At 36.1% G+C, this 72,089-nt stretch overlaps 1 protein-coding gene and 1 long non-coding RNA gene across 2 annotated transcripts in view; one reads left to right on the top strand and one right to left on the bottom strand.

Annotated features, from left to right (window-relative positions):
* The window catches only part of LOC110389855, a 13,933-nt gene extending 12,519 nt beyond the window's left edge, over positions 1-1,414 (bottom strand). The window contains exons 1-2 of the long non-coding RNA XR_002433410.1: positions 1,287-1,414; positions 786-959 (exon numbers count right to left, since the gene is read on the bottom strand). This is a non-coding gene — a long non-coding RNA (uncharacterized LOC110389855). The remainder of the gene's footprint in view (positions 1-785; positions 960-1,286) is intronic.
* Positions 21,103-53,024, top strand: ALDH1A1 (aldehyde dehydrogenase 1 family member A1). The gene is made up of 13 exons (XM_021381189.1): positions 21,103-21,297; positions 29,641-29,745; positions 33,566-33,706; positions 36,857-36,986; positions 38,049-38,110; positions 40,046-40,174; positions 41,631-41,744; positions 43,182-43,284; positions 43,808-43,992; positions 47,236-47,400; positions 49,295-49,452; positions 51,416-51,490; positions 52,414-53,024. Exons 1-13 carry the CDS (start codon positions 21,208-21,210, stop codon positions 52,484-52,486), a joined length of 1,530 nt encoding a protein of 509 aa, XP_021236864.1. The 5' UTR covers positions 21,103-21,207; the 3' UTR covers positions 52,487-53,024.

Genomic DNA, 72,089 nt, shown 5'->3' with positions numbered 1-72,089 from the left:
AAAGAGAGGCTGATTTTTTCATATGTATGTCTTTAAAAAATTCAGTGTTCTCCTAATATTTATTGGCAAACAATGTGTTATAATTTTTGCTTTTTCCAGTGCAGAAGCAGAATGTTGGCAAGAACAAAGATGTGTTATGTTCTCAATAATCCAGTATAAAAGTGATAAAATGGCTTTCTGGCATCCTGCACCCCGCTGTCTTTCCCTCCAAGCAGCACTGTATGTTAATCATAATATGGCTTCTGTAACATACTAATTCCTAGTCCAAGTTTGAACAGTAAAATGCAGCAGCTTAAACCTACCAAATGTTGCAACGTAGCTTTATATTTTTGAAACATCAACATGAGGTGAAAGTAAAATTAAGCCTACTCTGAACATAATTACGTTCTTATTTTGCATTACCAGGACTAGCAAATGTAGTATATTTGTCTTTATATATTTTTTCTTTTTATTTCAGACATCTTATTATCTTATTGTTTGATTTTTTGGGGAAATTACAATACACAGAGAAGCAAAATGCAACTATCTTATAGTTGCATGCATATTCCTCCCAATATGTCTTTGTTTGCTTCTAAGTCCTAACAGTGGCTGTCTCACACTTCTGAAGAGAAAAGCATAAAGGCAGTCAGAATTTCATTCCTTATGATTTTCAATTTATGATTCATATTCTCCTTTTTATTTTCTTTGTCAATATAATAAAATTATATAGTAGTTAAACCTGTTTAGTTATCTTCAACAGTGTCTTGTAAGTTTCCTTGCTGATGATCTGTTGCAACCGTACTCACCTGCTAGTGCTGTATGTTAATGATTTGTATGCTCAGTCAGAGGGTAAATACCTAGATGCAAGTGCTCATATACTTCGGGCCTAGCAGCCAGGTTGTTCAGCACTTGGCCATGTCTCTAAATACATTTGAAAGGAAATTGCTTGCATCTCCTCATGCAGCATGCACCTTCTCTATCTGGAAAACAAAACAAAACAAAACAAAAAACCCTCTGTTGATAATGGTATGATGATGTGAGAATTCTAAAAACTTTCTGGCTTGGAAAATGTCCTTGGGAAATTAAACCAAAGCAAGCCTTCCCCTTAGGAAAATATGCATCCCAGCAGCTGGGCTCCTAATTAAAGCCCCCTTTTCTGCCCTCAACCTGGAACGAGGTGCTGCAGAGCTCCCCTTTCCCGCCCTCCCTCCCTAGGCCTGTTTTCACCCTTGCACCCCACATTCCCACCAGCCCTCCCTTCGTGCTCCCAAGAACGTCCACAGTGGTTAGAATTCATCAGGTCACACCTCAGCCTGTCAGGACGCGGCGCCTCCTTTGCCCTGCTTCAACCCATTGCTTCATTTCATTCGCACAGAGCCTGGTGACGAGCTGGCCTTGTTAGATGCAAACAACCACAGCCAGCCAAAAGGAGCCAGCTATTTCCTTATTGCTTACCAGTCACATCCCCTTGGCTTTTCTTAAACCAGCCACTGCCTTTATTAACCTCAAGCCAGGCCTGAGTATAGACATAGTCATGCACAAGCCTGTGCATGTAGGCAAATGGGCAGGGAGCCGTACAAGAGCTCAGCTGGAAAGCGCAGGTAGCTGGAGCCACACTGCACCCCTGCCTCGGCCTCTCTTATCCCCGCTTGCTTGCTGGCTGCCTGCCGTAACTCCTCCTCACTCTGCCCTACTCTATGTTCAGCCTCTCCCATCTCTCCACATGTTACTTCCCACATTTCCCTAGTGTGAGGGTCTGGCTCAGTCTGGCTCCTTCCTCCTCCTGCCCTGACAGCACATTTTCTTTTCCACGCTCTTTCCCTGGCCCAACTCCCTGTGACACTCAGCCTGCTCTCCTCCCTGCCCGGACAAAGGAAATGCTGCCACCACGGCTCCCCTCACTTCCTCAGCTCTTACTGCCACCCTCTCCCCCAAGCCTGAGTATGGACTGGGGACATGTATGGGAAGGTGAGGTCTTGCTTGTGGTAGGTCCTACAGCCTCAGCTACACACCCATCCTCCTGTGCTTCTCATCTCTGGGCATGAAGAGAGGAGATCCCAAGCCTCAGAAATGTGGGATTGTTGGCTAGGTCTTCTCCTGGCACTAAAGCCTAAACACTACATTACCTGCACTGTGCACACACCTGAAACCTGGTTTTCACTTCATCCTGGGTCTGTTAAATTTGGTTGTTGCTGTTTTATTCAGCATTGTATTATCTAACCCAACAAATAGCCTGAAGGTAGTTTTGAAGCGAGGTCAGAATCAGCTCAGAACTGGATATATTTAAGATCAGTAGAGATTAAAGTTCATGTTTTTGCATGGGGAATCTTCCAAAGAAGCTCTGTCAAAAAACAATTGTTCAAAAAACTGTTATAATGCATTCAATATAAACATGTCTAAACACAAAATAAATTATAACAAGAAAATTCAGATGTGAAGATCTTTGTGTGCAGGCATAAAATCTAGAGATTATTCAAGGTTCAGAAAGTAGTACATTGCTTTTACACTGGGATCTTTTCTTCTTCCTACTTTGTCTGTGTGTTTCTTAAATGAGGAGAACTACATTTAAATTTAATACAGTCTAACAAAACCTGACGTTTCCATTTTTTTTTTTCCTTGAAGCTATGGAAGAAGAAACAGAACAAACCACTTTCTTCCATGAGTAGTTCACATGGTATTTTGCTGACAGAAATAACTACATCAATAAATTGTGGAAAAAGCTGTTGATAGCATTGCAGTAGTTAGATTTTGCAATCTGAGCTGTTCTCCATTGGGTGCTGAAGTATTTCTGAACAAAAAGCAAAAGTCTGAATTCAGTACAACATTGGATTGAGTATATTTCTCTGATATTTACTGCAGGGAATCTTTGCCTTTTCTTGGAAATTAAAGGCAAATCCATCCACAGGACTCTCTTCTCACCCACTTTGTAGCTTAACAGTATCTGCACTTCCTCTCCCTCCCCTATTTTTCTTTTCCTTTCTCCATCCCCTTTAAGTTGTAATTCAATCTCTTCCAACTCATGATCTCTTTTCTCTTTTTGGCACTCCCTCCACCCTCTCTCTCTCTCATTAGTTTAACTTGAGTTAATTAGGAATAGTAGGCAGCCCTCAATCTGTTATGTGTTAAAATAGAACAATCCAAAACAGAGAGACACAGACACAACTATGTGATTTCATTGTCTAAAGGAGACAGAAAACCAGTGGGGATTCTCTTATCAAGGCTAACATCTCCCCAGTGGTTAATCTAACTGTCTTTAAAATGTTCCACAAATACAGATCTAGGATAACAATCTTTCTGTCATGTTTCCTTTTCTTTTCTTTTTTTTTTCATTTCATCATTGGCAAGAATGAGTGAATTGGATTGACATGGAGGTGATAGAGGAAGAGAAACAGTCTACACGTCAAAATGACAATGTATATTACATGGTTAACAGAATGAGTGGTACGTGCAGTAGCTGTGGGTATTTTCATCTGCTGTGTTGTACAATAAGCTCTTTTTTTCCTAGTGTATCATCAAGATCAGTCTCAATTCAATTCCGATTAAGAGTTTGCTTGAAGGATCTCTTTCTGTGAGTAATATAACTTGATAAATGTGGAATTGAAGTAAGGATCTAAGTATTCATTTGTTGGTGTTACTGAATTGTGTATATATAGAGATCATGACTGGTACTCTGACTGTAGTGCTGATCGCAGACCATAGGGCAGAGTGTGCAGTGGAAGAGAAATATTACAGATCCAGGAAATAGAGCCCTGACTGTAAAGGTAAGGCCTTTTTGATTGACTACATATGGTACTGTTTCGCTGAAATGCATGCTCAGAAAAGAATTAGAACTGTGCACCTATTACAAATACACAAGTCTATATAAAACATATATCTGTGTGTTCTTTGTATGTATACACGTATATGTAAGTACATATATACATAAAATTTGTCTTCAAAGACACTTACATGACATTCATGAAGTAGCAACAGTCAAATATTGGGCAATGCTAAGATTAAGTTGCTCATTTTGTATCTAAGTTTCTGCATACACATGAAGATAAGTTGTAGTAATTATTGTTAAAAAGCTAACCATTGATTAGCTATGTTAAAGCAAATACACTTTGAAATAAAAGAATTCCTGTGTTGTTTTTTTCTTTAAATTCTGATATCCAGGAAACAGAATAAAATTCTGTTTTTAAAAGAGCAAAGAAAGGGATGCTTTGAAAGTATTGCAAACAAAATATTGTTGTATGTGTTAAAAAAATGTAAATTGCCTGTCTACAAACACATCTCTTTATTTTGGAGAAGACAACACAGTAAAGGGGAATGAAAAGAACATGTAATGAAAGATGAAGTTTATGCTTGATTAACAGAAGATACAAGAATGTTTGAGCATTAGAGAAGACAATATCTGTTCAGAAAGACATCTTTATCAGTTTCTTTTCAGGATGTGTGAGGGAGTTTCTAGCTTAGCACGATCCACATAAGACCAAATAAGGAGATGCTGCACAAAATTTATGTTTTTTACTATTATTAATATGTTTTCTATATTATTCACAAAATAATGCAGCAATTATGAGGAAACTATATTAGATTCAGTAAAAAAAAAAAGGGTCCTTATAATGATCCTCAGTTTGATTTTTGCTTTATATAAGAATACAAAAATGCAGTGAAGGACATCAGCCTATTTCACACCACAAATAAAGAATACCTTTCTATTTCCATGGAGTTAAAAAAATTACAGTAACACCTCCAATTTTCTGTGAATAATTAAGACTGTTTTTATATAACCACAACTACCATGTGATCACAGTGTGAGAGCTGCATAAGACAAAGGTATAAATTCGAGATTTAATCAAAATTCAGAACATTATTAACTTGTAGGTGATATTAATAATTTAATTTGTGACATTTTAGGTTATATCCATACTAATTATACATGTATGCTGACACATAAAGATGTCATTAAGAAGTCATTAGACAAATATGAACTCACACATAAAACCAGTCAGAAATCAAAATAGTAGAAAAAATAGTAAAAATCAATTGATCTACTGTCTACCTAACAGACATCTAGCAATAAATAACATTAGAAAGGTAGAAAATAATTACCATTCTACTGTACGTATGATAAATATACTGGTTGTTTATAAGAGTAAACATATTTATCTCCCTGCAAGCAGAAGATTAGAACCATAGTTTCTGTCATTCCTCATTGCTTTCCCCATGTAAAACTGTGTAAGCCCCCCAAAATGCACCATGCCTGTAACAGCATACATTTCAATGCAGTGCACACAAAACCCTTGGCTTCCACCAACGTATGTGGGAATGGCAAGGGTGGAAGAAAGTGCTGCGATCATAGATGAACCACTTCAATATGTAACAAACTAGGGAAGGAATACTGTTACGACATAAATGGAATTATGCTAGGCGATTATGTAATGTAAAGAAGAATCCACTTTGCTGAATGTTTCTGATTCACTGTCATTCATGAAATTTAATCTTGATAGAGATTTCACATCAAATTTAGCTCCACCTGTGCAGGGTATGAAATTTTGTCAAAGGTAGATGCAGGAACTGACAGTAAGCATCAAATAAACAGCTGCAGAATCAAGAACAAAGTAATTCAAGATCATGCAAAGTAAATCAGGGATATGCAAAGCAGCGCATGTCATCTTGTGTCCTGTAGCAGTTAGTGGCACATAGCAATTCATACACAAGTTTATCTATCTGGAACCATTACAAATGCATAAAGTCAACAATTTTAGAAATTACCCTTTAGGATACACTGCTTCAAGCAGATTAATAATTTTTGTACTGAAAACTGCTGCAAATTATTTTTTTATTCTGACATGCTGGCATCGATGTTTATGCTTGTATTGCAGTTGATTTTACCTTTTTGTTGAGACACATAGATATATTTAGAAAGCAAAGTGCACAGGTAGGGTGAAAACAATGGTATTTTGATAGTATTTTTGCCCTTGGTATTACACTCAAATTCACCTCAGAACCAAAAGTCAGATAAAGAAATATTTAAAAAGACATTGCATATACCTAGGCAGTTTACTAAAAAGTATTAAAAAACCTAATACTTCTTCCTAGATAAAGAAATCCAGGAAAACAGATGAAAAAGGTGCTGAAAGCATGAAATCTCATAGTGTTCAAGCTGCAGTGTTATATTTAATGATCTCAATGAATTTGTTCATGTTAACCACAGAATTTTAACTATGATCAGAGGCGTATAATGTGCTGAAGAATATGCAGAATATTAACCCAGTTGTTTATTTCCTCAGAGCCCAGAGATACGGCAGAAAACTTTGATGGTAAGATATTAACTGGGACACTGGCAAAGGATGTAGACATTCAGGACAGTTTGTTGTATGCAGAAATATGCAACAGTTGTGGGGTATACTCCTTCAGTAGTGGTTACTCCAGCCTGCTTAATATTGCCTTTCTCAGGATTTAAATCTGAGCAGATTGTTTTCAGAATCTGTGTGAGAACAACTACACAAACAAAACCAGAAAACACCAAGAGCTGCAAAGTCCCAACAGAAAAGGGAACCACCTACACTCAGACGAGGAAGCTGCACTCACCTACAGTGACTACCACTGTAAATAGCTTACTCTCACTGACCCAAGGCATGGTCATGTCTTCTGAATGGTGTTTTGCTTCTGTAAAGTAAACACTTTTTTCAAGAACTAATGTGGCTATTAAAAAAAAAAAAAAAAAACCAACCCAACCTTTCTGTAGTTTTAAATCTGATGATACGTTATGCCATTTTTTTTACTATTAAATGAAATTTGTTTTGTGTTTTTTTTTTGTCTGTTTTTCCTCTTATCTTTTGACAGAAAAAAAACCCATACATTTCTAGATGGAAATTTTCATTAAGTTTTGGATTGTGTCTGTGTCTCAGCTGACAGTATTTTCTTTTTCTTTCTTCATAGAGCAGCAGAAAAATCTTCTAAGAAAATATTTTCATTTTTATCAATAGAAATTTGATTTCTTTTAAATTTCACTCATGCAGAGAGATATCTGAAATTATTAGGACAAAATGAAGAAAGATTATTCCTGTAATGGAATGCTCCCTCTGAAATATCCTTTCTTTTTTTGTAACTTGAACATCCTTTTCTGCAAACACTCCCTTTTTAATCCACTGCATGTTGTCACATAGAGTCTCTGCTTCAGCAAGTGCCCCCTGTCAGGTAAAGCACTTTCTGCTGTGAGTATTCATACCAAATTTTCTGTACTGGCTGTAGGCACAAACCTATTTGACAATATGTCTGTACATAATACTCAGGTTAGTATCGTCTTTTATTGTTAACGTATTACTTAAGCCTGAATTTGAGTAAATAAATTGTTTGGTCTTTTTCCTAAATTATGCCAGCATTAATCATTATTCTACAACTAGTAAAGAAAGTTTAGAGAGTATCAAAGCAAGCAAGCAAGCTTTTCTTATTTTAAGGTCAGATCTGGGGAAAAATAGAAAAGAACTCTGAGAGCTTTTATTTGGAGCTTTTTGTGACGTTACAACATTCTCAAATGTTTGGAATTTTACAGCTGTTTCCAAAACAAATTGCTTTGACTCATTCTAAGATACATTCTTCGTGGTCTTTTTATAAACCAAACAGTGAAATGTCATGCAAAAAATACACAGCCTTAAGAATGTGCTTTCAGTGTGTATTATTTGACTAAATCTATACTTCAAGGAAAATTTATAGAATAGATATCACACAAACAGAATGGATTTAAAATGATTTATCAAAACACCATTACTTTGAAGTTCAGTGTTGCAGTATCCACAGAGGTAGCATGGAGAGGCAGCTATTCCTCTATACTCATAAACAAGCGTTAAAAAGTTAGTAGATTTGTTGTTCACTTAAAGTAAATGCATTACTTGTACAGCTGTGCTTACATTAAAAACAGAGAGATTGCACTATAGCACAATGTAATAAAATGTTCTTGTGATGTTATGTGCCATCACAAAGAGGAGAAATGGGAAAACAGATCTTAAGCCTAATATAGTCAAAATAACTCATGGACTTTGTCTTTCAGAGCTTCTTACATTGCTTATCCTTCCATATAGATAAATTTGCTTGGGTACTAAGTGGTGCCCAAATAGTCCTGCTTGACTTACTTAATATGAACTTGCATTACATTTTCAGATAGATGACCCTGTTGTCCTGCAATTGTTCTTCCTATTCACTGCAAATTACCGCACTTGAATCTTACATAATTTCCTCTCTGAGAACAGATTTTCTGCAGTTTTTCTAAGAATGATCCTCAGTAGCAAAAGATCTTTCTTTTGTTTGGGGTTTGTTCATTTTTTTCCCAGAAATATGGCAGTATTCTGTTCTATTATTAGTTAAGTGTTCTTGGGAAAGAACACTTAACAAAGAAATGAATGAGCAAAGAGGTTTCTGAGAACTTGAAATGTTAGGGACCTATTAGACAGGAGTTGCACAGATACCACAGAAAGATTACTGGTACCCCATTTTCTACTTTTTCATTTGGTTATCACTACTATTTTGTTGGTGAACTGAAGTCCAAAACAGCTGGTAGTACTGAGAGAATGAAAAAGGGAAGTAAGCCTTGTGAAAAATGAATCACAAAGTGTAAGGATGCATATACAGCCAACTCCAGCCTGATTATTTAGTTACACCGGTGCATAGAATGACTTGAGAGAGAAGAATAAAATGGAGCATACTCCATTAAAGACATATTCTGTCTGCCGGCTTTACTGCATTTGAATGAGTCAAAGGAGTCTTGAAAAACAAGCAAGAAGCAGAAGTAGATTTATTAGAGATTCATTAAAGAAATAGTGATACATTTCACTGTTAGAAAGAAGGCTGTACCATCATGGCTATTAACACTTAAGAAAATGGAAGAACATTGATTGCCACAGTATGTGGCTCAGCTCCCTGAAACTGACAATTTCTACACTGACATGCTAAAAGAGAAGGTGAATCAATCATGTGTGTGTGTTCTGACTGCTGTTGCTGAAAGCAGAATTTGGCCATCCTTAAACTATAAAGGGAAAATATTCGGAAAGCAAATGAAACCAAAATATCCCATTAGTCTCTTCTAACCAATTTTGCTTATGTTTCCTTAGTTTATTTTAATACTTTTATATACACAATTCTTTTTTATTCTCATGAATATCTCAGTTCACTGTAGCTCAGCCTATACCTTATCAAACCATCTTTTTCAGTGTTTTAAGTTTTGGCTTGCATGTAGTTTGACAGTCTGTCATTTTTCCTCTTTTACTCCCATGTCTATCTGTCTCCTTTTTAACTTCTGTTTTGTAAATTTTTTTATACTTTTATATACTGAACTAATACAAAAGTCAAGGTGCAATTTCAAAGTAGCTTAGAATTTTGTTTAGTTTTGAGCAGAAATTACAAATCTTTCTTGGCAATGATGAGAAAGGAGTGTTTTCATGCAAACCTTATGTTGTGAATTTATGTTAGTTGTGAAATATTAGATCGTCTCCCACAGACCACTAAATTTCTGTATCCATGGAGTTTGGCATATTAACAAGAAAGGATGGCAATTTAATTTTTAAGCCCAGTTTACATATTTAGCTATAAACCATTTGTTTTTCAAGGAAAAAGTGTAAGGACTAAACAGTAACTGCTTCTGGTCACTGTCTAATGCCTTTAACACATTTTTGCCTGCCCAGAATCTGCTGATTGCTAAGGTAAATTGCAGTTTATTACTATCACTGTCACAGCCCTAGAATAAAACTTTGGGTTGTCATCCAGGTAATGCATAGTTCTTAGAACTTTTTGCTGAATATAAGCATAATTATTTTGCATAACGCTTTATATTCACACTCTTATAAAGCAGTAAGTCAAAGTACATGTGTTTGAGAGGCCTTATCAGCATGTTGAAAAATGCACGGAGGTGTTATAAACATGTTGATTTTACTTGAGAACAAAAAGCTCGATGTTCTCAGCTTTCATATTCTTTCTTACCCAAAGTGAAAGAACCAAAAAGTTTTTCAGACTATTATGTTAACCTATAAAAGGTGCAGTCAAAACACAATAGACTTCATTTTATTTCAAAATTTTTAAAAGATATTACATTTCTCAGAGATTTGTTTGAGTTTGCTTCTTTTGTTGGGACACTTTGGCAACATCAGCCAGATGTTACACACAAATGGTGATAAAAAGGAATTTATTTACATTCTTAATTAAACAGAATCCTAGCGTCCTGGCAGCATCAGCCAGATGTTACACACAAATGGTGATAAAAAGGAATTTATTTACATCCTTAATTATACAGAATCCTAGCGTCCTGGATCCACAGGTAATCCAAGCCAGCTTTGGGACAGTAGCCTAAGTTAAATGAAATCAAACAGGATGAAATGCACACTGTGAGACTGTTCACTGTTAAATGTGATTATGGAAAGCAAAGCAGAAAGGAAAATAAAAAGCTAAAAAGAGATTTTTTTTCTCCTAGTTTGCTTATAAATCACTTAATGCTTCAAATATATTTGACAGCTGTATTTTTTTTCTTGTAATTACAGCAAAATAATGATGTATCAGTACATTTTGTTGGACTACACTGTCCCTGGGTCAAGTCTTATCACTCTGTAGATAGAGGGTTGGTTTTTTCTTTTCTTTTCTTAAAAGGAACATGAAACATTTATTGAAAAAAAAAAAAACAAAACACAAAGATATTTCTAATTTTAGATGAAAATTGAACAATGTCACAAAATGGAAGCAGTTATGTGGTCTTCAGTGTAAGGTTAACTCCTTCTGAAATATAATGTAATTGAACTTGCATTTGCAAATCAACTGGCTAAATTGTTTCTGTAAAAACGTTTTCCTGTTGTAACAAGGCAGGAAATTAGCTTCCAAAGAATTTGTTGTCCAATTCTTGTCCAGGGTTATTATCATCATTTTCATTTGTGAGTTGAAGGAATCTTGCATAAAATACTGACACAATTCAAATTTGCCACAAAATGAAATTCCATTTTAAATGCAACTATTTAGAATAGGATGGTTCAGTTGGATCATCGAGTTCAACTCCCTGACCACCTGAGAACTAATCAAAAATTGAAGGATATTATTGAGAACATTATCCAAGTGCTTCTTAAACACTGACAGGCACGGGGCATCAACCACTTCTCTAGAAAGCCTATTCCAGTGTTTGACTATCCTCATGGTAAATAAATTTTCCTGATATCCAATCTGAACCTTCACTGATACAACTCTGTGCTACTCCCATGTGTCTTGTCATCAGTGATCAGGGAGAAGACATCAGCACCTCTCTTCACACTTTCCCTCTTTAGACAATTGCAAGGATCAATGAGGTTGCCTCTCAGCCTCCTTTTCTCCAGACTAGGCAACCGAAGCGTCCTCAGCATCTCTTTATAGCACATGCATTCCAGTCCTTTCAACAGCTTTGTTGACTTCCTATGGACATTTTCAAGTATCTTACCACCCTTTTTATTAAATATTTAATATTAATTGAACTGTATACAAGATTTAACATCACCACTTAGAAGGGCAATGAGAAAGCACTCCATGGCATTCAGAGTGAGCAAGGCTAATCACATCATCTTTCCAAAAATCATAGTCTTAATGATTTTAACTGTTAATTCTCACTTACTAGTGATGGTAATAAGCATAGCATATGTACACTTGTGCAGTTTTTATCTAAAAACAAACACATGAAAATTGAATTATAACCATGACAAAGTATGGAAAAATGGGAATTGCAAATGCCAATCTATTGCAGTCAAATCACTATACCTAAACTTGAAGTTAAGATGTAAACTACAGGACAAGAGGTAATGTCAATCTTACTAATTATCTTAAAAGGAGAGTAGGCTGTAACAGGAAAACAGAGACAATTAAAAAGTGCTGAAGAAGTTTTATTCTGTGATATGATTTGGATTCTGAGCACATGTATGCACAGATCTGCAATCTGGTTAAAGACCAGCTTTCAGTAGGAACACCAACGTCTGACAGCATCCACAGAAACCTCCCCGAACTCTATAAACAAAGAGAGGTCTTGCTTCATGTTAGTTGTTTGTTTGTTTAAGTTAAACTAAACAGTTGTGAAACGGTGGAGCTGGAAATCCTCCACTGGTGTTATGATACAACAAAAATACTTCGATGTCACGGTTAATTCATAAACACTGTATGATTAATCACTATATCAAATTAACTTTTATTTCTTATAACTCGTATTCCTAATGCAAGTATGGCACTCTCCTGGCATTCCTCATTCTAATTCAAACATTATAAACCTGTGTTCTGATCCCAAGATTTCTTACTGACATTGGTAGTTTCTAGGCAAATCTGAAGGACTTCTCTGGGAACAATCATGGTAATAGTAATTTCAGGGTGGGGGAAATGTTACACAAATGGATTGTTATTGATTCTGTATTAGTTGAAGAATCAGTTTAGTTGAAACATCCATAGACTTCCTTTTGATTTCATCTCCTAATAGGAATTTTCAAGTCAAAACCTACCTGTTTACTATGACGTGTGGAAAATATGCACTAGCTTGTGAGTGAGAAGAATTTTCTCACTTCCACTATACAAAACCCAGAGCCCAATACATCCTACATGAACAGATTTGAAACAATAAATCTTTTAGTGACATTGCAAATTATAGTCACACTGGTAATTAATAAAAAAAAATTAGGAAAAATAACAGTAATACAAGGAAATAAAGGGGCATACCTTTGAAAAATTATCTTTAACAAATTTTAAAAGTTGTATTAGATACACCCATTCAATTTTCTTCTTTTTTTAGCCATACAATAGCTTTTCTAAGAAGTTCTTCAAAAGTAATGGAGAGTTATTTCCACATGCGAGACTTTCACAACTGAAGAACACATTCCCTATACAGAGGCTGATAAAGCACACATAGCAATTATGCAAAACCAACTGAAGCTGTCTAAATCTTGGCCTCAAAACAAAGGTTCACGAAGAAAATACTGAAAAATATTTGGCAGCAATTGCTGCTAACAATGCAGGTTAATAAGTAGTGTTGGGCTTGACTCTGATCTGACTAGTTTTGCACTTGCATGAACACTATTGATTTGCATCAAATTCATGTTGTTCACTGATAAGTGCTTTTATCTGTGACCTATTGCATAAAATCTGCCTAATTATTCTTAAGCAATTACATGAGGAAAGTTTAAGATATTTAATTATTAATTTCATGCTCTCATCTGACCTGTATATTGAAAAGAAAAAGAAAAAGCAATACTGAAAGGAAAAAAAAGTGTTTAGTTTAATTTTCAACAGGAGTAACTTCGTCATTCTCACACCTGCAAAATGACCTCTTTTTAGTGTTAGATTTCTTCAGTTCAGTTAGGAACAAATGTAACAGCATCACAGAAAAATATTCTGAATATGTAAAATCATTATTTGCTTTCAAGACAGTCACAAACTTCTGGAGTTCGTTGCTCTATTCATATTTGTACTCCTGATAATATGTTATTGTGGTAATACTCTTCTTATATCAGTTCTCATATGTTACAGCTGAGATACAATATTCTTTTCATAGTTCTCTTAAAAGAGTTTTGCAAAAGAGATATAAGTCTCCGTTAAGACTCAAAGAATATTTTTAAAAAGCAACAGCCCATTTTTAATGTTTTAATTAAATAATGTCCTCTTGACATAAAAATTTATTTAGCCTGAGTGAAAAACATTTATTTTTGGCAGTTGCTAATTTATAAATAGACAGATTCTCTGACCTTAATTTTGCACATATTTGATGACATTATTGAATAATAAGGAAGAATTAGAATAGCTGAAAAAAGATCCATTCATGTAAATATAACTGTTGATGTTCTGTATTTTAGGAAAAACATATGCAAACCTAGACCTTTAGTATTCACAACAGAGAAAATTGCTTCCTCTGGCTGGAATAGATTCTGTAGCTAGACTTTTAAAAATGTGCTAATAATTTACGAAACACTGCTCACTCTCATTGTGCCACAACATACCTATTTCCTTTAATATTTGTCTTTATTTCTTTTACATTGTTTTTATGATTATATTGAACTTATTGTTTTAAAACCAAATTGCCATTCATAAAAGATAGACCATCTGCCCCTAAACACAATGCACAGTAAGAAATATGTTATACAGTAACTAGAGAACACGAAGAGATGTCAAGGAAAGAGAGATGAGGACTCTGAAAATGTGTTTAGACTGATGTACATGCTTCTAATAAAACATTTTGCTCTGGATAAACCCAACTAAATTTTAAATAAATACTCCTGGGCTCCCAGTCAATCTTTCAAAGAGCAAAGACTCTTCAACAGAGAGGATGTGTTTATCTTCTCCTGAGGGCCTGCTATTCACAGAAGGATATAGTTAAGCTTTATTTGATGTCCAAAAAAAGTAATACAATTTTTCATAAATGATAGACTAGAATCCAGATAAAGAAGAAAAAAGAAAAAAAAAATGAAACCAATCTTACCTGGCTATAGGTGAGTAAAGTTTCTGTATCAGAGGTACCTCCTTTACAATTGCTAACAATAGCTATTCACTTCAGAGATGTTACTCAGTTGACCTGTATTAGATAGCTCCTTTGGTGTGAGAGGACTTGTGCTGTAAAATATCCTCTCTCTCACCACTGATTATAAAGAGTTGTTCTACCATTAGCTCACAAGCAAATAGCTGTACAAGAGTGATATAAATTTGTTGAAGAATGTCCCATGTCATTGGGCTTATCAAGATAAATCACATCATCTTTGCCCAGCAAAGCCTGAGGGAGTGGAAATAAAACTGGTTTTCTAAATTTAGATTGTAACAGTTTTTCAACAGCAATTTTGATGATTTGCAAAGCCACTACTCCACAAGGCAACCTTGATCCCCATTCGCTGAGGATTTATGGGATATTGCACTGTTGCTGATGTTTTGAGTAGTGGTTGTGGATTTTTCACTCCAAGTCTCAACTTTGCTTTCTAGATGCTCTGCTCTGTCATGCTCTCTTCTCAGACTTTGTTGCCTGTTGTGAAAGTACTTAAGGAGAAGAGGTGAAATTCTCATTAAATTTGTTGCAAAGTTCTTTCTTCATACAGTTCAGCAGAGAGTTTCTCATCTGGGTATGAAATCATAAGAAATGGTAATGCTCCAACAGTTAAGTGGGGCTTTATCTGAATGAAAAAAAAAAAGATAACAAACAGCAACAAAACATACTCTACTGTTGTTACTTTTGTGTGGGTGCAGAGCACACACTTAACCTTGTCCATCCCTGCAGAAAGTGTCTTGGGCCAAGAGTGTCACTATGGATTTAGCAGAAAATAGACCCCAGGATAGCATCCTCTTGAACAACCCACGCACATATATAAAGAAATTATTCAAAATCCTTTGATAACGTGATGACAATATGGGTAGCACTAGTTTTTCTACTTCTTGTTCTGCCTCTGTACTTACTGTGCTGAACCAAGGCAAGTTAAACCTGGCTATTAGTGGAGCAAAGGTGTTTGCATGAATCAGCCAAACAGTAGCTAGTATCAAGATATGTGTTCAGACTTGTCTGTGGAGTCATTATGGAGAAATATCTGCTGGGACTTTTCTTCATATACTGTTATTGTCCAAGTAGCAAAAGTGAACTATTTTTCTCTGGGTTCAAATTTCAAACTCAACTAAATACTTATGCATCTGTCAGCTGCCTCACTCCGTGAGTTAATACTTAACAGAGACATTATAGTGACTAAAGAATTGTTAATTGTACTCAGAGATACCTCTATTTAAATAAAAATAATGTTTTTATTTTCAGAAATCTGTGGTTGTCTAAAATCAAAAGAATTTTCTCAGTATCCTTGAATATCTTGTCATTTTGACTTGAGTACTTCATTTTCCATGATTAGAATTTTCAGTTCTTTATATTACGTATCTCTGGACTCCCAGTTCAGAGTGGGAAGATGGTACAAAATTCAGATTAGTTCATTCTGATGTGGCTGTCTTTCCATATTGCGCAAAATGATGACCTCTGTTTCTGCTGTGAAGCCATTAATGGGATGTCATAAGAAAGAATAACAACGTGAATAAAGGATTTCTGATTGAAGGTCCAGTCATTTTAAGAATCTCAATGATTTCATCCTTCATTAAACAATTTTGGTGTTCTTGAAACTCACTTTCCACTCCTAAATTAATGGCAGTTTCTGTCAGTACCAGTAGTATCTCCATGTGAATTCCTTAGCTCCCTGTTTTATTTGAGTTTGAAAGTGGTTAATCTACTCAGGATTTGCTGTCGCAGTCATCTTGTTTCAACGGAGATTTTTCTAGTGATTTTTTTATGACAGGGTTTTATAAAATGTAAACATGTTTAACCATTAACAACTTGGATTGCAGTCAGTACAAATGATACAATACCACAACCAAATTGTGAAGTATGATTTGTGAAGCATATGATTTTGTTCATTTCCTACTTCAGAGTATTTTTTACAACAATCCTATATCACTACAAAAGATTATTCATCTTGTTTTGAATTTTAGTAACTAAATTTTATCAGTTTACTTAGACCATTATCAAACTTTTTAGAAGTCATAATTATGATGCAAAGGAGTAATTTTGATAGATCATCATATACCAAAGATATTCAATTTGAAACATTCCCAGAACTATAAATGACAAAATTTGAAAGTAGAAAACTTCTACTGACTGTTTAACTTCAATAAAATCCTTTCACTGTCCTACATTAGAGGTATGCAAGCTAAATATATGCAGTGTTATCTGATCTACTGAACTTTGAGTTTTTCTAGTACAAGACAATTGTTACGTTTCTTTACTGATCAAGTATAAGTATTTTGAAGGACAAAGTATCCTTCTATAGAGACTTACAGGCCAGAATTTCTTACTGCTCTGATTGTAATCTCTGTTTTTCTCAAAAACTAAGTCACCTGTCCCCTATTGCTTGAGAATGAAGATACTAAGACTGTGGGAATTGGGAAGACAGTTTGGCAATGATTCAAAAAAAGAAAAAAAAAAGAAAAAACACATTTTTTTTTGCCATAATAGCTCTAGTGAAGATCATGTAAGAGGGTGGGAGATAGGGGAAGGACAAAAAAATTACATAATAGCTTCTGGCCTTTTAAAAGTCAAATTAATTTCTAGCCAACAGATACCTTTATTTTCAGAATAATATTCTACACTATAATTATAATGAAAATATAGAAAGAAAAAAAAAAACTGGGAGGGGAATTTCTCTAACATATAGTTTACAGACTGCAGTAGCCTGGCATAAGCTAATATACAAATACTAAATAGAATCTCAAGCCTTGAGTCATCACTTCTGTGAAGCCATTTCCTTAGAAATAGGTATCTAGTGTCATTTGAACTGTATGAAGGTATAGATGACAGTGATACAAATTGGTAAGGTGCCATAGAATCTGTAGCACTCTTCTGGACTGTCATCTCAGGGAAGCTAGGATATTCCAGAGCATTTCAGATTATACTAGTGTTGTATTTACTGAATCCAGTCACAAGTTACTTAGCTGCTTCTTGTCATGCACTGATTTCACTGGTGGAAGCTCCAGATATTATGTAGCATTTCATGTAAAGAATATGCTGTTATAATGAATCTTAAGATTACAGACCAAGTAGTTTTCCCACCTAAGTCACAATGAACCTAATCAAAAGAACAACAGTTTTGGTGATATCTTTCTCCTCAGACTGCATCTGAGGAGAAAGGTAATTTTTAGTGTGGAACAATTTGTTTGGTTAGTTACTCATTTTTTAAAACTTCATGACTTTTGAAACACATGTACAAATGATTTACAGCTTCTTTCATCTAAGCATCATACGTAATGACATGATCGTTAAGATTGAGCTAGAGTCCACTCAGCCCTAAGTCCTGTGCTTTTTTACCAAAGATATCATGCAGCAAAGTGTCTCATAGGTTAATTACAACTTATGTGATGAACCACTGATTTACCTTTGATCCTCTTTGATCTTTTATTGAGTAGGGGAACTTAGTAGTTTTTAATCAAGAGAAAAGTTGTACATTAAAATGTAGAACTCACTATCACGTAGTAGCATAGTACACCATTTATTTCTTGAAGATATAGAGTGGAAAAAATGTAAAGATGACAATAAGTGACAATCAAGACAATGACTAAAAGAAAGAGAAAAAAAGCTAGATAAAATCTGACTTTTACCTTGTTCAAAGTAAAATAGTAAGAAAACTAAGTAAATTTCCAAGTGTAATATCCGAGTGTTGTTTAATCCATTGTTTTAAAATAATAAAACAGTCCACTAAAGATACAGTGCTTGAAATACACATCTTTATTATCTTTATTTTGGTGAAATTTGTCAGAATAATGATGCAGTATAAGGAAAAAAAAGTGAGAGCATGTAGAGCAAGAAGCTGTAATAAACAAGAACATGGAAAGTGAAGAAAAGGAAATAATTTATTTAATATCTTTGTAGGAATCTTAGGTTGGAAGGGAATAGAAAACTTGTGGGAAGAAGGAAACCATTGGGGTGATCATCTAGCCTCAGCAATAGTTAGAATTTCCTGAAAAAAGGGAGAAGAGTCAGCCATTTACAGATGTGGGAACAAAGAGTAGTTAAAAGAATTAATGATGTTCGTGTTAATGCTTGGAGAAAATGTCATCCAGTAGATAAGACCAGATGATAGGACAAGCAAAGAGCTCAAGATAGCAAGTAATCTTTTTAAGAGATGAGATGTTTTCAACAGCACACAAAGTCTTAAGAGAAAAGAAAGGACTCTCAGAAACTGTGGTAATGCAGGTGATTCGTGCAATCCAAGTGTAAAAGAGGGGAACAGAAACAAAGAAAAAGATGGTAAAGCTTGTGTTAAGTGAATGAGTGGTGAAAATATATAGCAATTTTTACCAGCATGTCAATACTTTACAGACAGGGTAGTATCTCTGGAGTCTGTTTAGGCAGATTTCAGGCTATAGAGAGATATGGGAAGAGGGAAAAGCCATTGTTTCAAAGAATTTATGATAATTGATTTGTAAATCGATCAAAATAAATAAATCAGGAATGCAATGGTATCTAAATATAAAAATGTATACAGGACATTCTCACTTGGGAGAAAAGGTATTTTTGGCTCAAAAGCAGGCTTGTGTTACAACTGCAGTTAAATTCTGTTTAAGGTATTTAAATCTAAACAATTTTGAGGTGAATTAAGTTGTAAATAGAGAAAAAGTGACAGGAAGATTACTAGAGCAAATTATAAACTGTTAATTTTCATCAAAATTTTAAAAGGAAAAAAACAGGAAAGAAGGAAGGAAAGAAAAGGAAGGAAGGGAATGAAGGAACTGGAAGGAAGGAAAGAAGGGAAAGGAAGGAGGGAAGGAAGGAAAGAAGGAAGAGAAAAGAAAAAAAGAAAGAAAAAAGAAAGAAAATAAAAAGGAAGAAAGAAGAAAGAAGAAAAAAAAGCAACAAAAAATAAGAAGTAAAAAAAGGAAGAAAGATAAAAGAAAAGACAAAAGAAGAAAAACAAAAAAAAGGAGGAAAAAAGAAGCACGAAGAAAAAGAAAAGGAAAAAAAAAGGAAAAAAGGAAGAATAATAAAAAAAGAAAGGCTTGTTGAATGTTGCACTGAAAGCTATATTCTAAGCAGATAGAAACAAATTCTGAAAATGTTACCTAAACCTTACTTAGACATTTTCTTTTTTTCATGAGACTCAGTGACATTCTCTAAGGAAAGCAGATGCTGAAATTCAAACTGTTAGGGTCAAAAAGTGCTTTCAAATATATTGTTCTACACTGGGATGTTTTGAGTCAGCCAGAGGAGGCCAAAAAAAACTGAATGATGCATTCAAAACAAAGTAACCTAGCTGTTAATCTTAGCTATCAAAGCATAGCAATGAGAACTGGACTACTTTGATCATATGAGACTGGATGGCTGAGACTTCTTCAGGTCCATGCTGGTCTTTACTGGGAGAAGACTCTTCTGAGAATTGTCACTTCCACAAATTACTTGGACTCTTCTAAAAGCCAGAAGCACTTGATCCAATCATATACCCTAGCACATGAATAATCAGTGAGAATTACAGCATGTTCTTTAATTCAGAAATTAGGTTACACATAACTAATGCATCATAAAATTAATCTTATGATATGTCCTGTATCATCCATCAGTGGAAAGCAACGAAGTCACCAATACCAGATGGTTTAGATGATGCCTGATAAATGAATTAACTGAGCTCAGAGAGTTTTTCAAGCATCTGTGTAGGCTCAGTGAAAGCAATAAGATAATTTCTCTTTATTTCTATGGCTCAAATACATTACACATATATCAGAAGCTTACTGTATAAAAATAAGTGTTAATGCAATCCTGATTTGCCCTGTGATGTTACTCAGAAAAATATATTCATGAAGAAGAGTTTCTTGTGTCTTTGTACCAGAGATAGGACTATCATTGAATAATCAGAATGGAACATGTACACTGGTAGTTTCCATCCTTGGTAAGAATTTTCTGACTGTTAAATAATTTCTTTAGAAAGCAAAAACTCAAATTTGATTTTCTCGGAAGCATTACAGTAAAAATTTTGTCCTTACAATTTGTACCACTGCCTGGAAAAATAATAATATTTTGATTGGTTTTATCCAGAGAGGTGTGGGGTTTTTTGTTTATTTTTCTGAATAAAACTTTTTTTCCTACTTTCACATTTTTTGAAAAGCATACTAAGGACAGTGTACCCAGATAGTCATCCCTTATCACTGTGATAAGCAGGTATTAATTACAGGAATTGTAATTTACTCTGAACATACTAAAGCACAACCCGGAGAGGCTTGTTTCCTAGTGAACACTATCCAGGTCTGGCATTTATTCTTCCTAGCTGTTCAATGAGAAGTGCTCAGTTTGCTTCCAGAGCTAATGAATGTATGTTTATCTTCATAGCTGCCTTTGAGTAAGTGAAGAACATCAATTAAAATCTGGGGACCTGTGTTCTGAGGGAAAGTAATTCTACAAGTAAGAAGGCCTTAAAAATATTCTTCAGTATGAAACTTGTAGTGCCTGGCTAAGTAGATTGTTTCAGCAGAAATTTTATATCAAGCTGAGTGAAAAGATTGTTACTTCTGGTCTTAAAAATAAGTAGTGTCATTTTCCCTTTGCAGGGAATTCTTTCATCCAATCATATTCTTGTATGCAAATATACCGTAGCTGGTACAGATAAAAAAAAAGCACAAATAAAGCTAAGGGCTCAGGCAGGCAAAAATCGCTGCACTTCCCTGATACCTCATTTCACCTGTGTTTCAGGAACGTACTCAACCTCCTCAGCTGACAACATGAAGAAGCAAGGCGCACACAGCAATCCTGCTCCAGTTTTGCCAGCATTGCCAGAACCACTCAAAGATCTGAAAATTAAGTACACTAAGGTTAGTAGTGTTTGTGTTTGTTAACTTTTCTTATGCATTCAACTCAGACTGCTCATTTCAACTTATCTGTACCACGGAAGCAACTTTAAGTCAGTGCTTAAAATGTTTACCCTGACGCATTTCTGATATTATACATATTTGTAATAAATGGTCATTTATCTTTTTACCATAAGTATTTCAGGAAGTGTTCAAGAGTCAAAGACTCATTTCATATTTCATGTGAGGTGGGTATTGTTTTCCTCCTAAAACACAGATTTTGCAGTGACAAATTTCTAAAAAAAATATAAAAAACAAAGAAGGAAAAGTTTCTGTTGCTACAGTATTTTTCAGAACAAGGAGAACAAATTAAAATGTTAGAGTGTAGCATTCTACTATAAGCAGATTTATGTAATTATGCCAATTACATTTTTGTGGAAATGGACATATAAAAATGAAACTAAAGCTCACTCTGCTCACCGATTTTTATTAGATATAATGAATCAGTTTTTCAGATTAAGCAAGTAACTATCAGTAAAAGAGATAAAGTCTACCATTGCTAAATTAATCAATACTTTTAGAAACATTTTTGTAGTAGCAAATTATTTCTGTGTGCAGCTAGAAACACACCAGTAAAGAAGGTCTGAATACAGAGTGGTGTTCACAGCTTGAAGGACCCTTTAGCTGTTTTTTCTTATAGTCCACAGATATCTGCAAGAATTTTGCACACACCATTCACAGAAGTATATTGAAACTCTGCCCCCTGAAATGTTCAGGTAGATCAATTGATCAGAAAAGACTTCTTCTCTTAGGAGACTTCTCTGATATGGCTTTTTTTTTTTTTTCTCATTACCACTGCAATATAAAAAATTTTTACTTTCCTAGAAATGCTGCCTATTTTCTAAGAGAAGGATGTTCCACAGTTATCTAGATTAGTCGTTTTGAATTCTATTCTATCTTGTTTTTTCAAGGAAAACCTACCCAGATTTCAATGCATATCTTTCTTGAATAAATCATGCAGGACCTTACTTTGTAAATATTTAACAGGCTAGGAAAGCTATGTAGCTAGCTCTGCCATGTGATAGCTCTTCCTGTCTCAAAAAAAAAAAAAAAAAAAAAAAAAAAAAAAGCTTAATTTAGGGATAGCACATCAGTACATAGGGAGCAGAGTTGTTTCAGAAACTACAGACTACTGTGATATCTGTTTTTTCTCTGTTCCCCCCCCCCCCCCCCCAGTGGAAAATAAAAACAATGAATATGAGCAAAATGCCAGCTCAGAAATCCTGTATAAATGAATATGCAAGACATTTCTGTAAAAAAAAATATTTTTATATCAATTCACAAAAACTTATTCCAGTAACACAAAAAGGAATTACAAGATAGTCAGTATGTTTAAAGTTTCTGTAGTATCTATGTAAGGACAGGGGCACATAGTAAATTCATGCGTATTTTTGCCCAGAATACAGATTCTATTTCCTTAAAAACAGCATATAATGTATCTCTGCAGGAATTCAATACACTTGTTTGTAAAACTGCGTTCATACAAGCAATGAAATCAAACACTTGCATTCTTTTTGTGATGCATTCCTCCTCACTTCAAATATCACAGAAGATTGTCTGAAAACCATAACACTGAACTGAGGGGCAGGGAACTGCCATAATATAAACTGATTCCATATCCATCTGTCCTCCCACAATTTAATACAACCTTTGTACTCATGTCTTCTTACCCATCCTGTTCCTCTCCTCTCCTATGCTAACTGGCACATGGAGTGTGAGACTGCTGTGACTGTGTACATTAAAGGAATCAGAATGAGAGAAGTATTAATTACTACTGTGGTATTTAACTTTCTGCCTGACACACCATGGACATCACATTCCTTTCTTCCAAAAACACTTACTTCTCTTAATCTACAATGACAGAGTAACAACTGCCATCACACAAGCTTCTGGAGAAAAGTCTACAGGAGTTACTCCAAGGGCTTTGCTCTAGACTTAATACACACTATTTTGTTTTCTACAAGGAGGGTCAGCTTAGGATTCTTAGATTACTAAGCTAGAAAGGATTTCCATGAGGGTGGACAAACACTGGAATAGGCTGCCTGCAGAGGTGGCTGATGCCTTGTGCTCAAGAAGCATCTGGATTATGCCCTCAACAATTTGCTTATTCTATTCTATTCTATTCTATTCTATTCTATTCTATTCTATTCTATTCTATTCTATTCTATTCTATTCTATTCTATTCTATTCTATTCTATTNTTCTATTCTATTCTATTCTATTCTATTCTATTCTATTCTATTCTATTCTATTCTATTCTATTCTATTCTATTCTATTCTATTCTATTCTATTCTATGGATAGATATGTTGGTATTTCAGATTGTCCTGTTCACTTGTAACATTAAACTGAGCTGAATGAGAGTTGGTAGGTGGCTACAAATGTACTGGTAAATATTTTACTTAGTCAACACTGAGGATTTAGACACTGATTATTTGAAAAATGATTTATGCCATGATTTTTTTCAAATATTTTCAAATATACTAAGCCTTATGACGTTCCTTTAATCAGAGAAACTCAGATTAGTTGATTGTTAGGTTGTTGAATTACTAGAGAGAGAGAAAACTGTGACAGATTATTTTGCTAAACTGAGCGTGGAAAGGTACGGAAGAGAAAACCACCCTGAGTGGGAAAAAAAACATATCTATGTATCTTGTGTTGTATAATTTCTACTTTCACACACAAAGTTGAAGGATAAAAATGCAAAAATTGAATTAGAGTACCTGGGGAGAGGCCACTGGCAATAAAGCATCTATAGAAACCTACTCTGTTTAAGCTCGAATGACTTTGTAAGTACAAAGGCACTAACTGATGCATCCAAAAGTTTAAACAAACAATGAATAGAATGGGTATGTTCTCTAATCATTAGTTCATTACAGCAGTAAAGTAAAATTTCTTTATACATACATTTTTTTTTTAACACAAAATTATAACAAGAAAAAATCTTACATTAAATGCTCTTGGACCACAAATCTCTGCCAGGGTTGGATGTGACCATAAGACTTAATCCCAGTGTTAAATTCATCTGAATGGCACTCATATTCCACAAGAGCACATGTGAGCAGGAGACAACAGTTTTTCAGCACTTCACCTCACCAGAGTGATGCTGAGTTCCATCCTCCAGCAAGCAGCAGGAGCCCAACCACATCTCTTCACTGTTGCTGGCCTCCCCAAAATGCTACTTCATGGTTTACTATCCGCACTAGAGAGTTAGTGAGAGCTCAGCTGGGCTGATTTGAAGAACACTGTCGAGAAAAGTTTTACCATAGGAAGAGCTGTAGGCTATCTGGGAGCACATGTAGGGTGGGAAGAAATTACTCTTTTTCATGTATCTGCATGACTTTGGAAGAGTTTCTAGTAGCTAAACAGAAGACAGCTTAGACAATTCACTCCACATTATTAAGGCTGACCCTCAGGTCACTTCGGGTTTGTCTGCATTTTAGATAATATGGAAATAAATATGAAATAAATCCTTTCAAAGAATCAAGATTTTATTGCACTCTGACACTGGGAAATAAAGCCAATTACAGGCTTTTGACTGCAATAACTTTAGTTTAAATGAAAAGGTGTATTAGAGTACAACCTTGTCTATAATAAATGTGCATTTCCAGGTCTAGTACAATGTGTGGAAGTCATTAGTTCTTCGGGTTGTTGAAATAAAAGCTCTTTTCCTTCTTAAAAATATCAGTGAAATAACAAAATGACAGTAAAAATACCTCTAAGGCATCAATCTTTGCAAAATAATTTTCCAGCCCTTAATCTCGTGGGCGGTATTCAGTCATTACAGACAACTCTCTTTACATTGCATGTGCAATAGAAAATTATGTCTTCCACGTTTTCACCTGACAAACAAGAAAAAAAGAATCTAAGCTGCCAGAGCAGTTCTGCCTGACAGACAAAGCAGTGTAACCTGTTGCAAGATGATCCCAATTTTGGGGGATTCTTTTTTTAGTAAGATGAGAGAGTTGACAGAGACTGCTTTTGGATGGTACATGATTGTTCCCTGTGTTTAGAGATCCACAGCCTGCTTGTGGTTGTTGGTTTCTGTCAGATTTTTTTGTTTGTTTGGTTGTTTTTTTTTTTTTTCTGAGAATTTGGAAACATTTGCATGCACATTTCAGTGTAGTTACTTGCAATGTATGTAGCACAGCTTACACAGAGAGTTTTGACTTTTTCCTTCTCTGTTCTGTCATACCTGCATAAGAGTGTTGTCTAATTTGAAAAAGACATCTGGATAGTTTGCTTTATACAATCATGATACAATGTTGTGTATATATTTAAAGTAATTAAGTTATGTTTGAAATGGGAATGGTATTAGGGACATTAATAAGAAAAATATTCTAAAGCAATATCATGGATGACACTAGTTGGTGCAATAAATACAATTTTTAAACAAATACTTTCAGAACTTCCAAAAATGGTATGTTTTACTATTATTCCTTTCGCAGACAGATACAAATTTGGCATGCTGTAACATCATAGCAGTGTTATGTTAATATTTACCTTTTACTTTGTCTCTTTTCTTGGCAATGTAACTAAAGATGGCTTGTTCATATTAACTACTTAACTGCTGTCTTTGCCCTTTCGTAATAGCCGGCATTTTGTGTGGATACTCCTACGGTCAGCTTCATTACATATTTGAAATTTCCTGGAACTTACACTTTAATTTCCCTTCCAGCTTTTTTCATATCAGGAGTTTGCTGGTCTGCCCCGATGGCTAGAGGCAATGATGACACTGCAGATAAGATACCCACATATAATCAAACAGAAACATACAGGAATATAGTAATAAGAATATAGTAATAGTAAATTGTTGCCACATATGTTTAAAGGTAATCTTTTTATCAGCCATGAGAATATTACGATACTATTCACAAATTATTAGGAACCACCCAGAGAATAAATGCAAGTAATTTCAATAGTATGCAAAAAATACATTCAGCAGTGGATGCTTCACGCTGATAGAGAGGAAATGGGAATCACATATTTTCCGCTAGTTCCTTAAATAGTTGATTTAAACTCAGGTCCTTGGGCTTCTGCCTGCATAGTTATAACCAGTGAATAGATGTGAGGCAAGGTGCTTCTTTAAGCTACAATTCTCAAAATTGGCAGAGATTGAGCATAAAATACCCAGTATAATCAGAATCTGCAACAATTTTAATGATGAGCATGAGCAAGATCTCTATTGTTCATTGGCCATAAGTAACACTGAAGCACAGTGAGAAGGGAAGGCACCTTCCTCTTGTTGAGGACTGGAGATTAAACAGATAGTGATTGCTACTTTTAACACCAGGCAGCAACATGTCTTTCTCTTTTCATATTCTGTGTGGTGCATCAGGCCTTCCCAGTGACGTTTCCTTTCTCTTCAAAGACTAACTTACAGAATCAGACAGGAAAAGATAACTCCCTTTGACAATTTCACTTGTATAGATTCAAAGATATCTGGCTCTCGGGCAGCACAAATCTAGCGTACAGATCAGGCTCAGGTTCTATTTTTCATCTACAGATGGAGATGAATACTTCAAATTCCTTCCCTGGATCCTTGCTCTGCTGTCTGATAAATTTTCACAACTGTGTAATGTTATATAACTTCTCAGTAATTACACATTACTGCACATATTTAGTAGATCATTTTATTCTCTATCATCCAGCAATGACTGAATCAGGCCAGAACAAAAAGCAGTGGGCACAAACTGGAACATGGAGGTTCTGTCTAAACATCAGGCAACACTTCTTTGTTGCGTGGGAGACAGAGCACTGGTAAAGGTTGCCCAGAGATGTGGAGTCTCCTCCCTGGAGATCTTCTTAAGTCACTTTGACATTGTCCTGGGCAACTTGCTTGATGCCCTTTGAGCAGGAACAGATGACCTCCAGAGGTCCCTTCCATACTTAACCCTCCTCTGATCATTTTGGTATCATCTTTAACATATCGGAAAAGAAAATTCAGAAATACTTTAACTTTTCTTTCAATTGTAATGGTGTATTTACTAATTACTATTTTACATACAAAGGTCTCTACTTTTGAATTGCTAGTGCTGTATCACAAAAGTTCATAAAAGTTCAGTTGGGTAAAAATCAACAACCGCCTTGTCTTGTTTACTTGTTGTTCTGCATGTGTCAGCAATGTTACTATCAAATGTGGTGGTGCTTGTTCCAGGCAAAGAAAGTAAATTCAGTGCACACTGTGTTTTTCAGCCTGCATAAGACCTTAATCTTTGAGTAGAAATTCAGTTAATACTATTTATTGAATGAATTTGGTTTATTAATTTCATGCAGCCTTGATAAAAGCTTACTCTTTGAGTAGGGACACAGTTACTATCTTTTATTAAATGAACTTTGGCTATCAATTTCACTGGTGTTGGGTAATCTGTTGTGAATAACTTTGATGTAGGCTAGCTGTTATACATTTTTCACTCTTATATGATTCCTTTCTGCTAACTGTACGTTTTGTGCTTTTATGAAGAGGATGAAATAGAGAGATATTAAATACAAAGTCAGGATAACATAGGAAGAATGAAGAAAAGTTATTTTATGGGTTATTAGACTTATTCCAATCCTTGTTAATAGCTGGGTAAAAATATCTAAATGAGCAAAGCATGCTGACCTGTTTTTCCTGGTGGAAAATCAAGAGGGGTAGTGTCTGCCGAGGGACATCAGTGTAGAGGCATAACAGAGATAATTAGAGTTGGAATGAAGGTTGGAAGAGCACCAAGGTGGATAAGTAGGATTAATTTGCTGTAATACCCTTTACAGTTCAAATAAAAACAGACAGACTGGTGACAATAGTCAGATTAACTGGAACAATTGCATTTTATGTCTATTACCTAAAGAGAAGGCAGAGAATTGGCACTGATGTCAGGATAACAAAAGACTGGGAGGCTAAAACCTTTAAACTGGAGATTTCAGGATATTCATAGAAATTGCTGAATAAATAATGAATGGTGTCAAGTAATTAGGATCAGATCATTTTAAACAGAAGATAGTCATACTGATTATAAAGCAATGACAATTAAATCTGTTACCAAAGGACCATCTCACCAAAGCCTGAAGTTGTACAAAGTAGCTTCACCCTTTTAAAGCAGGAATTGCAACACCTTGAAAACCAAAACCAGTGAGGCTTGACTGGTATTCAAGTGAGGATTTGAGAGAACCCTCCTTTATATTCAGGCCTTCAGCTGTAATCCTGTCAAGCAGTGAGGTCACATGCACTGTCAGCAGCAACATTTGCCTATTATGATTATATTCATGTACTGAAGGCAACATGGTCACAGGACTAGAGCTCGTCTTCCAGTATGTACTGCTAAGTGGGTTTTTTTTGTTTTTTTTTTTTAAGAGAGTGTCACTGTGAAATGTGTTAACTGCTAAAAGAAGAAACAGTCTAGGTTTTCTCTATGGCTGCTAGCAGTAAACTTGTGATGGATACAACAGTTAACTCCTCTTGATTTTTGATGTCTACCTTTGCTTAATTGAATAAAAGCTGTGTTTCTGTAAAATGTTGAGATAATTACACTTCTACATTCAAATCTTGATTAGAAACACGTTCAGTGAGGAACTGATCCACAAAGCCGTAGAGTTTTTGTGAATAATAAAAGAAAGCTTATTTCTGATTATTTTTCTCCTGTAACATGGAAATAGAGAAATACGCATACTTACTTTTGACTCTGCTTAAGTGGTTATCTCTGTTTTTCATTCAGTTGACTGTGGAACTATTTTAGTCTTCGATTTCAGAAAAAAGTGTTATTAGATTTTTTTTTTTTTTTTTTTTTTGTGGGATTGCCTTTTGTGGCAGGAGAAGGTGAAGAGAAATCAAAGAAAAGCCAAATGAGATGATGTTCTCCAATAAACTGCATGTACTACTTACAAAACAACAAACAAAACAAATAAAACAAAAAAAACACAAAGGCTGGGTTTATTTGTAACAGAAAGGCCCCCTGTATTTAACAATCCTGTGAGGTCAAGAAAAAGAAGCAGATTTGGGAAGGTCATTTAGGAATGTACCTCTGCTGTACATCTCAGAGTTTGGTTTGAAAGAGGAAGGACTCCTATGTAACGGTATCTTTTATAATATGGAACAATGCAAAAATATCACATGGGGAAAAAAGTGGCTTCTCTCCAAAGGATGATAATAATTAAAAAGTGGTTAACTTCATATATGATCACTCTTCTCAATGGAGTTCTGTGGTAATATCTATTCCATTTTTTATTCAAGTACTTATTAATTAAAGAGCTCTGGATTTATTCGTTAGCATACGAAAGAGTCAATAGGTATAAATGTTACTAATTGTACTACACTGTTTCTTCATTTTCAGATATTTATAAACAATGAATGGCATGATTCAGTCAGTGGTAAAAAATTTGAAGTCCTTAACCCTGCAAATGAAGAGAAAATCTGTGAAGTTGAAGAAGGTGACAAGGTAGGATTTACTTTCATGCTTTTATCCTTACCTTTAAATTCAATTCTGTCTTAAAAGTAAGATGAACATCCATCTCTGTTGATGTAAAACAGTACCTCAAAGGTTTATCCTATATATCTTCTTCTGCTTCACCTTTATGAATTTATTGATATGAAGAAAGATCTATAGAAATGTTCTTTGATAATTTTCTTGTTAACAATTCTAGTTATTTTTAGTGTCTTTGATCAGTGGTGTCTAATTGCTCTACTATTATTTTGTTCTTTTTTTCCCAGCTCTTCCTTTTACAGTGATGTAATCTTTCATTAGATATTTGTAGAAGACTTTTCATTACAGATACCATAAAGTGGAAAAATATTGGTATTTTTTCCATGGAGACTGAAAAACTGGTCATTGCTATCAGCATGAATTTGACTTCTTGGTAGTGTCATCTTGAAAAACATCATTTTTTTGTGAAGAACATGAAGGAAAATAGTGCTAAAACAGACTCTGAAGATTAATGTCATCTAAAAAATAGACACTAATTCCACCAAAACTGATTTCTGTGCTGCATGTTGAATTGATGTATTGAAGCAAAAGAGTGAAAACATTGTTGACACTTATAAACAAACTTTTTTAACGTATACGAGATTTATTCCTAGAAATATTACAGATAAATCCCATTTAATCAAAGATATAATGAAAACCTATGACCTCATACATACAGCTTTATATCTCGGTATACTAGGTATTTCCAGCTAAAAGGGATGTGCTTAGTTTTACCATAGAGCTTAAGTGTATGTTATCAAGTAGAGGAGTTACTTGTTTCAATAGAAGACAATTTTACTTAAACAGTTTTAAAATTGATGACCAGGGAAATTTTTGGATAAACTCTGAGAAATTCAGTATGAGAAGTGACTGTTCTAATTCCAACTGACAATTATATAAAAAATGCAAGATGAGATTGACAATAAAATTGGCTTACAATTAGTGGTTTTTTTCATGCAAATATTTATTTCCTTTTCTACACTTTACATTCCAAAGTCAAATCTTCACGTCCAAAAGCCAGAATTTTTTTTCTTATATTACACAAAATGACATCTGAAGAAATATTCATGCCTAGAATAATTTGTATATCTGGAATATTTTTAAACTTAGCATTATAATGTTCACTCTACACCATTTCATCCATGAGAGGTATTAGGAGACTTATAAGCAGCTTGTTTATACTGGAAGTTCATTAACAATATATTGTCAATACAATAAGCAAAATCTCTTTAGCAATATTTACTTTATTGTACAGAGATAAAATGTTCTCAAGAAATGTATAGGAAATGACTTCACACAGTGTCCTGTGTTCAGGTGCTGCCTGTCCAGTACAGACATTACTGAACATTAGTGAGCTATACTAAAGATACATTTTAAACTTTTTGTTTGACAAAGATAGCTGGAAAAATCTTCATGAACCTGGCTTTTGATAATTGCATGTTTCTGATCAGGTGTTCTTCAGATGCCTTGTTCTTCACTCCCAGTTACATGCGTATGGTGCTCTGTGTCACTGAAATTTTTTAGAGTTCATTTTGTCCTCAACCAAAGAATTTCATAAGCATGCCATTAGCTTCCAGACTGTATCCCAGAAGCACTACGCATGTTTTTGATGTAAAATGCTACACTTACTCTTCTCTAATTCGGTGTTTGAAAGTCAAATTGCATTGCAGATGAAGTTGGCTTGATGTTTGATCATCCTTAATTTAAAATACTCATGATCTGCAACTATTCACTTAACATTCATAATTTTAATAGCTTTCATTCTTTACAAGCAATCTCACACCTCATTAAATAGAGAGATAATATTGTTTGAGACACACATTTACTTTTTCACCAATAATTTTGCAAACTAATGTGTAATGACAAGTGCTGTTAACTAAATCACCAAGTAAAATGTACAAATCTAGTGAATTACACAGTCATTACGAACTTAATATTCTAGAGACTAGCTTTTTGATAATGAACCAAGAGATTGTAAGAATTTAATTTGTGTGTACACAAAAGGCTTGACAGAATGGTAAAATAAAGTGGTATTTAAGAAAAAAAAGAGATAACAAAATATGTATGGAGATGGGAGTTATCAGTCTTTATTCACTTGGCATAGATTTATCAACCCAAATTTCAGATAGTTGACGAATATTGTTTTTTTCTTTCTTACTTTCACTTACATTCACAGACCTTAATTATATTTGTATTATTTTCTTGGTTTTAAGTATTCCTGCACTTCTAGTTGAAAGAATGCATAGTACTACATTTATTTTAATTTGCACAATTCACAAAAGTGCAGCTTATAGTTTCCTTATGTTCTTTTCTGGTATAGGACAAAGCATACATCCCAAGTCATACAGAAAAGCTGAAGAATTTTTATGATAAGAAGAGATAAGACAAAAAGAAAAAGAATTAAATATTCACACAATACATATTTGTGTGTCACAAATAAGTGATGAGTTATCTGACAAAGTTCTGACAGATTCTGAAAGAAATTAATCTTTTCTAATCTTGTAGGTTTCAACTACCTAACATAGATGATGGGTCATTACTACCCTATAGTAATGACCGTGTTGGTTGTAGAGATCTATCCCCAAATTTCTTTCCAGGAAGTTCTGTGGGTCTTCTGTCTACTAGGCCTATGTTAGGCTTCCCAAAACAGATGATGTTTTGGTTTTATTTTTTCCCCTTTTGAGGATAATTAGTTATTGGTTTTGATGTCAGTTAAAGATTCTAAATCTGGTCCACATTTAGAACAATTGATATGGTTACTGATTTAGTCAATTTTGTTGACTTAGTCAACCTTAAAGTGATTTACCCAGATGAGGTTCTACCAATGAAAAGGGGGAAAAAAATCCTTTAAACATTACATGAAAGCAATTGCTTGGGAAAATGTGCCATATATGATTCCTCTTTTATTTTATTTTTATTATTTTTTTAAATTCTTCAAAAAAAAATATTAAGCCTTCTTTTTGGTTGTTGTTTTTCTTAGAAAAAGTTTTACAAGATTCATGAATTATGCAACTATTCCATGTACTGAAAGCTATTTCTCAAGATATTTATTTTTTATTATTTTTTATATATATGTATATTCTGGAACACATTTGCACACAAAAGAGTCTCATAAAATTCACGGTGTATTTTCTCACAGCAGTGAAAGACAAATGATAAATAATAAATTATCTTATAAAAAACATTCATGAGATGACAAATTAGCTTGCTTTATGCTGAGACACTGCCTAGAATACAGAGTGCTTAAGCTTAGCATTCTAAACGTGGTAAATTAGTCATTTGCTATTATTATATTAAATAAAAATGTCCCTTAAAACTTTCAAAAACAAATGCATTTATTTATGTTCCTCTATAGTTCATCTTACAAAACATTTTAAGGAACAGACTTTTCTAACCTGGTAATCACCACATGCCCAGATATTTTTAAATAGTGTTGAGTATCTAAAACATTAACTTACATATTTTGGCATCTTTCTCTACAGAAAAAATTAAATTTCATTTGTAATGAAATTTGTGTATGAATCTCCAATCACAGATACTAAAAAAAAGAATGTTAAGAAATAGAGTTCCTTAATATGTTTTTTTTTTTTTAATTTATTTTAGGAGCTTTGAAAATGCATCTGTTTCTCATACAGCTTCACATTGCTGAAACAATAGTAAAAGTGTTTAAAAGGAAATAATGTATCTAAAATTACTGTACTAACTCTGATAAGATTGGGATGCAAACCACCTTGCATGTTTAGAAACTAACAAGCCTAGATGACAGATTTTAAAAGTTTTTCTGATTTTCTTACAGGCAGATATAGACAAGGCTGTTAAAGCAGCTAGAAAAGCTTTTGAGCTTGGGTCACCCTGGCGTACCATGGATGCTTCAGAACGAGGAAGGCTTTTGAATAAACTAGCTGATTTAGTTGAAAGAGATCGACTGATTTTAGCTGTGAGTATAATATGTGAAGAAAAAGGGGAAAAAAAGCCATCGTTCGTATATTTAAAGGAAGATACAAACAAAAGTAACACACTAAACCCTTGGGAAGTTGAGCTGTCCCAGTAATCATTTTCACTCTGTGCTCTAAATGGACCATGTAAACTGGCTTGTGTTCTGGTCTACTAACACCGAAATCCACAAAGTACTTGAGTATTTAGTTAGCTTTAAGATGATACTTAGGCTGCCTACAATCTATGTTGTTTCAGTAGTTGATTCTTAAAGAATTAACGTAGACCCTGTGCTCAACACTTGTTACAACCAAAGCCTGAATCAAGGCCTAACCTCAAAGCCAGACTCAAAATTTACAAGTAGGGCAGGTTAGTGCTTGAAGAAATTTTAAATTTAGTAGGTATATATTTTGTTATCACTAACACGAGCTTGCAACTAGCAGTCAGTGAAAACTCTTAACCAGAACTAAATACAACAGTAAGTTATCTGATAGTAGAAAAAACATGGGTGGTGGGCAATGATTTTTTGTCTTTAGTAACTTCTGCTTGTTGGCCATGTTACTGCTCAGCTGTAGACACTTAAGCTTAATCACTGTCTACTAGCCGTGTACTAATGCAAGAAAGAACTTTTAATATAGAGATGTACTAATTATTTGGTAACTGTAGTATCCTACGCTTGTTTTAAACCTCATATTTGATGCTACCATCAAGATGCTCTCTCCAACTTTAAGTACTGTCTGGGATGAAAGGCTAAGCAGTTTAAGTTTGTATTGTCCTGAAGATGAACACCGCTTTAGTGCCTACAGTGTCAAAGAGTGTAAAAGAGCATCAGGAACATCCAGCACTCAGGATTATCACTCAGACTGATATAATCACAATTCTAAGTATCTAACCATTAGCTACAAACCACAACAAGTTAAAATTCAAACCTCCAAAATATGAAAAACCTGCAAAGAAATATCTATTGGCCATTCTATCATCATTATTGTTCCTGTGTAGGAAGACACTTGCATGTGTCCCAAATGGATTTTTAAAAGACAAATGAAAAATTGGAAAGAGCTGTGGCTGTTCCTTGAACTCTTAAGATTACGACTCTCAGATTTACACCTTTCTTCAGCAATGCTCTTTCTTTAAACTAATCCTATCATCTTGATATGGAGTGATAATCTTGAGAAAACTTGGGTAGCTAGCATTTGTGTCCTTGATAGTGCTAAATTTATTGGAGTTGAGAGAGAGTAAATTTTAAGAGAGCTACATTTTTTTAGTAGGAAAGGAATGGCCCCTGGTCAGTTAAATACCAGATAAAATGGCATTTACTTCTTTGTTCTATAGCCTAAGGCATTACACATGCAAAGAGGATAGAGAAATAATCTTTTTTCCACAGGAAAGCCAGAGCATTTAGTTTTTGTTCTCGCTAGCCATTTTTGTAGTATGAAAGCACACCTTTTCTGTCTCCCAAGATTCTATTTTGCTGACTTTGTTTTTATTTTCCACATATTTCTCACATTATTGACTACTTTTCCCTTTTAGTTAAAGTGCTTGAAACTATGGTTTGAATATTTTATCCTTAGCATCCTAACAAGATTGTTCACAAGGCTGAAGGTCCCCTCTGTTTTTGTACCAGGAAACTTGAGAAAAAATTTTATCAGCATCAATATATTGATATTATTTAAGGACTTCATATGGTCTTTAACAAAATGTCACAAAATTTAGGGCTATTAAAATGGCATGAATCCAAACCATACTGCCTGGATTTCATATCAGCTGTATTTAGTGTTAGTGTCCCTGTGGGATCATCAAATCACAAAATTAATCAACTGAAAAATAGTAGAAGTTGAATGACTATTATTTTAAAGGTTTATAACATATATCATCCTAGCATGAAGAGCCATGGAATGGATAGTTGGCCAGCCTTCAAATAAGACCATTTTTTTCACACAGTTGTTAGCTAGAACCAAAAAAATTAGTGTATTCTCTATGAATATTTATTTTTCATATTGAATTATTCTCCCTTGAGTTCCTAATAGCTCAGACCACTCCTCTGCACATGAGAAGGCTCAGTTTTTATCTGGGGCTTGTATTCCATGCTTTGAGTATAATTTTTCATATACAAGTGCTGCTCTGAAAGTAATGCCTCCTATTTTATTATGTCTCACAATATCAGAGGTGAATCTTGGTGGTATGGCAGTAGAGATGAACCTTCCACCAATATTCTGGCAATTTTGTTGCCATGCAACAGAGGGGCAGCCTGGCAGATTGACATCTGACATGGAAGTGCATGTGAAGCGAAGGTGTGGAAATGAATTCCTCCATGCAGCAAAAATTGTATCTGATTACTTTTGTTGACATTTGCTAAACACTTATGGAGACCAAACAGCAGATGAGAGTAGTGAAGCTGTACATGCTGCATTTCAACAGGAGTGACAGTGACAGTGTGTCACCTCTACTGGTGGCATGCAGGCTTTTTTCATTTCTAATGAAAATGCACATCTAATGGTGGTGACTACGTTGACAAATAGTATATCGTAGCTGACAATTTGCTCTGTCAAACAGTGTTGCTGTGCTCGCTCTTCATATCTGTTGAAGTTTCCATGGCAATAAACAGGAGGTAACCTAGATAAGTTGCCAGTCATGCATCCATTAGGGCACAGGAACATGTGCCTTGGTAATTTAAAATCAGAGGATCCTAAGTTAATGTGACAGGTATTGCCAGGAAAGTACTGTCTATCTTGGTTGTCAATATACATAGGCTGAGAGATGCTGGTCACTCACTTTGTTTGCATTACTTAACCCACAGACTCCAAGCTGTAGATTTTTCCACCTACACTTGTAAGAATACTTAGTATAAGCTATAATGTTTTATATTATATCTGATTTCAGATGGGGAAAAAATGTTATTCTTTTTCAGAACATGTCATCATTTCAAATGTAAAACGATCATGCTAACTGAATAGATCACTGAGAATAAACCATCATTAAATTTCCTTGTTTGTAGATTAAAACTTGAGATTTTCTTCTAGATGTAAATTAATTTTCTACATGCTAGTACATGATGAAAACCTCTGAAGTGAACAAGCATGCTAAATGACAAAGTACAGATATAAGAAAGCTTATCAATATTTGATATTAACTTTGAAATTGCTGTTGTCTACAGACAATGGAAGCTATTGATGGTGGTAAACTCTTTTCTACTGCCTACCTAATGGATTTAGGTGCTTGTATTAAAACAATACGCTACTGTGCGGGCTGGGCTGATAAAATCCATGGTCGAACTGTTCCAATGGGTGAGTAGCTCTGAGGTAACAAAAGCACAGAACTCAAACAATGTAACCTGTAAAAAACTATACTATATTTTCCTAGAAGCTGTGCAGTACCAATACAAAAAATATTAATTGAATATATTTTAGACTGTTTTTAAAATGCCTTATTTAACATCTATCATAATGCTAATTTGAAGCATTCAGTGTAGTTATTGCTATTATATTCTTTTTCCACGTACAACTACGAAGTACATTTTAACGTCTAGGAAAATTTTAGCCTATATGTACATTTAGGAAGCCTCATTGGCTACTTTTGCATAGCAATGGGTTTTTTAAGCAATAGTACAGTAATGAAAGTCAAGTATTTGCTTATTAAAGCTAAGATTAGCAGAAACAATAATATTTGTTTCAGTTATCAGATAGTTTATTAGGAAGAGTACTTATCGATAAGAATGAGGAAACTTTCCTTTGTTTTCCTGAATTTTCCTTCTGTTTCTTCTCCCACTAAGCAGCTCTACAATAACATTGTTTCCAGCTGACTTCTCTCAGAAGGACAAAGAATGGCAATAAAGAAGGAATTAAGGAAAACTGAAGTGATAAATACTACCAAATTTTGTCATGACATAGATCCCTATACCAGGCTTAATGGAACGCATGCTTATTTGAATCAAAGAGAATTTATTTTACTTAATGGATTTCATCTAAGATAAGATCTAATATTAAAAAAAATGTCTGATATGTACCTAGGATTGCAAGTAGCTTTTAGAAAAATATTTAAAAAAAAAAAAAAAAAAAGGTGATAAGGGAAAAAAAGAAAGAATATTCACTGGTATGCTGTGCATACCACTTTGACAACCAGAGCTATCACTGCAAAAAGTCAGTCATAATGACAGAGTCAAATGTTGGAGCTATGAAGTAACAGAGATTGAATCCAGATGGTTCATGGTTGTTGCACAGTTAAGGTTTTGAAAATATCATTTATAAGTGAAATTGTACGTAACTGTTTGGAATCCAACTTTATCTTCTTTTGATTTAACTATTTCTCACAAATGCTTTGAAGGTCTAATTTATTGCTTCTTCCTCTAGATGGAAACTTCTTCACATTTACAAGACATGAGCCTGTTGGTGTGTGTGGACAAATTATTCCTGTAAGATGGAGTCATTTATGTAAAATACAGATGTTCCTGTTGTAAATGAACCTGTTTTTGAACTTTTGTAGATTACAGATACATTACCAGTGAGAATCTTTCTGCTCCCAAAAGTAGAGACTATCTTGAGTATTCATCAAACTCTTTAACATGGAGTTTTGAAAAATCAGTCTAGTTAAGCCTTGGTTCTCACCTCCCTGTATTATGGAGTGCAAATCAATCTCAAAAGATTGAATTTGTTTGAAAAACAGAATTGTGTTCTGTTGGAACAGAAAGAATTTGAAATAAACTAGGTGGAGAGGGCAATATTTATAGCCTACAAGCAATAAGCTCCTTGGGACCTGGAATATCTATTCTGTTTAGTATAGCATCTGGACTACAGCAATCTTTAGTTATGATTTAGTTACCTTGGTGACAGTACAAGCAAGAATGTGAAGAGTATGTTTGATGAGCACTGAGCCACAAGTTCCCAAGCTCTTGTTCAGTGTTAAAATTTCCTGTTTTGGATTTACTTATTCTAAGTGAAGTTTCAGACTCTTCCTGAGCCTGAGCATCCAAAACACTGAGAAAATCAAACCTCTTTGTTGAGGTTTACATACTTTTGTTAGGTAGCTGTGACAGTGGTTACATGCATTAAACACTCCTAATCCACCCATTTCTTTTCACACATGGTAGGTTTGGGAAGTCTGATCTGACCTGCTTGACAACTTACTAGATTCTGAAATAGTCATGTTGTCTGCCAGGCTTGTTCAGACATGTGGGTCCTACTCTTGTTCCTGATATCTTTCAGTTGACCTGGCAGATTTGCTGTATCTTTAGACTACTACATTAGTTTAGAGAACATCTCTGAAAACATCATTTGGATAGACCTTCTTGCAGAGCTTGAGGAACTATTGTTCTAGTTTCTTTTGTAAGTTAGGCACAAGATATTTCATGTAAAGCAGAGTCAAGATAGCTAAAGAACTAGACACACTTCTGTGTAAAATTGCAGCCTAGAACTATGGGCAGTCCGTACATACGCTAGCTTCCTGTACAAAATGTGCAAGGACTTCTAAGTATATCTCTGTTTTCTCTGAACTGAAATTTAAAGCCAAGTTCAAGGTCTTTACATAAACCAACCTTTGAGGATTATGTGAACACTGCAAAATACTTCTGTCTGCTCAGCATTTCCCTTCCACTCACTCAGTTCTGCTTCAATAAGGAAGATTCAGAAAGCCCTGTAATCCCTTACTTTGAGTTATTTGTGCTTCTGTTATTTCTGGGGGTGGGGTGAGATTAAAGGAGATAACCAGAGAGATAAAGAACAGATGTAGGTATACTTCTCCAAGCTTTTCCGAGATAATAGGTAACTGTTAACTGCCTTTTCCTCCACTTTCTCCTGCATCTTCTTTGCTGAGTCTCACAGGCTCAATGCTTCCTAAGCCACTAGATTTATTTTCAAAGGAGCAGAGCTCTTTCCCCCATCTTTGTTGTCCCTCACACTACTGAATATGGGATCCACAGGAGTCAGCTGCTCTTTATTCCAGCTGAACTAAGCACAGTAGAGATATGACAGTGAAACCACCAGGAAAGAGTGCAGGGGCAGTATTATGTTTTATTACTTTGTCTCTCTTTGAAAACTGAATTGATGACAGATCATTTAAGAAACAAGATAACAAAACTGCCAACTTTACCACTAATCCAGCAGCTTTCTGTCAGGCTTTGTTAGAGGTGTACTCTTGTTGTTTCACATCCCCTGGATCCACATAAACCAAAATCACTGGTCTTAGTACAACATGATTTGCCAGTTGCTTTCTCAAAATATCTTCACGCTGAAAAAAATTTAATAAAAAGTTCAACCATTCAGTTGACAATTCATGCTATAATCACAGAAAAAAGCAAAGACGTTTTGGTTATGTATTAGTAATCAGATACACATTCTTATCTGTCTTTTAGTGGAACTTCCCATTGGTTATGTTTATCTGGAAGATCGCCCCTGCTCTTTGTTGTGGAAACACGGTGGTTGTCAAACCAGCAGAACAAACACCTCTGAGTGCCCTCTACATGGGATCCTTAATTAAAGAGGTAAGTTGGTAACAGCATAGCTTTTTACCCTTCTCAGAAATGTAATAGAACACTGCAGCTGAAATGCCACAGAGGTAATATAAGCTAGGCTGTCCTTTGCAAGTACTTCTTACTACATGTCTAGCCTTGTACTATGGAACTTACCCTGCTATAAACCAGTTAAGTAAATCCAGGGCAAAAGCATGCATATATACAGCCTCATACACACCCACAAACAGTGTTAAAAAAAATAAAAATACAATACTAATTTAGTAAACTCAATTCCATTCTTTGGCAAACATATTTGCACAGTGCCTTTCAAAGTCAAAAGTAAACATTAAGTCAGGTGTGGGGTATTTAGAAGTGAGTGACAAGGACTTTGTTAGCATAGTTATCACAGAAAATAACCTGTTTGTACAGCTAATTATTATTATTTTTTAACTGAACAAACCTTTCACCTACCTGGGTTTATAATTAACGGAGAGCTGTAAATCTGCGTTGCTTGACTGATGCCAAACTCATGAACTCTCTTCACACTGAAAATGGCAGAATACACTTTGTGCTCCTGATCACAAGGAGTGCTGTAGTTTATCCAGTGGCTCCAAAGTGACACTGGCTATTGTACTCAGCCCAGCAAACACCCAAAGAACAGTTAAATAGTTTAGCTATCTTGTTTCCCAATAGATCAACAAACGTAATCTAATGTGTTTGAAGAGTTGGCATGGGCTACCATTATCGCTAGCTCAGTAACCTTGCAGCATGTTAATGGCAATGACTTAGCACATTTTATTATTCTGCTTCAAAACTATGATTCAGCAAAGCACATGGGCTGTGCCTTGCTAGTTCATACAAACTAAATGAGTATTAAGAATAAACTAAATCCTTCTGCTATTGTATATCATGGAAAATGATATTAGATTATACTGGGATAGGAGAATAATTTAAAAAAAAAAATCTAATATACCCTCTCCGTTATTTTTTAGCAATAAATATGAGGAAGTTTATTTATGTGGAAAAGGAAGTTCACATAAAATGTAACTCAGGTCTGCCCTGAGCCTGATTAAATATCTGTTCTGATATTGAAATTTCTCAAAAGGAGTGTTCTTATGTAACAATGTGATCGCTGGCCAATTTTACATGCGAAAGACAAAAAATTAAGCAACGTTTTTTTTTACTTGTCTGACTGAAGGAGAAAAAAATATAATTCTTGCCAATGGCACTGAAAAATAAATAAAATAATATACTGTGTTGTTTTATTTTTTAAGGAAAGAGCAAGTTCAATGGCCAAAAAAACACCTGTGGGGATGGGTGGATAGGTCATGCAAGAAATAAATGTGTCTGGGGTTCTAAGGCTGAAAACAACTGTATAACTGGGAAAAGGTGGCTAGGGAACTGAAAATGGAAGTCAGACTATACAAGACATTCTCCTAGTCATTATTACTTCCCCAATTTTATGGGGTTCTCTCTTCCAATTCAGGCAGGATTTCCACCTGGAGTTGTGAATATTGTGCCAGGCTTTGGACCCACCGCTGGAGCAGCAATTTCTCACCACATGGACATAGATAAAGTGGCTTTCACAGGCTCTACTGAGGTATTATAATGAATGCAAGAAAATATACTCAGAAACTGTGCCCCACTGATTTCCAGTAATGATTTAATGTCTAATTTTTTTCTATGTAACTATTTTAACTTTTTTTTTTCTTTTGGCTGCTGGTTTGTTAAACAAAGTCTGTTTAATGATTTGTTGGTTACTATTAACTTTAAACATATTTAAACAATGTTTGTATTGCAGGAAAACCCTTCAAACAAAGGCACTTCGTGACATACAATAGGTTCTAGCATATTAATGCTATTTTAAGGCTTGTCCTTTAAAAATAAAACATTTTTTATAATTTCTTTATTTACTTAATAAAAGTAACTTCAAAAAAATGCAAAAACTGGAAGAATCTGTGCTGTATTATCTTTAGTAACAATATGATGGTAGGTTTTTACTTCAGAAATCTCATCCCTGGTCCTGTACACACTTAGGTGACATAATGGCATTTTTGTACTTGAAAGTACCGCTGATCACTGAGGTGGTCTTAGAAGTTTATTTGAATGTGTATCAATTCAACAATTGATAAGAAGGTCACTGTTAATTTTCCTCAACCGTTGCTCTCAAGAACAGACATTGATATGACTGAAGATTTGTCCTTGCCAGCACTATAAAACTTTATCCTTACTAGAGTACTTTATGTTATCTATCTGTATACATACTTCATGGAAGTACTGCCAATTGGCCTTTTAACTTCTTGGATGTACATTCCAAAGCTAGATATCACTGTGTCATATCAACAGTCAGTATACACTGAGAAAACTCAGAAACCTCAACCACAAAAGCTACACATTGGCAGTCACAGGCCAAAGCAGCAAGTTCTACAAGCACATTTTCCCACACAACTTCCCCCACTATTTTTCACATTGAAAGATTTCCTTTACTTATGCCATCAATTGAAAGAAACAGCATAAGATCTCTGCCTAGCCGTGCCCATATCCTCTTCTTATTTCAGGTCTCCTAAGTACTGATAAGGGAGAAACTACGAGTAAGATTTGGCACTGTAGATATCTACATCTTCTCTCATACAAGTTATGCATCAAAAGGCTTTCCCATAAATGAAATAGGGGAAATCCAATCTACTGAGAGCAATTAGCATAGTACAAAATAGAACCTACTTTAGATTTCAGGTGCACACCATTAGAACGGTGGTACCAAAAAGAGTGCCAAATATCTTTGGCAGCTAACATTAACATTTCCAGAGAAAATACATTCTAGAAAGCTGGTCTATTATTGGTTTCTAGTCTGAAAGTCATTTACATACTGACTCTTCCCTTCCAATTCTACTTTCTCATTTTTTTTCTTCTTATTTTTATTTCTAAAATTAATTATTTATGCAGCTACTGGGTGTACAGCCATGAACTGATAATGATTTTTGAATGTTGCTGGGTCACATTTGTCTTTTTAAAGTGACATCCTTTTCCTAACTTCTAGGTTGGCAAATTGATCAAAGAAGCAGCAGGGAAGACCAATCTGAAGAGAGTTACACTGGAACTTGGAGGAAAAAGTCCTAACATTATATTTGCAGATGCAGACTGTTAGTAGTATTTTCATTACATAAATTGACTACTTTTTATTTTGTAAAAAATGACTCATATCTGCTTAAAGAAGAGGGGGTTTTGTGTCCTTTTGTTTGTTTGCTTGTTTCTGGTAATGCCATAGTTTTAAAGTAGATTGTCACTACCAATTGCTGGCTGCTTGGCTGGACTGAAAATCTGACAGTCTGCCAACACTTATTATAACTAACTATAACTCTAATGCAATGAGAATTCAGAACCAAAATGGGATAGATGGTGTATTAAGTTCCTACTGGACTTCTTGTGGTAATGCTGAATCAATATTTTACATACAACAATTGAATGTGTTTTGTTTCAGAATACTGTGCTGCTATATGTGAGTAGCTTTGGACATCAATAAAATGAATGGATACTTATGTTTCAAATGACCAGGAAAATAAAAAGTGCTAAAAAGAGGAATGAGATGGCATGGCAAAAGTTTACAAATAATTTATTAGTTGACCGCTCAAATTTGTGACTTATGAAATCTGTATATCTTTGCAGTGGATGAAGCTGTGGAATTTGCACATGTTGGCCTGTTCTACCACCAAGGACAGTGTTGTATAGCAGGATCCAGAATTTTTGTGGAAGAGCCAATTTATGATGAGTTTGTTCGCCGGAGCATTGAACGAGCAAAGAAGTACACTCTTGGGGATCCTCTGTCACCTGATGTACAGCAAGGCCCTCAAGTGAGTAATATTATACGTCTCTCATTTAATTTTGGCAGAACATCACACTTTAATGTACTCCTAAATCTGCTCTTGTGTTAGTGTTAATGCTGATAGCCATTGTCTGGTGACTAGACTGGAGAATCAGATAGAAGAACTGGAGTGAGGATTATTCATGTTACCATCAGAGAATTAGTAACACAGGAGTATGATTTCATTTTCTTTTCCAGGTCCATTTGGTATGGAAAGGGGACAATTATACAGAACTTAAATGCTTTGAGAAAGTTCCAGTGCAACAGCTGTAAAAGTGCAAGTTGATCACCCATGTTAGTGCTAGCATTATATTCCGCTGGTGCCTCAGTAAATGAGTAACTTGAGGAAATTAAAGCTGAGAGCATTCCTCACCCTTTTCCAAGGTGCTAGGTCTTCATTATACTGACCTCAGTTTCAGAATACCAAAAAATTAAAAAGCAGCATTTTGTATTTTTTCCTATCGGTGTTAAAAAGTTATGCCAAGAGCTTCCCCATAAAATGAAGGCCAAAATACAACATTAAAAAGCATTGTTACCATAGTGCTTTGGATTTGGTGGATTCTGTTGGTCACATTAGAATATAGTTAAATTCATTTTCATCCTGAGTCTTATATCAGTTTGTACTACAGGATATTCACTTTCTTGACAGTGCAACTATGAACAAGTTTGATCATCAGAGAACAAAGGAACTGTAACAGAGACAAAGCAAAAGACTGAGACAAAGGAAATCCCATGCATTTTATAATGTTATATATTCTTCACTGATTTTCACAGTCATTTTATGTAATCAGAAAAATGAAGTAAATTAGAAAATTGCATTCTAAGCCATAAAAGCTTTGGAGAATGCAAAAACAGTAAAAACCAGTATTTTGATATTCTGCAATGTGTCTAGCTAATGAACTAATATATTAAGCTAAATAAATCTAAATGTCAGAAGACAGGAAGTTTCTAACAAGGAAACTTCAGGAATTCAGATGTCTATCTGTCTGTTGTACAGCTAACACAGAGATAACAGGGATCCAGTTTCGTATGATAGTGACTTTACCGAGTTTGAAATTCATGGTATCAATTTAAATGCAAAAGAAAAGTAAACTTTTACTTAAAAGTAGACAGTTAAATATTTGAAAAAAGGGATTAATGAATACATTTGCCTTCCTTGATCTCCTTTTTTCTCTTAGCAAGCTTTAGTAGAAATCTTAAGATTTTCACAGGTTAGCAAAGTTTCTGTCTTGTTCATACAGTCCTGTTTTAATAGAAAAAATACAGTAATGCAGTTTAGATTAATTTATTTTGTGGTAGTTGCTTTAAATATTTGTTTGCCTTGCATTCCATGTTGTTCTGCACCTAATACTCTTTCAAAATGTAACTGATTCACTATGCTCCTGTGTCACGTAGCCTCCTTGAAAGCCAAATTTTTCCCCCAGTTCATAGGCCCTCTGGGAAAGCACCTACCTCAGGCCACAAGTTTGGATAGTGCTTTGCACAGCAGGCATGAAATAAAATACAAAAGCCCTGCTGAAATGTAAAATAACATATATATGATAATTCACACATTATTAAGAAAAATTATGATGATAACAGTAACAAAGGAATGACTGAAAACAATTTGAGCTGTGTCGTCTAAACATTTTCTCTTCATGATGTTTATGCACAAGAGATATTTGACCACCAGGGTAGCAGAATCTTTATGTCTTCAGCATGCACTAAGGCAATTGTTTGAAAGCATAATGACAAGGGGAGCAATGGAACTAAAAATCACCTCCTTATAAATACCCTTAGGAATAAATATCCCTAAAATTATAAGCTTTTATCACAGCTTTAACAGTTGAATAACTGTTTAGCCTAATATACATTCAGGAATCGCTCAAACCTTTTAAAATTCTCTATTGTTCTATGATGGAAATGGTAATATTTGTTGTTTAAGTGAAATGCCACCTTTTTATTGCATGAATAAGAGAATAAGATGTACATCTACTTCACTGAGTGATGAGTATGATCACAGAAATGAACTTCAGTGCAAGAGTGCCCCATAATCTTAGTGTCTTCATTAGCTAGTGCTTGAAAGGCTGAACTCTGAAAGACTGAAGAGTCATGAAATCATTAAAAAGAATTTTTTTTCTCTGGTTGCTCAGAGATGCGGTGGAAACCCCGTCCTTGGAGACCCTCATACATAGGCTGGATCAGGCTCTGAGCAACCTGATTTAGTTGTGGATGTCCCTGTTCATTGCAGGGGAGTTGGACTAGATGACCCTTAAATGCCCCTTCCAACTCTAAGGATTCTATGATACTACATTAAAAAAAAAAAAAAAGAAAGAAAGAAAAAGAGGGTGTTATATTGTGTGCCTCCACCAAACCAGCCTTACCATTGCATTTTTCTTGAAATAAATGTTACTTTGTAGATAATTTCTCTAATGCATAAAGTGCTTATTAGTTCATTTGTAGAGGGAAGAAGATAAAAGCAAAAGTTTTCTAGTTCAATTTACAATATTTGCTTTTATCTCTTGTAGATAAAAACTGGAAGAAGTCAGAGAAATATAAACCTTTATTGTACTGCCATCATAAACTCCCTTTCCAGCTAAAGACACTGCAATCTGCTGTACCACAGAGCCAAACTGTAATGTGTTTGGCATGTGTTGTCTTTCTTGGTCCACTTGGGGAAGAAGGACAGAGACTGGCTTCATCCAGTAAAAAAAAAAATCTACAATCTATGTTTCCCGAAGCACAAAGCTAAAAGTCTTTATTCTACTAACAACTCAGAAGGGCTTAAAAATAGCACTGAATTTCAGTTATATTGTACAATTGCTTTTTAACTTTCTTTGATGGTTTATGAAAGCAGCAGGGCCAATCTACCAGCCCCAGTGAAGTACAGAAGAATCTTGCAGACTAGACCAGTCCCTGTGTTATAACTGCAGAAACAAGCTCATCAATTCTCACTTGGATGAATCATTTGTAGCTGAGATCAGTACTGAAAAAAGTATCAGATATGTTTATTTTACAGATTTCCTTTCATTTATACTAAAGAAACACACACTATCACTCCCTGTACAGCTGATTCTTCTGTGTGAACATTTCTGATTATTGATTTGTCTGAATAGTTTAGAGAAGTTGTTGACAAGAATGTTTGCTGGGCTCTCCAGATGTCTGTCTTCAACACATGCAATTGAACAAAGCTGGAATATTGTTAAACTGTGAGTTAGACACTGTTTTCATCCCTGTATATCTTTTCACTTAGATTGACAAGGAGCAGTTTAAAAAAATCCTGGATCTAATTGAGAGTGGGAAAAAAGAAGGAGCCAAACTGGAATGTGGAGGAGGTCCTTGGGGAAACAAGGGTTACTTCATCCAGCCCACAGTTTTTTCTAATGTAACGGATAATATGCGCATCGCCAAAGAAGAGGTAAATAAATTCTTGGCAGTCAATACTGGAGCTTTTCAGTTTAAATGTGTGTACAAAATATTCATTCAGAAGGTCAAGTGACTATATAAAAACGTTCCAAGTAAATCCGTTGTTCCAATCTGGTGTTTAAAGTCCTTTTCTTGGTTTTTTATGCCCATTTCACCAGCCCATTAGAGGTCAGTGAGAGGAGTATGAGGCTGGCCTGCCAACAAAGGCTCCACCTTAAGCTGATAAGAGATAAAAAATGTTAAGGCTGGGTCTGTTAATTACATCACCCCATACTGCCCATGTCTCACATATCAGCTATGGTAACTGTAACAGAGAAACAAACTTTGAAAACATAACTTATGAGCTCCGCACTCCCTCAGGAGCTGCTCAAGTTACAGTTTTGACACAATATGCACCAAACAGCTATTTTGCAATGAGTTGTGGTTCCAGAGGCATTTTGCTTGGTGACAATTACAGCAAAGCAAAGTTTTGCCTCTGCAGAGTTGCTTAACCTAAATTCCTTTGCAGAAGTACCCACACAGTGTTGAAGGCTTTCACAGCACTAAAAAGGGCCCAGTGCTAGGTCAGCAATGACTAGCTGGAAGGAAGAGGGTTATGAGCGCAGAGCAGTTCTGTAAGCACAGTCTCAAAATAAAGTTATGACCTCCTCACTCTCTTTGTTGTTTTTTTTTTTTCATTTGTCTGATTAATAACTGGTGCGCAATTACTGTCTATTATATTTCTTCTTGCTAGAAAGCTCCTTCAAAATTGTTAGAAATCGAGGAGTTACATTTTTTGCCAGCAAGACTGCTAGTGCATTCTGCTGCACATACCTATTGTGTTTAACAAAAATAAACAGCTAAGCTAAAATGAACACCAGAGCACTGAGACCTAGCTGCAAAGGAGAGAAAAACAGGATAAAGCTGCCCAAAAAGTAATTTGGAGTTTTTCTTCTGGAGTGTAGAACAGATAGGAACAATTGCAGAGATGTCTCCTCACAGGTTTTTCTGTTTCCTTTAGGTCAGCATTAAAGTAAGACGAGACCCTCTCACAGTATTTTGAATCTATTAAATAACAAAAGACCTGAGAGCAAAGGCAATTTAAAGAATACTTGGATTCTGAATGTCAGGCTTGAACACTGAAGAAACGTACAGTGTTTTTGTAATCAGTGTAAATAATTCCTTGCAATGCCAATTAGAAACTAGGACTAAATATTTTCCAATAAAATCAAGTGGAAGTCTCATAAACTATGAGAACAAAAGTAATTAGATGCAGTAATGCCCCCCTGCCCTACACAGTGCTAGCATGAAGTGGTAGGTCATGAGTATATGCAGCTGCAAACACAGAGAGACAGCAGTGAGAAAGCAAAGTCTAATAGAATATTTTCTCATTTAGAACTCAGAAAGAGAGCAGAGTTTACTTATACACTTGGCATTTATGTGCAATTGCACAGCTATCCTCAGAGATGAAAGTCTAATAAAAAATTTAGGAGAGAGAAACATTGAACATTTTTTTCAACTTTAAAACTGGAGTGTCCTGAAGAAATAGCAGTTGGCGGGTCACCAGTATAGATCTGTAACATACTGTGGCTCTGTGCTAGATACCTTTATGCTAGGTGTCTCTTCATCTTATATATTTATTTTCAGCATGTATTGTTTCTTATTTATCGCTTTATTCATTTTTATCCTTTTATTTTTAGAAGAGGCTAACTTGATTTGCTCCATGCTATAAAAATCTTACCTTTACGTTAATTTATAATCCTTTTTGGAGCTCTAACATGTATACCCTTGACTGAATGAATTTAGGAACAACACTGTCTGAAGGAAATTTTTTTTATTACGTATAAATTGTTTGTGATAATGAGATACAGTAGTCCACTTCATGTATTTGTATGTGCCTAAAACAGATATTTGGACCTGTTCAACAAATCATGAAGTTTAAAACTATAGATGAAGTTATCAAGAGGGCAAATAATACTACCTATGGCTTAGCAGCAGCAGTTTTTACCAAAGACATTGATAAAGCACTGACGTTTGCAGCTGCTCTTCAGGCTGGAACAGTATGGTAAGTCATGACTCATTTAAATCCTCCCTCAGAAATGCAGGTGAAAACTTCTTTTGGTGGTATGCTATTGTATTTCAACCCTTACCTGTCCATGCTTACTGAGCTATTACATAAATACTTCTTGGTCTTCACACAATTGCCCTGTAACGTTAGTCTGAAAAAATTAAATGTACTTACTAAAAGGGAAAGAAAAAAAAAAACAGAAATACAGTAAAAGTGCTGCTTTCTTTTCCATTCAGGATTTGGGCATAGCTCAGTTTTGAGTATGTTTTTTGAGTATGAATACTCAGTTTGCAGAGATCATTTTCTGTAATGTGCAAATAAACCCATTATTTGAAGTTGCTTGACCATTAACCTGTGCAAAAAATCTTCCTATGAAGGAAAAGGTTGATAAAATGTGATTCAAATAAGTGTAAGTGCGGGGGGGTTGGGGTGGAGGGGGTGAAGAAGCAGAGGTCTGTGGTGATAGAACAAGGGGAAATGGCTTCAGGTTTAAAGATTTAGGTTGGATATAAGGAAAAATTCTTTTACAGGGAAGGTGTTGAGGCACTGGAACAGCTTGCCTAGAGATGTGGTTGATGCCCCATTCCTGGAGGCTATCAAGGCGAGACTGAATCAGGCCCTGGGCAACCTGTGATGTCCCTGTTCATTGCAGGGAAGTTGGAGTAGATGACCCTCAGAGGTCCCTTTCAACTCTAAGGATTCTATGATTCTATGATTCTAAGAACTGTTACAAGTAGGAAGGAAAAGATGCTAAGGGCAACTATAAGGAAGAAAAAACATCCAACAAAACTGTCATGTTTTAATGGAAAAGAAAAAGGCAACCTACATGGAACTAGAAAGGCAAAGGCTGGGAGAAGCAAAAGTGGAAACCTTAAGGAACAGCAGGCTATCTAATGACTGACAAAGAGACCTACATTTCCCTATCAGAAAGTGAACAATTAATTTCACTTGAACTCAAAGCATGTGTACTTAGTATTTTTTTATCTGAAAGGACTTGCCACCAGTACAAATTCATGCTGATGTCCTGTGACCTAAAAACATATTTTTATAAAAAGTCAGCAAGTTTGACCTAAGAGGTAATATTCTTTCAAAAGGAAGAAAGGTTAAAACAAAAGCAAAGTCTTTGTTTTTCACTTTTATGCAATTGTTGATCTGTCTAGGAATCCTCAACAATGAAAAGAACTTTTTTTATTGAGTTATAGAATATGCTGAGTGGGAAGGCACCCACCAGGATCACAGAGTCCAACTCTGGGCTTTACACAAGACCACCCAAAATTAAACTCTATCTCTGAGGGCATGGTCCGAACGCCACTTGAACTCCAGCAGGCTTCACTACTGGTCCAGTGCCCGACCTCCCTCTTGGTTAAGAACCTTTTACTAATATCCAGTCCTTTTCCTAATAAAGCATTAGACTGGCATTGGGAAAAGCTATAAGATGTGAAAATAGAGAATATCTGACTTGAGAATGTTGCAAAATAGAAAGAGCTTCTCAGCTATGCAGTAGAATGCATATTCTGCCCAAACACTTTATAATACAAATTCCCATTTTTACTCAATACCTTATTTTTTGTTCTCAGCCACAGCACAGAATGGTTTAACATAGAGAAAAACCAAACCAAACTTCCTAAACAGACATTTAAGTGATCTGAATTTACCTATTGGAAGTATACATGCAGAAGAATTATCTGTGCTTAGTCTTTGGTTTGAGAGCTGATTCCTTAATTAGGAAGGAAATTTGTTGTTACTATCAGCAGAAAGGTGTGACTTTCACTCAGCTTGAAGACCTTCGATCAGTTAGAGCCTTCGTCATAGTAGCATATTTCTTGCAAATACATTACTCATATGTATTTTATGAATATCACCATAGATGTATTGTAGTTGATGGCACAACACTGACTTTTCAGAAGTGAAAAAAAGTTGTTTCATGCTTTCTAAAGTCTTTTTTTAATTATTATTCCAGGGTTAATTGTTATGGTGCATTTTCAGCTCAGTGTCCTTTTGGAGGATTTAAGATGTCAGGAAATGGAAGAGAACTGTAAGTAGACAACTTTAATACTGTAGAGTCACAGGAAATAGAAAATGAAATTCCCAAATCCAACTGTTAATGTTCACAGCTAGAACTTGAGGTTTTGTCAAGCTACTCTGTGTAATATTCAGAAACCTAATGTTGTCAGGCATAATGTCAAGCTAAGAATTCTTTTATAAAGCCAATTTTCACAGTAACTGCTTGTAGTAGTTTGCACTCTATTGATATGCAAAACTGATCACGGTGTTTATGGTGTACAGTTTTTGCATATATATTGAAAGTGTCATTTACATGCATATATGTACACAGAAATCATGCATAGTTTGTGGAATCCCCTTTAAGTGCCCTTTTTTAAGAATGCAAGATATTTTAAAATCCTTGAAGTTACTGTCTAGCTTGGTCAAATGTAATGTGTTCAAGAAACATTTAGATCTAGTGTTGAGAGACATGGTTTAGTGGGGTTATTGGTGGTAGGTGGATGGCTGGACTGGATGATCTTGTAGGTCTTTTCCAACCTAGCTAATTCTATGTTCTATTCTAATGTCAAAAATAACTGTGTATAGTGATCAGGCTTTTGGTCTTTTCCCAGAGAAGCAGGAACGGAAATGGAGCTGCTTATAGAAAGGAAAAGCTAATCAAATTGTTTCAGACTTACAAGAATTAATCCAGTTTCAGTTTGAATCATGTCTTGTTTTTTTTGCACAGAAATGAAACCACACTCTTTCCCACTTTTCCCAGGAAACAATTATTACAGCTTTTCAAAAGGCATCCAGAAGTCTAGCTGCACAGATATCTTACAAATATGTCTATTCTCCCTCTTACACAACTGCCCAATTGAACAGCACCACTAAAAATATCATCAAGGATATAATTTGTAAAAAAAAGTATTAAGCTATTAACCTCTGTATTGCTCTTGGTTCTCTTTTGTCTAGGGGAGAATATGGCCTTCAAGAGTACACTGAAGTTAAGACTGTCACAATCAAAATCCCACAGAAGAACTCGTAATGCTGCTTGATGTGCAGAATTTAGCTTCTTCAAATGTACCTGAAAAAGCTTTCATCTGAACTGTGAAATGTGTTATATCCTGAATTATTCATTAACCTTCTTGCTTTCTGATTGTAAAAGCAAAACTTGTTTTCATTAACAATATAAAGTAGAAAAAATTAATGTAATTAACTGAGAAAGGGAAACTTTAATGTTTGGAAAATGACTAACTCTTTTGATTTGTATTAAGAATTATTTTTCATTTTCAGTGGAAGTTCTCCATAGTGTTATGGAAATGTTTGTTTTCCTTTATATCTTGCAGGTACTGCTTGAATGTATGTGGTCTTCTAAATGTTAGATGGCAAGCTGTCTTTTCTTTGTGGCCTTAACAAAAGCACTTATGAGTAACTAGCAGGTAGATACTTTTTTGTGTCTTTCAAAAATAACAGACTTCTAGATAACTTGCTTCAACAGGTGAATGTTCCCATCATATTGAGTACTACACAAATGTAATCTGGATAATATTAAAGAATAATAAAATCCAACTTCAAAAGTTAAAGCTACTTCTTCTTTAGTCCTTTATATTACACTGGTTTACTATTGGGCATTATGTAGGACATATTTTACATCCTTAAAGATGCACTGCTGTCTCAGTGGTATATTTAGGTCATTGGAAGTACATCATCTTAGCTTTATAGAGACTAAACTTCCTAATTCTTTGAGAGCGTCATAAGTGGAAAGATATGAACATACAGAACACTGTCCCATGTGCTAAGAGACAGCATTTGGCTTTGTAGTGATAAATACATCAAAAATTCTTAACAGATGACAAATGGGAAATAATGAGAGAAGGGAAGATGAGACTTTCCTTTGTGATTCACTTCTGCTTCATTTTCCCTGTACTCCTATATCTGGATATAACTTTAAAGTTTTTCTGCCTCTTCCCTCCTCTAGTCCATCTGTTTTCCTTCATTCTTCTGCCTAGACTCTTCTTCTGTTTGTTTATATGTATATTCTCATAAAGGCCCCCTGCAGACATATGTGTTCCAATCTGATTACAACCACATGAGGTCCCACTCAATCTGTGTGCGTCCAGTATCCCATAATTCTCTGCTAGCTCAGCCATCAACATCCTCTGGCAGCTGCTGGCCATCATCAGTGAATAGAAGAGCTCCATCAGCAGACATCAACTACAGGATTTGCATAGCCCACTGCTAATAGAATCATATTTTGTATAAGCTTCACTGAAGTTCCAATTCATCTCAATAGTCAATTTGTTAGTTTGAAATAAAACCTTACTTACATCTTTACGTACAAGCTCTGCCCACTTGTAAGAACAAAGTAGACCAAAAATTTTTAAGCAGTAAGCGTGAAGTTTGTTCTCATGTCCCAGAATGGTACTTTGGCAGCATACAACTGCAAACCCAGTCCTACCCGGCTATGCTAGCTGCTATAGCAAGCACAAGGAATGAGTTTGAAATGTAACGCAAGTAGACAAGAAAGATAAAATAAATACAAGGGTATATGTAAATAGTACCAACTTTACCCTTGAATGCATGTTTGTTTTATATTTTACAGTTCTCAAAGAATTTTAATACTGTCTTCAGCAATATTTAAGATCTGTTTTAGTTATTGTTGGTCAATCTTTCCTCTATTTACAGGCAAAAGAAAGCTGATGATTTTCTTGTTTTGTCAATTTAAATGATCCAATGTGATCAAAATGAAACATCTAGTAATGACTTTAATTAGTCATTTTTGCAAAAGTCGTGTGTGAGAGAAGCATGTCAGTTTGTGTATTGCACACAAGTGTGTGTGTATGTGTATGTGTGAGAGAGAGAGCAAACAAAAACAAGGACTGCCATTCAACTGAGCTGAAACATCCAATATTTTCATCTTTTGGTTAATCTGATGACACACTGAAGTTGTTCCAAAGAGATGCCAATGTAAAGAGGTACACCTTTTGGCATCTGATAAGTTAAAAGAATTCAAAATATGTGTGTTTGCCTAAAATACTTGGGATATGATTGAGGAAGACACACCAAGGCTTCAATAAGTTTCACAGTCCAGTTTACCCAACAGGAGAAAATCAGTTCATGGTGCATGACAAAAACGTACCTGGAATTTCAGGAATACAGTCCCATATGTCCCATAACCACTTTGTTACTATGCAGAGTCAAGGTCCGGAGTGGATTTTTCTCTATAATGCATACAAATTTAGTACTAGTACAATCTGCCCGTGAGAGCACATGCACACACATACATACACACACACAAAAGTATAAATTTGTTTTACCAGCAACTCCTTTCACAATTGAGAATGTTCATAACTGTGCTTGCACTATTAAATGCTCCATTCTTTGCTATCTTTGCATTATATACGCACATGTGGATAGTGAATTGTGATCACCCAGCCTGGGCAGGGATAAATGATAACTTAAACTCTGCAAATATTACACAGTAATTATTGAGGCCCTTTCTTTCTGGGCTTAAATTACTGTCACATTACTCTTCTAATATGCGAAAGCAACACCACTGAAATTGACTAGGATGAAACATGAGAAAAGCAATAGTTGATCTCTACACAAACATTGCTCATAATGCTAGTAAAGTTCTGCTCAGCATTTCACAGAGAAGAAAATTTAAAAAGAGAAATGAACTTGCTGCAATTCCTTTTAAATATGCTGAAAGCTGACTTTCATAGTCAGTAGCAATTACTACTTATATGGTTTTTGTATGAATTGAAATAGTGATATTTTTAATATATCAATGGATGCCTGAGCAAAAAACCTACAATAAAATCCCAATTGAATTGAATGGATGATTTCATTCACGGATAAAAATTTCTAACTTTTAACACTATTGAATGCACTCCTTCAGCTTTCCTGAAAGTTTTACCAGGGCTTTACTTTTGCATATTTATTGGAAAGATATCTCATTCTTGCTATTTTACACCATATGGAAAAGCAAGTTCTAGAAATTTAAGGTTCTTAAAGTCTTGCCGTGGAAGAAGAATCCCCATATTTGCCCACATCAGTGCAGTAATTTTTAAAGAGGAGGAAAACTATTTAATGGCAACCATAAGATAGAAGGACTCAGGCTATTTCAGTCAAAACAATGAAATATTAAGGAATTCTCGTTCTGTCTCAAGAAAGAAAATTAATGATAATCCCTGATCGCCAGATATCCAGGTCTTAAGACAGACAAGAGAAGATATGGAAAAAATATTTAGAGCAAGAAAGGCATCTGTCTTGGATAAGGAGTGAAAATTCCCTGATGAAGAAGGTTTTAGGGAGGAATTTGAAAGATGTGAGATCTTGGCAAGCAAAAGGGTTTGAGGGGAAAAGAGTAGGATATTCTGTCTGGAACACAAAAAGTCACAGAAAAGTCAAGTGCAAGAAAAATAGGAAGTAAGGAAAGGAACAATAGCAGAATTAGGAATGCAAGAAAGAGTCAGAGCAAAGCTGCGGGCTACCTTGAGGTTCTGTGCGATCTCACTACAATTCTGTAAGAGTTCATATGAAGAGCTTTAACAGATGAAGCGCCCCGACTCACCCCACTCCCACCGCCACCATATTTACTGTCAGATTGTGTTTTCACTGCCTGATTCTTCTGTTCTCCTCCTCAAGTTCCGAGTTTTCTTGGTGTTAAATTATCTTCCATTTATCTTTCTACTGAAAACTGATATTTAAAAAAATCCTTGTTAGGAAAGATTCACTTTAAAATAAAGAAGCAAAGAAGAGTCTCTGAAAATGTGGGAACAATAGTTCCTTGTTAACTTAGTGGGAGGCCTGCCTGAGATTTTAGACTCTTCTCAAGGGCTGAATTATAACCTCTGCTACACTGAGAGCAAAACAGTGGCTTGACAAATATACTGCTCTGGAAACAAAAGTTAAAATCTGGAAGCACAACATAAACTGACTCAGTCAAATAAAATGCTGTGTAGTCCTGTAAGAAGGACATAAATCAACGGTTGCATGAAAAAAAACTGGATAGGCATAAGGTCCCAGTAAACAGAATTGTGTATCGAGTGGTCTGACTGTTGAAACTCTGACTTGTGAAATGTGGTCAACAGGCAGCAACAAAGATGATTCATAAACAGTATAATAAAATGGCCATGCAAGAGTAAGAGATCACAGCTGTTTCTGCATATCGCTAGTAGACACCGAAGAAAGACTTGGGTTAGCCAAAGTATTTTGTTAATAAATGTTAACCAAAATATGAGAAGGTTCTCCTGGATGGGAGCAGAATGGAAGTAGCAAACTCTTTCAAGAAAAAAATTATAAGAGGTATTTAGAATCAAGTAAGCTAGAAGGGAGAGCAACAGGAAAAGGATGTTTGTTTGTTGTTGGGTTTCTTTTCCAATACTTTATTTTATATACCTCATATTTCTTATAGTTCTATGTGGAGTATAATGTTACGACTAAATAATGGCAATATTGCTTGACATTTAAAAATGCTTAATATACTCCTTGCCAATTTGACAGCTTCTGGCTAACTTTTCAAGTAAACCACTGCAATAGAGCACCATATTCTCACTGTCACTGCAGAAAAATTCCTTCAGTTTGAGTACTTCTGTCATAGAATATTAAGATATTTTGAAAACATAGTATGATCCATATAGCTGAAATCTAGCTGTAGTAACCTGGATAGAGTGTTTATATATCATACCTGGCCAAACAGTGCAAACTGTCAAGGCTTTAAGTATTAGTTCCTAGAAGGATGCTGGTGACTCCAGATTCTACATTCTTTCTGAATAAAGCTCATTATTAGACATAGTGGCTATGCTGAGGACTGAGCTGTACATCATGTGGTGACAGCAAGAATGAGACTGGCAAAATTTGAGCGAGATTAGAGATTTATTGCCATTGGAAATTAAGAATGTCTGACAAGCAGGTAAGCGAACCAAGTGAGAACAAACAATGTTGCCCACAACTACCTCCACTAAAAAAACAAGAAAGTCTTCATAAGAATGTGAAAGAAGAAATGTGTTATGTGAATATTGTCTTTGGATTATAATTAGGTCCGGTGTATAGACAGATAGACACATTCTATCAAAACACTGACCATGAACAAACAATTCATAGTGCTAAAAAGCATGCTTACTAGAGAGAAGTTTGTAACACACAGAGTCATCAACACTGCTTATCTGCTGTGTTGATGGTGCTTTTTAAAACACATAAGATCTTATGAACTTCACTGACTCCAGAAATCCTCAAAGAAGAGAATTCATGCAAGTTATCTCACATAAACCTTCACTGGTAATCAAGACAGCACTTATTTTTAGCACAATTCTTGGGCTTTCATATAGTACCCTGGTCAAGGCCAAACTACAAGGAAAAATTGCCAATGTGTGCATTTGGATGTTGAAGGAACATAAGAAAAATCAGAATCTGTCTACAGAGATTTCTTCAGCAGAGGATAACGAACAGCAACTACTCAATACAAATTACTCAGTATTAACATACTCATTATTATGCAACATTCTTTACCTATTGTTTTCTCTGTGTGGGGAATTTCAAGGGTAAATACTTCTTCTTTCTGCGTTCTAAGTCAAAATCGTCTAAAATAAAATGAAGTACTTATTTCTGAACATACTGACCAATAAAGATTTTCCGCTGGGTTTCTGTTGGGTTTCAGCTTAAAAGAGAAAGAAGACAAATTCACTCCCTGTTAATGCTGATGTATTTGTAGGTATCTAAAGGCAAAAAAAAAAAAAAAAAAAAAAAAAAGAGTACAAAGAGATAAAATGTTTCACAAGACCAAGTTAAACAACAGAACAACAGAGAACTTTTGGGTGCAAACTCCCTTCTACATGTCAGCTTTTGCTGCCTGTTCACAGATGGCCACTAATCAGGGAGAGCAATTAAAGTTTCAACATCAGTAAGAAGGTAGAGAAGCACTGCCAGCTCACATACCTAAACTCCATCTTTTCAGAAAAATGCATGTAGCTTCTTCATTAGTCTCTCACCAAAGGTGCGAAGGGAAAAGCAGTTAGATTTCTCCTACTTCAACCTCCTTTTCTTGATGCACACACTCCCCCGTGCAGCATGGCTACTTTCTCTGTTAACACCACTATAAAGGAGGTGTTTACTGAAAAATTAGCTTTCCATATTGAATCTCATGAGAAATAACTTTTATATGATTGAGGAATGCGATAGTAGAATATTTATATGAGAAATTAGTCATGGTATTACACAAATGGGCAAAACAACCAGCCCGCTCTACAAAGAAACTTCACAGTGTAACATACAGCATTTATATCTTGCATTCTGCTGATGTGCTGATGGGAAGGTTAGGGTATATATTATGTTTTTCTCTAGACCTCAGCAAACAATCATAAGCAAACAACTGGTGACATTAACACTAAAGAGTTTAATCTCCTTAAGTAAGTATCTTAGAAACCTAAACCTTATGATCAACAAAGTAAGATGTCTTTAGGGTGTGTGTTATGCCTAGAATATGTTCCCTCAGCTTGCACTGCGCCATTGCGCTCCTCTTCAGAGAAGACTTAATGACCTTTAACAAAAGGCAAAATGTCCATACATTATTCACTGTTACAAAATAGATCATGTCAGAGTATAAGTCTCTATCTCAGGAATCACTTGTTATTTCTTTATTTACTATATGTGATGTACTAACCATTACTAAAGAAGGAGATTTTCCAAAATGTTTAGAATATTATAGAATCATAGAATCATAGAATTAGCTAGGTTGGAAAAGACCTACAAGATCATCCAGTCCAACCATCCACCTATCACCAGTAACCCCACTAAGCCATGTCTCTCAATGCTACATCTAAATGTTTCTTGAACACCTCCAGGGATGGTGACTCAACCACCTCCCTGGGCAGCCCATTCCAATGCCTGACAGCTCTTTCAGAAAAGTAGTGTTTCCTAATGTCCAGCCTATTGCTTGTCACTTGTATCTACCTCTATGTCTGTATAGTCTGAACTGGTAACTTCCACTGGTTTATTCACTGCAAGGTTTATTCACTTATGTATGCAGATTCACTGAGGTCAATTTTTTAACCTTATTTAGTCAAATTATATCTTTTTATGAGGTGCATTTATTGACACTTTTAGCACCTATCTTACTTTGTTTCCTTTTTGTGTTCTACATAAATATTTTGCTTACAAAGAAAAAAATCCCTGCATTCAAATATTAATCCAAATATGAGCTTATGTGTATGTCGTTATGTTGTGGAGTACATTTACACATATAGAACACAACAGAACTTTATTTCATAATGGGATACTAGGAAAATTAAAATCTTGACATACTGGACAGAAAAAGATAAAAATACATCTGCCTTGCAAATGCCTTGTTCCTCACACCAACCATACCCATTCAGGTCAAGGTCATAACAGATTTAATATCCTCTTCTGTGTCTACTCTATCACTCAGTCATCTACCCGGGAAGCAAACAGACTGAGTCAGTTTGACTCACATTTTTGAGTGATTTTATGTCACCATCACAGCAGGAAAGAAAAGATTCACATGACATATGAATATCAGTATTGGAGAAGCTAGCTGCATATTGTTTCAAATGACTGTTTCCAAACAGACTGGAACATTCTATAACCATTAAATCTATCAGAATTACATTTTTTGATTGCTTAAATCAAGTATTCCACTCTGGCCATCTGACTAGCGGACAGCACCCTAAACACTCTATTGTCTTAATAAGATTTTCAGCACCATCCTTGTTCGGACATTTTAAACTGAAGATTTCTGTGGGTGTCATCTGTCACTAACATGATTTTTGGCAGCTCCAGATATCCATGTAATTCAGGTAAACATCTTCTGTGAGCATCACTATGCTCCAAACAGAAGAATGAGTTATTCCTTGTGGTCTGTTCCTTTACTGCCTCAGGACTGTTTGTGTGACATTACTGCTTTGACTTCCAAAAGTATGTTTTACCTGTAAGACGCATTTTAGCTCTTTAATTTTTAAGCAAATCAAATGGACAACTTCAATAATAATCTTTCTCTTGAATGCTGCATAGAATAAATTATTTTGAAGGTGAGAGTTTTAATAATGACATTCAGCCAGGAAAATGTATAACAAATGTGAGGAGAAAAAAGAGCACACCAGTTGAGAGAATCCAGAAACAAGTTAAATATTTAAAACTAAAATTCTTATTGTATAAATAAGTCATTACATGATTAAACAGAAAATATCTGTTTATTTTTTAGTCATTCTGCTCTCTATGAGAAAGCTTGCTTCTCTAAAGTACTGATGCACAAATCTGCAAGTGTGTATGTTAGTGTGTGTTTGCACATAGAATACAACTACCTAGCAAATACACGTCAAGATCAAATGTTGTTCACAGTTATCAAAGAAAGGGATATTATGCCCAGTTCCTCAATTCTATAGCTCTTCTTTATACGTTTCCTTAAGGAATATACGTACCACGATGCTAGAGACCTGCATATGCAGTAATTTAAAATTCAGGACAAAAACTGCGTAGAACAAACTCAGCATAATAGACAAATAATTCAAAGACTAGATTTAAGAAAAATCATAGAATCATAGAATCTTAGAATTAGCTAGGTTGGAAAAGACCTACAAGATCATCCAGTCCAACCATCCACCTACCACCAATAACCCCACTAAACCATATCTCTCAGCACTATATCTAAATGTTTCTTGAACACCTCCAGGGATGGTGACTCAACCACCTCCCTGGGCAGCCCATTCCAGCGTCTGACCACTCTTTCAGAAAAGTATTATTTCCTAATGTCCAGCCTAAATCTCCCCTGGCACAACTTGAGGCCATTCTTCTTCGTCCTGTCACTAGTTACAAGAGAGAAGAGGCTGACCCCCAGCTCACTACAACCTCCCTGCAGGTAATTATAGAGAGCAATAAGGTCTCCCCTGAGCCTCTTCTCCAGATTGAACAATCCCAGCTCCCTCAGCGGCTCCTCATAAGGCCTGTTCTCCGGACCCCTCACCAGCTTCGTCACCCTTCTCTGAACACAGTCCAGGGCCAAAATGTCTTTCTTGCAGTGAGGGGCCCAAAACTGGACACAGTACTCAAGGTGGGGCCTCACCAGTGCTGAGTACAGAGGGACAATTACCTCCCTACTCCTACTGGCAACACTATTTCTGATACAAGCCAGGATGCCATTGGCCTTCTTGGCCACCTGGGCACACTGCTGGCTCATGCTCAGCCAAGCATCAACCAATACCCCCAGGTCTGCTTCCTCTACACAGTCTTCCAGCCACTCTGCCCCAAGCCTGTAGCGTTGCCTAGGGTTGCTGTGGCCAAAGTGCAGGACCCAGCACTTGGTCTTGATGAACCTCATCCCATTGGCTTCAGCCCAGCAATCCAGCCTGTCCAGATCTCTTTGTAGGGCCTTCCCACCCTGAGGCAGATTGACACTTCCTGCCAGCTTGGTGTAGTCTGCAAACTTACTAAAGGTGCACTCAATGCCATCATCCAGGTCATCAATAAAGATACTGAAAAGGACAGGCCCCAGCACCGACCCCTGGGGAACACCACACGTGACCGGTCACCAGCTGGATTTAACTCCATTCACCACTACCCCAGCCATCCAGCCAGCTCCTTACCCAGCAAAGAGTGCACCTGTCCAAGCCACAGGCTGCCAGCTTCTCCAGAAGAGTACTGTGGGAGACAGTGCTGAAGACTTTGCTGAAGTCTAGGTAGACCACATCAACAGCCTTTCCGTCATCCACCAGGTGGGTCACTAGATCATAGAAGGAGATCAGGTTGGTCAAGCAAGACCTGCCCTTCACAAACCCATGCTGGCTGGGCCTGATCCCCTGGTTGTCCTGCAAATTCTGCATGATCTCCCTCAGGACAATCTTTCCTGGCACTGAGGTCAGGCTGACAGGCCTGTAGTTCCCTGGATCCTCCTTACAACCCTTCTTGTAGGTGGGAGTCACATTGGCAAGACTCCAGTCTTCTGTGACCTCTCCAGTTGACCAGGAATGCTGATAGATGATGGAAAGTGGCTTGGCTATCTCCTCCGCCAACTTCCTCAGTACTCTCAGGTGGATCTCGTCTGGCCCCATGGACTTGTGGCAGTCCAGGTGGAGTAGTAGGTCTCTGACCATTTCCTCCTGAATTGTGGGGGGTTTATTCCACTCCCCATCTGAGACTTGCAGGTCAGAGAGTAGAGTACCCTGAGGATAACTGTCCTGACTTTTAAAGACAGACGTAAAGAAGGCATTGAGAACCTCAGCCTTTTCATTGTCCTCAGTGGCCGCATTCCCAGCTGCATCCAGTAAAGAACGGAGATTCTTCTTGGTCCTCCTCTTACTGTTAATATATTTGTAAAAGAGTTTCTTGTTCCCTTTTATCCCAGCAGCCAAGCTGAGTTCAAGCTGGGCCTTTGCCTTTCTCATTTTCTCCCTGCACATCATAACAACCACTTTGTACTCTCCCCGAGTTGCCCGTCCCTTCTTCCACAGGAGAATGCAAGTACATAATGCAGAAAAGACAGAGTATGTCCCCTAAACTTGTGTAATATTTACAGTGATGTTCTGTACTAAGCAAAGGAGAACAATGTATTTGAGAACCTCTGTAGCCTGGATTGAGAATTTAATGTATTGACCTTTAAATTATTATTCACGATTTTGTATTTCTTCCTTTTTGTTAATAATAATAAAGAAACAGTTGTGTAGAAACGCAGTCATTCACAGATAACCTACTTATCAGTAGGATGCCATTCAGCTCAATCTTTGATGTAGATATTAATGAGGATTTCAAGAAAGCATTGAACAATGACTTACCTATGAAATCTGACTCTACTGTTATGACACTTGCTAAAATGCAATACAAACACTTTCTCAACAAATATATATCTATGTATACATATATGAAGAAAAATCACCTGTCAAAAGGATATCTGCAGAAGGATTTATATAAGGAAAATGTTCATAGCATGAAGGAGGTGATGGCCCAATTTTGCTTTAACTTGGCTCACCTGTCAGAGATACAAGAAATATATGAATAGACAATAATATAGTTATTCTAGAACCATGAAGGATCCTTTTTTTTTAAATACAGGATGTGTTGTTTTTCTTTTTAATTTACTCATTTGCCTAACAGAAAATCATGATTTTTATGCCATAATATCATAAAAGTTATGTGTAAAAGTACAGTAAAATTATGCAAAATAGCATAGAAGTTGCACTGCTCAGAGCTGCTGCTCCTTACTGGAAGGTACTCTTCTGCCTGTGAACACTTCCAAAAGGTACCTTGAGATCTCAGTATCCAAACAGGCATAAGAACATTGAAAATAAATCTAGAAATGAAAAGTTAATAAAAATCAAGCACCAAGCCAACAATTACAGAATAGTTAGGACCAGCACTGCGACTAAACCTGGCGCAGACTTGGAATCAGCTTACCACAGTTAAAGGTAGTAGGCCCTATAGCCACTGGAGTCTGGAGTCATTCTGTTTCACTTTTTGGTATTAGGACTGCTCTATTACAAGTGGAACATGAGAAATGGAAAAAGTGCCATCTACTGAGCAAACTGCTATATCAGCATTTCTTGCAGAGAGGAAAACACTGGGAAGAATCTGGTACTAGAGATTTGGACCTGGATTGTTGCACAACAAAGTCCATTTGCTGTCAGAACCCTGGGACAAGTACTGGCCTGTCCACTCACACAGTCTAAATCATGCTCTGTAACATTCACATGTTTAAAAGTGAAGCAATTTAAGCCTCGATCTGACTTTGTCACTTACAAGAAAACTCAGGCAACACGGCAACTGGGTGACATGGCATTTGTCACTTGTATCAATCATGTCTTAATGAGGTCTGCACGTACCAGACTGACTTCCTAGTGGAAAGACACTTTAACAAAACCTTCGGATAACTTCAAGGAAGGCAACAAGAAAAAGATTTTTTTTATTCTGAGATCCTTTCTACAATCAGTTAAAGTAGAAGTTAAATTTCTGTCCTTGTGAATACAGATCCCTAGCTTGCATCTCTCATCTAGGTGTGATACATGAGAAGTATTGCTTATTCCTTGGCCATCCTGCAAAGAGATCTCAGCTGAATTACTTTGGATGGCCATATGTTCATTTGTAGGTCAACCCAAGAAAGAGAAACCAGACTACAAAGACAGTTTCACACAGCAGTCTCCTGCAGTCTGGTTGGAATATAAGTAAAGTTCACCTCATGTGCAGGGACAGTGCCAACATTTGACATGTAAAATGAAGGATTCTGCTATGTCTTTGGCACATCATAGAGCATCACAGAGAAATAGCCCCACGTAAGTAAAAAAATATCTCTAGCAATGGATACAGTGAAGAAAATTACCCTGATAATGCTGTTTCTTTTATTCATATTTCCCTGGAGTTGGCTTTACTTTTTCCCCTTCTTTTTGACTTGCTGGATTCCCACACCACTTCAGTTTTCTGTGATTCTTAGAAGACCAGAAAGTACTTATTCCACATTGCACTGTGGTAGCTGGAATTAAAGTTATATTTGTCCTTTAGAGAATCACAAAATCACAGAAATCTTTAGAAGGGACTGTAAAGAATGTCTATTTCAGGCAATGCAGCCCACCCTCTCCCCACGCTGTAAAGAGAGCTATTCCCCACGCACGGCCCTGGGCATGCACCCACTGCTCAGCAACAGCTGAAACATCAGTGCACTGTTAAGACTGTGTCAACTGAAAGCAGGGCATGGGGAGAGCAGTGCTGGGACCTTTAAAGAGCATCTAGTCCAACTCTCCTGCAGTGAACAGGGACACCTACAGCTAGATCAGATTGCTCAGAGTCCCCTCTTTAAGCTTGAAACCATTTCCCCTTGTTCTATCACAACAGATCCTGCTAAAGAGTCTGTCCCGTTCTTTCTTACAGCCTCCCTTTAAATACAGAATGGCCGCTATCAGGTCACCTTGGAGCCTTCTCTTCTCCAGGCTGAACAGCCCCAGCTCTCTCAGCCCGTCCTCATAGGAGAGGTGTTCCATGGCTTGGATCATTTTTGTGGCCCTTCTCTGGACATGCTCCAACAGGTCTATGTCTCTGCATACTGCATACATCTGGATGCAGTATTCCAGGTGAGGCCTCACCAGCACAGAGTAGATGGGCAGGATCACTTCCCTCAACCTGCTGGCCACACATCTTTTGATGTTGCCCAGGATGCGGTTGGCTTTCTGGGCTGTGAGGACACATTGCTGGCTTGTACCCAGCTTGCTATCCACCAGTACCCCAGGTCTTTTTTGGCAGGGCTGTGCTCAATGCGTTTCATCTCCCAGCTTGTATTGGTAGTGAGGGTTGCCTTGACCCAGGTGCAAGATCTTGCATTTGGATTTGTTGAATCTCCTGAGGTTCACCTGAGTCCACTGCTCAAGCCTGTCTAGGTCCCTCTGGATGGCATCCTGTCCCTCTCGTGTGTTGACTGCACCCCTCAGCTTGGGTTTTCAAGATTGCCATAAAAAAATCATCAATTTACATTTGTGAGATCATTTTCAGTTGATCTAAATACATGACCTGTAACTTTTCAAACAGAATGTATAGATCAGATATTTAACTCAAAAATCTGATCATGTCTCTTTACTGGACTTTCATAATTCTTATTTTTCCAGAGAAAAATATCCTTAACTTCACAATCACACCTTATTCGTGTCATCACTTCTTGGAAGTACACACATTGTGAACAATTATTGTCAAGGATGACATACAGGAATAGTAAAATTTCATGAAAAATCTCTGATGAACCTCTTGAGACCTCACTGAGAACTGCAGTCACTGTTATCCAACCAGACTGGTTTGTCAGTTTCAGAAAAACAAGGTCAAATAAACCACTAGTTTTATGTTTTCGTTCCTGTCTCTTTTTTTGTTTAATGTTTTAAGAAAAAAATATTTAAAATTAAGATGTTTTGTTATTTATATAGCAACAATGTTGTATATTTTGAGAGGGCTGCTCTGAAAGTAATGCCTCCTATTTTATGGTGTTGGCCCATAATATCAGAGTTGGATGATGGTGACGTAGCAGTAGAGGTTGAAACTTCTCACCAATATTCTGTTATATTTTGTTGCTTTTTATGTTATGTTTTGTTGCTTTGTGACAGATCGCAGCAGAAGGGCAGTCTGACAAAATGGCATCTGACATGGAAATGCATATGAAGCAAAGGTGTGTTACTGAATTCCTCCATATGGAAAAAATTGCATCCACTGACATTCACTGATGCTTTCTTAATTGTTACTGAGACCAGGCAGTGAATACAAATACAGTGAATGGTGAGTAGTGTGTTCCAGCAGTGATGCTAGTGGGTCAGATTGTTATGAGTGCAGCACACATGCTCTTGTTCATCACTGGAGAAACTGCAAAGCTAGTGGTGGTGACTATGTTGAAAAATAGTGTTTTGTAGCTGAGAATTTGCTCTATCAAATAGTTTTATTATGTTCTATGTAGCTATTGTTGTTTTCATGGAAATAAATAGCAGGCATTACTTTTGAAGTGACCTACATATATGCAGAGCAAGACAATTTCTATTCACTAAATGCAGCCGAGGCAAGCCAAAATGTGGGAGACACATGGTCTAGTTCAATCCATCTGCCATGGATACTAGGTCATGTTGTCCAGAGCCCCATCCAATCTGGCCTTGAATGCCTCAACAAATGGGGCATCCACCACTTCTGTGGGCAGCCTGTGTCAGTGCTTTATCATGGCAAACAATTTCTTCCTTATATCCATTCTAATTTTACTCTCTTGCAGTTTACTATTGTTATCTCTTGGCCTTTTACACATCCTAGTAAAAAGTCTTTTTCAATTTTTCATATAAGCCACTTTTACATCTTGAAAAGCCACAGTAAGATTTCCTTGGAGCCTTCTCTCCTCCAAGCTGAACAACCCCAACTCTCTCAAACTTTCTTCATAAATGAGGTGCTCCAGCCATCTGACCATTTCATAGTGCAATGAAAGATGTTGTGTATGGGGAATATTATTTGTCAATGCATGTGTATTTTTTTGTGGTTAAAGTACAAAGTAGGGATTAGATATGCCACTACTCTGCATGGAACCTGGCTGCACTTATGCCTTGCCATGTATTGGAAGTAAGACCTTCCTTCTCACATCTTGTGTTTGAAGAGGGAAGGGTGCTGGGGAACAGAAATGTATTCCTGGCTCCTGTTCACTCATGTTATAGAAAAGAAGGAGTAACTACCTGTAATCTCCTGCAAAGTATTTCTCAGCCTGAGTTGTGTTTGACTTACCTTCATGGGCAGCTTGTGTGAGGCTGAATCATCCTTTCCTCCCCTGTATTCTCTTATAGCTTATAAAAGCTATGACTTTCTCTTCTGTTATATATCTGCTGTAATATCACTTTATTGTGATATTTTGGCTATTACAGGCAGTCCGAGACAAAATAATGCTGAATTCTTCGCATTTGCTATCTTCACTGGGGGAGTAACAACAGTTACAGAAATTGTTAACTGAATATTGCCATATATCTGTGCACTCTACAAGCAAAATATAAAATTGTCAGTCAGTTGTTTTTCACATAACATGCAAGTCAGCCATACTCTCAGAGAGTATTATTTTTCTTTTCCAGAAAGATCTTTCTAACTTGAAAGCTCAGATGAAGTTGCAGTTTGGCTTCTGTATATACTTATAAATAGTGCTTACAGCTGTCCCCTTGAATGAAAATTACATGTCATCCTGACAAAACATTTTGGCCTGCAAACCACCTACAGGTCAGAGTATATGATTCAACAATGTGTTTTTAAAAACAGAAATTGATAAAATTATTCCCAAGTAATAATACAACCAGTTATTATATCTGAAATATCCGCAAATCTTTGATTTTTTTTCCCTACTTTTCCCATGATCTGTTTCAGATGGCCAAATACATTATTTATTTCCATTCCTTTCAAATAAACTTCAGCACAGAAAAGATTATGGTACTGGCATCAATATTCCATCAGTAAATTTCTGGCTTTCCCACAAAGTCACAATTGATCTGAAACTCTACCAGCATGCTTATTTCTGTTAGGTTCTACAGGTACAAATGGTTCAGATGGATCATTTCCTAAGATAGTACCTTGCATGGATGTAGAGCAATATGTTATGCAGTTCTGACCTCTGCTGGAGAAAGATCAAGTTACATAAAGTTTTTTGTTTTGTTTTATTTTGTTTTTAGGAAATTATGAAGACAAGTTAAAGGATAAGTTAAAGGATCTTACAGTAAGCTTTATAAGCAGAACATATGGCTAAGTACTCCCACACCTACATGTTTGATTTAATAGGATTCAAATATCCTACTAAGCTTTGCAGTAACTCTCCAGAGAGAGTCATACAAATAGCTGAGAAGGGAGTGGAGAAGCAATCAGTATTACTAAAATAGTAGGGTTTTTTCTTCATGAGTTAACATTAACCACAATTATGCTGTTATTAAAGTTAGTACAAAATGCTAAGACATCCTTCTGCAGTTATTGAAAATATTTAATAAATTCATAAGTAAGTGATATATTATGATCTATGAAGCTATAGACTGTAGTGATAGAGTGAATAGTGCAGAAGCCAAACTTCAAGCAAGTCCACAGCTAGCAAGAAGGAACAGGAAAAAGCAAGATTTCAAGAGCTGAAGGTAAGACAAGGAATCATTCCATGTTAAAATTCATTAAGTTCAGATACAGACAATAAAAATGTAACACATTTATCTTTCTTTAGTGATAGCTGGTGAACTACTGAGATAAATTATCCCATAATTAAAACACTTTGGAATACAGAAGTATTGTACTAGCATAATTTAGTTTGACTCAGTCTTCTAATAAAAATAATATATAAAGATGGCATATGAAGAATTAATGATTGCCAGTAAACATTACAATCATTTTGAACACTGTTTTTAGACCACAAAAATAAATATGTATATATACATATTAAAAAAAATGTATATAAATGATATTGCAAAATTGCACCACAGAACTAAATATGAGAAGCGATGTAAACATATACATAAAGTAAAAAAGTACAATTCTAGACCCTGGTTCAATTCACTTCCGCTGCAAATTGTAATGTGAAACTGCAGAAAAGGAGCAGTGACAAGATTACTGTTGCTATTCTCACCTGTTCATCAAAACAGGAACTAAATCTGTATCTTCCAGGAATGGCTTGGAGGCAAACACAGGGAAAGAAAGCACTATCTGAATCTTAAAAATAAGATATTTTAAAAAGTCAGAGCTTCTTCATCCTACTGGCTGCCCCTCTTTTGATGTAGCCCAGGATGCAGTCAGCCTCCTGGGCTACAAGAGCACATTGCTGGCTCATATCCAGCTTTTTTCCACAAGGACTCCCAAGTCCTTCTCACAGGGTGGCTGTTAATCAATTCATTATCCATATTGGAAAGTGCTCCAACACATGTGCAACACTTTGCACTTGGACTTGTGGAACCTCATTGAGTTTGCACAGAACCACTTCTCAAGCCTGTCCAGATCTCTTTAGATGGTGTATCTTCCTTCTGTCTTATTAGCTGAATCTCTCAGCTGAGTGTCACGTGCAAACTTGCTGAGGGTGCTGTGGATCCCTCTTTCTAGGTCATTGATTAAGATATTAAAGAGCAACTTTCTCAAGCCCTGAGGGACACCATTTGTCCACAGCCTCTAACTAAACACAGTACTGTTGACCACAACCTTCTGGATGTGACAGAATCACACAGAATCATAGAATTCCAGAATTTGGGGGGTTGGAAGGGATTTCTAGAGATCATTTAGTTCAAATCCCTTGCTAAGGCAGGTTCCCTAGAGCAGGTTGCACAGGAAATTATCCAGGTCGGTTTTGAATATGGTCAGTGAACAAGACTGCACAGCTTCTCTGGGCAGCCTGTTCCAGTGCTCTGCCACCCTCAAAGTAAAGACCTTTCTCATGTTCAGATGGAACTTCCTGTGTTCCACTTTGTTTGTGCCTGTTGTCTCTTGTTCTGTCCTTAGGTACCACCAATAAGAGCCTGGCCCCATTCACTTGACATCCACCCTTTAGATATTTATAAGCATTGACAAGATCCCCCTCAGTCTTTTCTCCTCCAGGCTAAACTGACCCAGGTCTCACAGCCTCTTTTCATAATGAAGGTGCTTCAGGCCTCTATTCACCTTTGTAGTCCTCCGATAGGCTCTCTCTAGAAGTTCCCTGTCTTTCTTGATGTGAGGAGCCCAGCATTGAATTCAGTATTCCAGATGTGGCCTCACCAGAGCAGAGTAGAGGGGGAGGATCACCTCCCTCCACCTGCTGGCCATGCTCTTTGTAATGCACCCCAGAATACCATTGTCCTTCTTGGCCACCAGGGCACACTGCTGGCTCATGGCCAACCTGTTGTCCACCAGGACCCCCAGGTCCTTTTCTGCAGAGCTCCTTTCCAGCAGATCAGCCCCAAACCTGTAGTGACATGTGTGGTTATTCCTCCCCAGGTGTAGAACTCTACAACTGACCATGTTGAATCTCATAATGTTTCTCTGCACCCAGCTTTCCAGCCTGTCTAGGTCTCGTTGAATGGCAGCACACAGCCTTCCAATGTGTCAGTCACTCCTTCCAGCTTTGTATCATCAGCAAACTTTCTGAGAGTGCACTCTATCCCTTCATCCAGATCACAGATTAAGATGCTGAACAAGATTGGACACAGTACAAACCTCTGGAGAACATGACTAATTGCAGGCCTCTAACCGGGCTCTGCAACACCGATCACAATTCTCTGAGCTCTGCCAGTCAGAATTCTCAATCCACCTCACTGTCCATTCATCTGTCACACACCTTCTAAGTTTGCCCATGAGGACATTAGAGGAGACAGCGTCAAAAGCCTTGCTGGAGGTAGACAACTTGTTGTCCAGCCGAGTCTTTACTTGTTGAATAGTCAACTCTTTAAATCCACACCTCTCCAATTTAGAGATGAGAATGTGGTGTGGGACCATACCAAAGGTTTTGCAGAATTCCGGGCTTCTATTTTCTAAGCCATCACAGGACGCTATTTACAAGATTGTTGAGAGAGAGAGAGAAAATGAGAGTTTTATCCTTAGTGTTGTCTTGTGGTGACAGTAATCCTATTCAGGCATTCATTTTCTCTGAAAACTGTGATTTATAACCCCGGAGTATCTCACTTCCTATGCGTGTTATACCATTTTCCCATGTGTATGAAAGAGAATATTTGCTTTCCACTGAGCAGCATATGTCACTAGGGGACAATAACTATTAAGTGCTAAGAAGCACTTAGAAGAACAAAATTATTGAGAGCACAGTTTATGATCTGAGGATATCCATCCAAATGACATTAATCCAGCACATGAGAGCAGCAGCAGACCAGACAAAACTGTCAGTCCCCTTTGCTGTACTAGACCGAACTGAGGCTCATTTTGACAAATTACACAGCCTCCTTTCAGAGGTTGTATAGTCTTTCTGTACAAGTTGTCTACAAGCAAAAACAAGACTTACAAGGTATTTCAATTTTTTTCCTGAATGTTTTAAATATGACTCCTTTAAACAAATGTGGCATGCAGATTTTCTAAACACGTCTTTTACTGAATGTTTCTGAATTCAGTGTTTGTGGAACACTTGTTTAGTGATTTGTTTTTTAAAGAAACTAGAAATGAATGTTTTTCACAAAAAGGGAACACTGAAAAAATATTTGTTTCATCCATTTGGCAAAAAAAAA

The sequence above is a fragment of the Numida meleagris genome, chromosome Z (genome assembly GCF_002078875.1).
Source record: "Numida meleagris isolate 19003 breed g44 Domestic line chromosome Z, NumMel1.0, whole genome shotgun sequence".
Taxonomy (NCBI): Eukaryota; Metazoa; Chordata; class Aves; order Galliformes; family Numididae; genus Numida; species Numida meleagris.
The sequence above is the reverse complement of the archived record's forward strand: the minus strand, read 5'-3'. Positions and strand labels throughout refer to the sequence as shown.

Bases quoted from the DNA above. Each gene is read 5' to 3' on its own strand.
- ALDH1A1 (XM_021381189.1), top strand. From the start codon at position 21,208: ATGAAGAAGCAAGGCGCACACAGCAATCCTGCTCCAGTTTTGCCAGCA. The intron at 29,746-33,565 runs GTAGGATTTACT...ATTTTCTTACAG, and splicing joins AAGTTGAAGAAGGTGACAAG to GCAGATATAGACAAGGCTGT. The intron at 47,401-49,294 runs GTAAATAAATTC...TGCCTAAAACAG, and splicing joins TGCGCATCGCCAAAGAAGAG to ATATTTGGACCTGTTCAACA.